Below are 65,814 nucleotides of genomic sequence, written 5' to 3' on the forward strand. Positions count from 1 at the left end.
TCCTGTGTTTACAAACTTAGAAATTAAGGATTTTTAATGATAACCTGGGAGTGACAGGAAAACAATTTCTTTAAATCAGAAAAAAATCGACATTATCTTTACAACTTACACATGAAGATGACAGAAAAATGTAATAAGAGAACTAGACTTTTCATTGTTCTATTGGCAGGAACATGATCATTGATCAGTCATTGTCCTGTTATCAAAATAGCTAATATTTTGGTATCTGATTAGTATCAGTAGCTATATGGTCAGGCAGTGATGTGATCAGTCTTGATAATGACAGTTAGCAAGGTAATAGACAATAAGGTGTGGAGAGCATGATAAATGTCTGAATCTGATGTAACACAGGAAAAAATCTCTGCAAAATGCTGATTGTCTAGCTGATGTACATAACAATCTGTAAACATAAATTTTCTGTAGCTAAATAAGGGTATATGGAAAGTATATGTAAACAGTTTGTAACTGATGTATGGTACAACATAATATCTATTGTCTAAACATGTATATTGTCTGTAAATGATACCCTCTACACAACAATATCTCTAAACATGTATATTGTCTGTAAATGATACCTCCTGTCCAGCAGGTGTAAGTGTTATGTACCTTACTGGGACATCTCCTGTTCAGCAGGTGTAAGTGTTATGTACCTTACTGGGACATCTCCTGTCCAGCAGGTGAAAGTGTTATGTACCTTACTGGGACATCTCCTGTCCAGCAGGTGTAACTGTAATGTACCTTACTGGGACATCTCCTGTCCAGCAGGTGTAACTGTAATGTACCTTACTGAGACATCTCCTGTCCAACAGGTGTAAGTGTTATGTACCTTACTAGGACATCTCCTGTCCAGCAGGTGTAAGTGTTATGTACCTTACTGAGACATCTCCTGTCCAACAGGTGTAAGTGTTATGTACCTTACTAGGACATCTCCTGTCCAGCAGGTGTAAGTGTTATGTACCTTACTGGGACATCTCCTGTCCAGCAGGTATAAGTGGTATGTACCTTACTGGGACATCTCCTGTCCAGCAGGTATAAGTGGTATGTACCTTACTGGGACATCTCCTGTCCAGCAGGTGTAAGTGTTATGTACCTTACTGGGACATCTCCTGTCCAGCAGGTGTAAGTGTTATGTACCTTACTGGGACATTTCCTGTCCAGCAGGTGTAAGTGTTATGTACCTTACTGGGACATCTCCTGTCCAGCAGGTGTAAGTGTTATGTACCTTACTGGGACATTTCCTGTCCAGCAGGTGTAAGTGTTTTGTACCTTACTGGGACATCTCCTGTCCAGCAGGTGTAAGTGTTATGTACCTTACTGGGACATCTCCTATCCAGCAGGTGTTAGTGAAATGTACCTTACTGGGACATCTCCTATCCAGCAGGTGTTAGTGAAATGTACTTAAATGTGACATTTGTCCTACAGGTATAAGTGTTCTTCACTGTTACAGGTATATTGTACAAAGAGTAGACATTTAGAAATGGTGACATTGTGAGATTTTATATGGAACATTCTGTAAAGATTGATGAATGTGAGATTGATAATGCTGTTGATGAATATTGTCATCTGCACAAGGGACACAATCCCTATATATAAATCGCTGGCATCATTACATATCTTGTTGATGTAAATCAATCTGATGTTTATGTGTTAGTATCTTTTGTAGGAGAATGACAAATCATCAATACAGAAACAGTAGATGTAGCTTGAGATATAGCTTTGTGATTTCAATAACAATTTTCTTAATTTGAATTAAATGTGAATGAAAAAAATCCATTGATTTTCCTAGGTAGAAAGTTGGTAAGATAGAAGTAAGATGGATGTATTGATTGAACTGTTTGCCTGCAGGGTACCTGACACTGTGGGGTTTTATAATTATTTTATCCCAGCACAGGGATAAGTTGATACTGACAGATTCCTGCTGATACAATTGATCTACCAAATAATACAATAGGATATATTTGGGCTTACAATTAGTGAATTGATTACGCCATTATATCATACCCAAGAGACAAAAAAAAAGGGACAAACAACAAGACACCTCAACAGTAACATTTAAATTGCATTAAATCCTGGATTTAACTGATTCAGAGTGGTAGGAACTCCATCTATTTTTTCTCCTATGAGATATGTGTCCTTTATTGTTCTTCTATATGTATTGAATAAGCAATATAATGTACCTTTGTTGTATTCTATGTGTTTTAACATGTCTTACTTTGTTCTCTTGTTTTTTCTTGTTCTGTTGACGCCTTTTCTTGTTGTTGTACAATGTCTTGTCTTGTTGTGGGGTGCGGGTGCCTTATAGTAATCAGGTCGTCCGTCCATCCGTCTGTCCGTCTGTCTGTCCATTTTTTTTCTTCTGGCATTTCTCAGAGACAACTGCAGGTATCTTTATGAAACTACAAATACATACATATCTTCACATTACGGAGTGTCACATACTCATTTCGAGTTTCTACAGCGAAAATTTGCAGAGTTATGGCCCTTTGTCACCAAAACTTGTCCGGCCTATAACTTCCATGTTGTTTGAACGACATTCACCAAACTTGCTATATTTATATATCTTAGGAATGCAGAGTGTCAAAAACCAATTTCAAGTTTCAACAACAAATATTTGCAGAGTTATTGCCCTTTGTCACCAAAACTTGTCTCTTTCAAGTTCTGTGCACAACATCACAAGGTTGTCGAGGGTAATGTAAAAATGCTTCCCACTTACTCTGATAGCTTACAAGGATTGTAACACTCAACTGAAGCTGATTATTATATTAGGGTCAAACACATAGCGGGGCCCTTTCTGACTTGTCAGTGTTCTAGTATTGTGTCTGTCTTTGTTGTGTTCTGTTCTATAATGTCTGTCTTGTTGTGTTATGTTGTATTGTATCAGACTTGTTGTGTTCTGTTGTATTGTGTCTGTCTTGTTGTGTTCTGTTGTATTGTGTCTGTCTTGTTGTGTTCTGTTGTATTGTGTCTGTCTTGTTGTATTCTGTTGTATTGTGTCTGTCTTGTTGTGTTCTGTTGTATTGTGTCTGTCTTGTTGTGTTCTGTTGTATTGTGTCTGTCTTGTTGTATTCTGTTGTATTGTGTCTGTCTTGTTGTGTTCTGTTGTATTGTATCTGTCTTGTTGTGTTCACTTGTGTTGTGGTTGTCTTGTTGTGTTCTGTTGTATTGTGTCTGTCTTGTTGTGTTCACTTGTGTTGTGGTTGTCTTGTTGTGTTCTGTTGTATTGTGTCTGTCTTGTTGTATTCTGTTGTATTGTATCTGTCTTGTTGTGTTCACTTGTGTTGTGGTTGTCTTGTTGTGTTCTGTTGTATTGTGTCTGTCTTGTTGTTTTCTGTTGTATTGTATCTGTCTTGTTGTGTTCACTTGTATTGTGTCTGTCTTGTTGTATTCTGTTGTATTGTGTCTGTCTTGTTGTGTTCTGTTGTATTGTGTCTGTCTTGTTGTATTCTGTTGTATTGTGTCTGTCTTGTTGTGTTCTGTTGTATTGTGGTTGTCTTGTTGTTTTCTGTTGTATTGTGTCTGTCTTGTTGTGTTCACTTGTGTTGTGGTTGTCTTGTTGTGTTCTGTTGTATTGTGTCTGTCTTGTTGTATTCTGTTGTATTGTGTCTGTCTTGTTGTGTTCACTTGTGTTGTGGTTGTCTTGTTGTGTTCTGTTGTATTGTGTCTGTCTTGTTGTTTTCTGTTGTATTGTATCTGTCTTGTTGTGTTCACCTGTGTTGTGGTTGTCTTGTTGTTTTCTGTTGTATTGTGTCTGTCTTGTTGTTTTCTGTTGTATTGTGTCTGTCTTGTTGTGTTCTGTTGTATTGTATCTGTCTTATTGTGTTCTGTTATATCATGAATGTCTTGTTGTGTTTTGTGATATGATGTCTGTCTTTGGCTGGTATTAGGTATCCTCCTCCTCAGGATGATAGTTCTAGTTCTGTCTAGTGTCCTGGTATATAATGTCTGACTGTTTCTTGTTATATTTCTGTTTGTCTTTTGTCTGGTATGGTCTGTAAGTATGTTTTATCCTTGTATAATGTCTGTCTTTTGTCTGGTATGTTCTGTAAGTGTGTTTTATCCTTGTATAATGTCTGTCTTTTGTCTGGTATATTCTGTAAGTGTGTTTTTCCTTGTATAATGTCTGTCTATTGTGTGGTATATTCTGTAAGTGTGTTTTATCCTTGTATAATGTCTGTCTTGTTGTGTTTTGTGATATTCTGTCTGTCTTTTGTCTGGTATGTTCTGTAAGTGTGTTTATCCTTGTATAATGTCTGTCTATTGTTCCAGTATATTGTGCCTGACTCTCCTATTTATTATAGAAGAAAATAGAAATTTGAGTTTATGTACATTAATCTCTTTAAACTGAGATCTTCCTCAAATTCCTTGTAGACATGATGTGAAATAGTTTGAAATCTGAATGAATTGAAAAAAGGTTTCATTATCTCTGTTTTAGTGCAGATAAATGTTGTTGGCTTGAAATAAGAAACAGAAAATGTATGATTTGGTAAGACACTATTTAGAGGCAGGCATCACGGTGTAGCTATGATCTTTAAGCTACGGTAATGAAATTAGATTAGAATAATTGGTTGTCAGCTCTAAAAAAGCCAGCAGACATGTACCTTAATAATGAGGAAATGCCATTGTACAGTTAGATATGTATTTTGCAGAATTTTGTAGACAAAAATAAGAGTACTTGTTTAGAAGTCAGTTGTTAAGCTGTACTAAGATTTACTTATACATTGTGTTAACAAGCTATTTTGAATTATCAGAACATTCTAGGGAAGACTGGACATCAGAGTTTGGATTGGTAGAAAAGGGACCCATATACAGAACACTTCTTAATCTGAAAACAGCTCCATTTATAAAACTTCCAATACAAACTTTGTTTGAGATGAGTAGAATGAACCAGTGTAATAATCACCAATACATTCAGATCCCCTTTTGTTGTATACAAAGACCAATGGAAAGGTTCAATGTCTGTCTCAAGAGACGATTCAAGTCCTGTCTACATTTAGTCGGAGAGAACACAAGCCAGACTGATTAGAATGCCTTCATGAATTATATATAAAAATGTAGTACGGATAAAGTAAACTTCATTCCAAGTCTCTATGTCTCATGTGTCAAACTTGGTCTTGTTATTTCAGGTAATAAAACCCTAATGTACTTTATTGTCTTAATATTATATATGTCTCCAGTGTCATATTAGTATATATGTCTCCAGTGTCATATTATTATATATGTCTCCAGTGTCATATTATTATATATGTCTCCAGTGTCATATTATTATGTATGTCTCCAGTGTCATATTATTATGTATGTCTCCAGTGTCATATTAGTATATATGTCTCCAGTGTCATATTATTATATATATCTCCAGTGTCATATTAGTATATATGTCTCCAGTGTCATATTAGTATATATGTCTCCAGTGTCATATTATTATATATGTCTCCAGTGTCATATTATTATATATGTCTCCAGTGTCATATTAGTATATATGTCTCCAGTGTCATATTAGTATATATGTCTCCAGTGTCATATTATTATATATATCTCCAGTGTCATATTAGTATATATGTCTCCAGTGTCATATTAGTATATATGTCTCCAGTGTCATATTATTATATATATCTCCAGTGTCATATTAGTATATATGTCTCCAGTGTCATATTATTATATATATCTCCAGTGTCATATTAGTATATATATCTCCAGTGTCATATTAGTATATATGTCTCCAGTGTCATATTATTATATATATCTCCAGTGTCATATTAGTATATATGTCTCCAGTGTCATATTAGTATATATGTCTCCAGTGTCATATTAGTATATATGTCTCCAGTGTCATATTATTATATATGTCTCCAGTGTCATATTATTATATATGTCTCCAGTGTCATATTAGTATATATGTCTCCAGTGTCATATTATTATATATATCTCCAGTGTCATATTATTATATATGTCTCCAGTGTCATATTATTATATATGTCTAGTGTCAGAGTATAGTAAAAAATAACCTTGATGATATAATTGATTTATGAAGGGAAGTAATTCTGGTTTGAGGATATCAATAAAAACATGTTTATTTTTAATCCCAATTCTCATTTTCGCAGGCTTATATTAAAATATGGATTACAAAATACTGTAACTGAATCATCAAGGTTTGCTCTACAATAATCAACATCACTGGATGTCCTAGCTACAAATAATGTAAACTTTATCAATAATGCCTGTCCCTCCTTCCTGTAGTGACCACTGCACTGTTAGTACTAACTAAACGTTCAAAACTCTATCCCTAATAAACAGTAACAATTAGACCTGATGATAAAATTTGGGTGACAAATGAAATTAGACTAGAAAGAAAACAAAGAAGTCATCAGTATTCTAAGGCAAAACTTAATAACACCCTAACCTCTTGGAACAAATTAAAAACCATTTGAAACCAAGTAATTATCTAAACTATGAGGCAAAAGCAAAATACTTATCTAAATTACAGTTTTCTCCTATTGATAAAACTCTCTCTCCTGGAAAACGGTGGCCAGTTACAGAATTAGTAATGAATCTTCAAAACAAATGTGAAACTGGCTCCTTTGGTAATTAACGGTGATCTAAAAATTCATACCATTGAAAAAGCCATATCTTTCAACTACTTCACATCTATAGACCAATCTCTGTAACTTTACTGTCAAAAAATAGGTAACACTTGTTACAGTTTCCTACTTCTCACCAAAACTACCATCTGCATCATAGAAAACAGCTTCTTAGTAAGATTTCATTTAAAGTAGAAAATATAACCCTTTTCCCTGCTGAAAGTTTTTGGAGTCTGATGACTGTTCAGGCCCATGGGTCTCTTGTTTTCTATTTTAATGTTATGGAGTTAAATGTCAGAATACAGTACTCAAATCACCCCTTATCACATAATAAGCTTTCTTGTACGTATTGATTCATGCAACATTTCTGACAATCATTGATTAGTACAAATGATGTTCAGCAGTAACATACTGCTTCTAAGTTTGTATACTACAGAACTTCTAGCATTATTTATTCTCAAATTACCATTAAGGCTCGTTTCTTTATTTACATAATGAATTTTATACTCGGTTTTTTAAGTTTGTCAAATGAATTGAAAAAAATAAAATATATATGAGGTGAGTGCTGCTGGCCCATTGGGCCTCTTGTTTTATGTTTATAATTTGGTTTATGTAAACAAATGCTATTCATTTAGAACAGGTAGAAGTAATAAACTGTATTCTATAGCGCAAGCCTAATTGTCCTGCATAAATATTGATTTAGTACACAACTTGTGGTTAGTAACCTTCATCTAGAGACTGTTCAACTCAAATGTCCATATATATATGTAAATATAGCAACAGGTATTCAACATCTATCTGCAGATGTTGAGAGGGGTTTACCGGGTAGATATGTAACTTAAGTTGTAAATGTCTGGTATGCATACCTCTATAGAGAAAATGAATTTTGTTTTTGTTTGGCCTTAACAGAGGTATGCAGGATATAATTTTTTTTTGTCAACAATTGTCAGTATCGGTCGTGGAAAGTTTTGTTTGGCCTGATTGATGTTATCTGGTGTTAGTACATAGTTATGTATGCACACATGCTGGTGTTGCTGTGATATTCTATAGATTAACGCCAGATGTTATTATTTCCATCTTAAAAGAGAGCGTTGTCCTATATTTCCATTATTTTATACCTAATAAACATTATATTGAAGGCCTGTTAATCACCATAGTGTGACTTTTCACTCTTTGGAGTATATTTTTCCCAATGTTGAAAGGTTTTATGAATTATCACTCAATAATCTTTACTATGTAAATGCTGTACTAGTGTATTTATGATGATGGTGATTTGTATAATGACTAGTGTATGTAGGAGTCACTAATCCCATGTTTCTGATACGTTATGTTACAGTCCCCGGGGCGGCCATTGCCTTCCTTGGGGCAGTTGGAGCCTTCCTCCTTGTCCTCATCATCTTCTTCATGTATCTCAACAAGCTCCTCTGTTTTTCAAACTGCGGAGGATTTCCATGCATTGATGCTCCACCCAAACGGGAACCAAAGTCTGGCAAGTTAGGTAAGTACAGTTAAATGTAAGGTGCCCTGTCAATTGTTATATCTAGATAAGTCTGTACAGTTAAATGTAAGGTGCCCTGTCAATTGTTATAGCTAGATAAGTCTGTACAGTTATAGCTTGATAGGTTTGTACAGTTATAGCTTGATAGGTTTGTACAGTTATAGCTAGATAAGTCTGTACAGTTATAGCTAGATAAGTCTGTACAGATAATGGTATGGTGCCCTGTCAATTGTTATAGCTAGATAAGTCTGTACAGTTATAGCTAGATAGGTCTGTACAGTTAAAGCTAGATAAGTCTGTACAGTTAAATGTAAGGTGCCCTGTCAATTGTTATAGCTAGATAAGTCTGTACAGTTATAGCTAGATAGGTCTGTACAGTTATAGCTAGATAAGTCTGTACAGTTATAGCTAGATAGGTCTGTACAGTTATAGATAGATAGGACTGTACAGTTATAGATAGATAAGTCTGTACAGTTAATGGTAAGGTGCCCTGTCAATTGTTATAGCTAGATAAGTCTGTACAGTTATAGCTAGATAGGTCTGTACAGTTATAGCTAGATAAGTCTGTACAGTTATAGCTAGATAGGTCTGTACAGTTATAGATAGATAGGACTGTACAGTTATAGATAGATAAGTCTGTACAGTTATAGCTAGATAGGTCTGTACAGTTATAGCTAGATAAGTCTGTATAGTTATAGATAGATAAGTCTGTACAGTTATAGCTAGATAGGTCTGTACAGTTATAGCTAGATAAGTCTGTACAGTTATAGCTAGATAAGTCTGTACAGTTATAGCTAGATAAGTCTGTACAGTTATAGCTTATTAAGTCTGTACAGTTAATGGTAAGGTGCCCTGTCAATTGTTATAGCTAGATAAGTCTGTACAATTATAGCTAGATAGGTCTGTACAGTTAATGGTAAGGTGCCCTGTCAATTGTTATAGCTAGATAAGTCTGTACAATTATAGCTAGATAGGTCTGTACAGTTAATGGTAAGGTGCCCTGTCAATTGTTATAGCTAGATAAGTCTGTACAGTTATAGCTTGATAGGTTTGTACAGTTAATGGTAAGGTGCCCTGTCAATTGTTAAAGCTAGATAAGTCTGTACAGTTTAAGGTAAAGTGTTCTGTCTATTGTGATAGGAAGGCAAGTTTTTTGGGTATTGTTAAAGGTAAGGTGTCCTGCCAATTGTTGTTGCTATTAAATATCTCCTGTCTACTGTTGAAGTGCTGTTGCATTGCTGGTACAGTACCTCCATCTATCCCTACATTTGACCATATTCAGAATATTACTGTTGTACTGACTTTGTTCCTGCAGGCCTTTGGATGTACATATCGGTGAGTGGGCTAAGATCCAGGGCTTGTCTCGCTATTTATTAAAAACTTTATAATCGATACTTCTCTGGTGTCAAAGCTGAAATTTATGTTTGCCAGCATTTTACTTTCAAGTGAAATCACTTTATGGGATGGTACAGTGACACGTTGAGTAGGCCCATATGGAAATGTCAAGGTGATGATGAGAGAATCTTGTACTTAACAACTGCATGGAGACAAAACCGGCTAAATTTGCATTTTAGAAGAAGCTTTGGAGACTGGTAATGTTTATGCGCCTGAGTTTCCCAGAAAACAGACCCTTAAATCATCGGGTTTTGGTGACAATTTAGATCCAGCCAAACTATTAGCTGGGTAGAATATGATATGTCACCAGTTGCCTCTAAATCTGAAACCTTACTAGTGTTTATGTACAGTAATATTTGTTACCAGTTCCTTCAATACATTACCAAGCTTTACACCTGTACCTGTGAAGTATAATATCTGTCTCCAGTTCCCTACAAATTGGAAGCCAAGTTTGTATCTATGGAATAATATCTCTCCAGTTTCTTACAAATCCATAAATTAGCTAGTGCCTGTGTAGAGTAATATTAGTATCCAGTTGCTGTAGATCTAAAGAGAGTTAGTGCTTATGTAAAGTGATATTTTTCTCCAGTTTCTAATGAATCTGTAACAAATATCCTGCCAATCTGTTACAGCGATAACTAGACTGTGACTTATCAGGGTAGCTATTGGGATAAAGTGGTACACTGCATGTTATACAGCAGCTCACTATATATCAGCTACTAGACTGTGACTTATTAGGATAAAGTGGTACACTGCATGTTATACAGCAGCTCACTATATATCAGCTACTAGACTGTGACTTATTAGGATGAAGTGGTACACTGCATGTTATACAGCAGCTCACTATATATCAGCTAAGACTGTGACTAATTCGGGCCCCATAGGAAAAAGTGGGTGCCTTAGGTTGGGATATCCATTCATCAGCACTTTTGTTTCTGCGATAACTTCCCTGGGCCAATCAAGCTCGAACTTCATGCAGTGCTTCCTTATTGAAGATAAACAGAAAATCAGTTACCATGTGAAAACTAGAGTTTGGTTTGGCCAATCTATCCCAAACATGATACAGTACTTCCTTACTGAAAGCATTTGCTATGGATTGCTTTACAGTTTTGAAGGCCACGAGTCTAGGTCACTGTTACTATAAATAGAAAAATCAGTTTCCCTGTGATAACTCAAGTTTTCTGTGGCCAATCAAACTAAAACCTCGTATAATGCTTCCTTTAAAAATGGCTTCTTCAGGTTTTGCTTTTCAGATCCCAGAGTCAATGGCCCAGATTACTGTTACTCTAAGTAGAAAATTGGTTTCCATGACATAACTTGGTTTCCCATGGACCATTCAAATTCAAACTTCAAACTATGCTTTCTTACTGAAAGTGCTTGCTAGGAATTACTTTTCAGACCCAGAAGTCAAAGGTTGAGGTCATTGTCCATTTTGTGGAATAGCTCGAGTTTGCTGTAGCCAATGTAACTCAAACTTAATGCAATATTTCTAAACCAAAAGTTCTTGTCTTGAGAAAGATTGCCATTCAGGTTGAAAGGTCAAGGGTAACTATAAGTTAAAATCAGTTTCTGTGTGATAACTTTTGCTTTACCCAATCTAAATCAGACTTCATACAAGGTTTCCTTACCAAAAGTGCTTGCTTGGGATATTGATTTTTATTTATAAGTTCAAAGGTGAAGGTCACAGTTATAGATAAAAAAAAACCCAGATTTTTTATGTATTTGTTAGTATAGGGATACTGAAGCATCCATCGTCTGATGTCTGTCAACTTTTACTATATATTGCAAATATTCATACATAACTGAGCGGATTTTAATCAAATTTGGTCTGAAGCATCCTTGGGGAAGGAAATCAATTTTTTGGTTAATGGTGGACAGTGACCAATTAGGATTAAGTGGTACACTGCATGGTATACAGCATTCCACTATTGCTCTATTACACCAGTCAATGATACAAATAACATAAATATTATATACCTTTTGTCACTGTTTTACATACATGGATACAGTAGAAAAATCTTTTTATACATTTATTGTTACTATTGTGTCAAAGTCAAACAGCTATGCTATACTATACAATAGGGTTAAACTATACTAATTTGTTAAAAACATTTTGTTCTTTGCCTGTATTACCCACTCTTGTTGGGACATGTGTCCAAAAGGGTTTTACTGGAGCTGGAGTACATTAGGAAAGTCTGAATGGTCACCTTGGTAACCGCTTTTCTGATCAGAAGGGATTGATGAATGCTTTACCACCAGGCCATCCAACATCACTGTATATATTAATTTGAAGTCTTACTTTATTTTGGTGTATATATGGAATCATCTAATTGGTCTGAATCAATGGCTTTAAAACTGAACCTAAACAGCTCAGCAGCCATTGTGATATGATAGGATATTTCTCCCACTGATATAATGTGATACTGTAGAGAGTGTTTATAGTCGATTGAGTCCTGTGCAGGACAGAGACTAATTTGCTGCCTTTATTCATGTTACAGTAGTAAGAGGCTTGGTAATTACATTGTGGAGGTTTGTACAGAGTCAATACAGGAAGTTACATACATACTTCACTACATACTGATCAATACAACTCAACCATGATTGTTCCCCAAAGATGTTCAGACAACCAAACTCATGGTCAGCTGGGTAACAACACCACACAATACAACTCTTGTTCTCCATTGTTCCCCAAAGATGTTCAGACAACCAGACTCATGGTCAGCTGGGTAACAACACCACACAATACAACTCAACCATGATTGTTCCCCAAAGATGTTCAGACAACCAGACTCATGGTCAGCTGGGTAACAACACCACACAATACAACTCTTGTTCTCCATTGTTCCCCAAAGATGTTCAGACAACCAGACTCATGGTCAGCTTGGTAACAACACCACACAATACAACTCTTGTTCTCCATTGTTCCCCAAAGATGTTCAGACAACCAGACTCATGGTCAGCTGGGTAACAACACCACACAATACAACTCTTGTTCTCCATTGTTCCCTAAAGATGTTCAGACAACCAGACTCATGGTCAGCTGGGTAACAACACCACACAATACAACTCTTGTTCTCCACAAAGAACAGACAACCCACAGCTGGGTAACAACACCACACAATACAACTCTTGTTCTCCATTGTTCCCCAAAGATGTTCAGACAACCAGACTATTGGCTTGCAGGGTAACACCACCCAATATCACCTGTATTCAGACTATATTGCATCTCCATGTACACTCTGTCAGCCAGCTGCATGGCAAGCAGGGTAACATCAAACAATATTAACTATTCTTAATAATCACACCGACATCTTCTACTTTTGAACTAAGAATTGTTATTGGGGAAGATCACAATCATACTACAGATATACCATATTTCCAGTATTTTTTGTCCACCATCATCAGATTGTGGGCTATTAAAATCGCTCTGTGTCCGTCCAGTCATTCCTCTGTCCGTCCATAAACAATTTTTTTTCATCGCTATTTTTTGAGAAGCACTGGATGGATCTTTCTCAAATTGCATATGTATTTTCCCTTGGTCCCTTGTTATGCCAATTTGATTTTGGGACTGATAAGAAAAACAAAATAGCTGACAGATGGACATCATAGATTTTGACTTTGGTTTGTTATCACTATTTCTTGAGTACCACAGCATAGATCTTTCTCAGATTTCATGTTTTTTGCCTACTTGTGCTGCTTGATTTTTGTACAGATCAGAAAAAACAAAAAGGCCCACAAGCAGCCATCTTGGATTTTGATGGCGAAAGTTTGTCACTATTTCTTGAAAACTACTTTCTAGATCTTTCTTAAATTTCATGTATAGGTTCCTTTAGGTCCCTACTTATGCCTGTTTGAGTTTGGGACTGATCAGGAAAACAAAATAGCTGACAGGTAGCCATCTTGGATTTTGCCTAAAGATTTTTATTGCTATTTCTTAAAAATAACTGAATGGTTATCTCTCAAATTTCATATGTATGTTCGCTTTGGTCTTTCCTTATGCTTGTTTGATTTCGAGACTGATCAGAAGAAGAAAAAATGGCTTTCAGGCAGCCATTTTGGATTTGGTAGGTAAAGAATATCAAGGCTATTTCTGCAAAGGAATGTTCAAATGTCTTATCATTAAGAGCAAAAACAGGAAGAGAAAAGAAGAGGAAAGATCCAACTTCCAAAGAGCAAATAAGGATCAAACGATGATGGGCTTCAAGATCCCTCTTGAGATTTCTTGTTTGGTCTGACTACCTCAAGAGTCAAAACATGGAAACACAGGGAACTCAAACGTGACTTAAGAAACCAGCAAGCTTATATACACTACTGAGGTTGGTAACAGGGTTAGACCACACCCTGGGTGTCATAGGTTGGAAACAACTGTAATTCCCTCATTCTTAGCATCTTACTGAATGTGTGCTAAAAATTTGAATGTATTTTACTGAAGGATAAATTTCAGAATGAGTTGGTATAAAGGTGTTCTGTATCTTATACTGAATTAATATGTAATGACAACCACCATGTGTAATGTACTCTTGGTTAAATGAGGGCTTATAACACTTGCTTTGCTGCCCTCATAAATTACCAGTACAATAGACACAAACATCTGTGTAAGAGTGTGGAAAAGAGCAACAAAGATAGGGAGAGGTGGGGGTTAATTAGGGATGTAACCAAAGGAACTTAGGTTGACGGATTAACACAAGACAGGAGAAACAAAGAAAGAGGGAAGAAATTAAAGGGTGTAAAGAATGGCATCAACATAAGGGTGAAGGAAAAAAGAGACAGAAGACAGAAGACAGAAGGAAAAACAAAGCTAGAAGAATAAAGTATTAAAAGATGTGAAAAATGGGATTGTGATACTCCTAATGTAGCTGGGACCAGGTAGCTGTGAAATACTGCCTGTTATTACTGTGATACCCCTAATGTAGCTGGGACCAGGTAGCTGTAAAATACTGCCTGTTATTACTGTGATACCCCTAATGTAGCTGGGACCAGGTAGCTGTGAAATACTGCCTGTTATTACTGTGATACCCCTAATGTAGCTGGGACCAGGTAGCTGTGAAATACTGCCTGTTATTACTGTGATACCCCTAATGTAGCTGGGACCAGGTAGCTGTAAAATACTGCCTGTTAGTACTGTGATACCCCTAATGTAGCTGGGACCAGGTAGCTGTAAACTACTGCCTGTTAGTACTGTGATACCTGTAGTTTAGGGACCAGGTAGCTGTAAACTACTGCCTGTTAGTACTGTGATACCTGTAGTTTAGGGACTAGGTAGCTGTAAACTACTGCCTGTTAGTACTGTGATACCTGTAGTTTAGGGACTAGGTAGCTGTAAACTACTGCCTGTTAGTACTGTGATACCTGTAGTTTAGGGACTAGGTAGATGTAAACTACTGCCTGTTAGTACTGTGATACCTGTAGTTTAGGGACTAGGTAGCTGTAAACTACTGCCTGTTAGTACTGTGATACCTGTAGTTTAGGGACTAGGTAGCTGTAAACTACTGCCTGTTAGTACTGTGATACCTGTAGTTTAGGGACTAGGTAGCTGTAAACTACTGCCTGTTAGTACTGTGATACCTGTAGTTTAGGGACTAGGTAGCTGTAAACTACTGCCTGTTAGTACTGTGATACCTGTAGTTTAGGGACTAGGTAGCTGTAAACTACTGCCTGTTAGTACTGTGATACCTGTAGTTTAGGGACTAGGTAGCTGTAAACTACTGCCTGTTAGTACTGTGATACCTGTAGTTTAGGGACTAGGTAGCTGTAAACTACTGCCTGTTAGTACTGTGATACCTGTAGTTTAGGGACTAGGTAGCTGTAAACTACTGCCTGTTAGTACTGTGATACCTGTAGTTTAGGGACTAGGTAGCTGTAAACTACTGCCTGTTAGTACTGTGATACCTGTAGTTTAGGGACTAGGTAGCTGTAAACTCCGTTGGTCAGTTTTGATTGATTATGGCTGGTATAACTTTTCTCCTTGAAAGGTGTCAACTAATTCCTATTGGATACATCACTATGAAAATCATAAATATTTAATCGTTCTAGTGGATGTACACATGTTTATATATTGAATTATTGATCAGTTTAAGTGACTGAACAGATGTACCATGGTATAGGTACTGCATACACCTTGGAAGTCTTGAGGCCTATGTAGGAATGCCTTGTGACCTCTACAGGCACCTTCTAGTAACGATCTTGGCCCCCATTGTCTGAGCATATGACCAAACACAAGGAAGTTGTTCTAAGGGAGATAACTGCTGCAGTCATGGTAGCATTATTGTTCAACCTGTTTGACATTTAAAGTAATGTGTTTTCTGCCAGATACAAGGGGAATTAGTTATGCTTTTGTGAATTACAATTACTGGTGTTATATAATTACGTACTAATGGATTTTCAGGCAATTTTCCTGGTACCAGACAAAGAATCAATATACATTTCTGCCTGGAGGTATCACATTGTACCTTACACACATTACTGTGTTTTTATTGGGGTATATGTCATATATCTCATTACAGTGTAGCTTTAATAACAATAGTAGTTATAAAAATTACAATATGTAATCAAACCTACACATTAGGGAACAGCTTAGATTTGATTCAGCAAATCTTTACAATCTTTGTTTAGGTTTTATGCACAACAGTATTGAAATCACTTCCACAAGTTGATGTCATGATTATGCCCAGATGAAGTGGAGGTTGAATACTTTAAAACTGTTTACAATGTAATACCTGGTCTGAGACTGGACTAAAACTGTTTACAATGTAACACCTGGTCTGAGACTGGACTAAAACTGTTTACAATGTAACACCTGGTCTGAGACTGGACTAAAACTGTTAACAATGTAACACCTGGTCTGAGACTGGACTAAAACTGTTTACAATGTAACACCTGGTCTGAGACTGGACTGTTTACAATGTAAACCTGTCTTACAATGTAACAATGTAACACCTGAGACTGGACTAAAACTGTTTACAATGTAACACCTGGTCTGTGGACTAAAACTGTTTACAATGTAACACCTGGTCTGAGACTGGACTAAAACTGTTAACAATGTAACACCTGGTCTGAGACTGGACTAAAACTGTTTACAATGTAACACCTGGTCTGAGACTGGACTAAAACTGTTTACAATGTAACACCTGGTCTGAGACTGGACTAAAACTGTTTACAATGTAATACCAGGTCTGAGACTGGACTAAAACTGTAAACAATGTAATACCAGGTCTGAGACTGGACTAAAACTGTTTACAATGTAACACCTGGTCTGAGACTGGACTAAAACTGTTTACAATGTAACACCTGGTCTGAGACTGGACTAAAACTGTTTACAATGTAACACCTGGTCTGAGACTGGACTAAAACTGTTTACAATGTAACACCTGGTCTGAGAAAACTGTGGACTAAAAAACAATTTAACTAAAACCAGGTCTGATGACTGGACTGAGAGACTAAAACTGTTTACAATGTAACACCTGGTCTGAGACTGGACTAAAACTGTTAACAATGTAACACCTGGTCTGAGACTGGACTAAAACTGTTTACAATGTAACACCTGGTCTGAGACTGGACTTAAACTGTTAACAATGTAATACCAGGTCTGAGACTGGACTAAAACTGTTTACAATGTAACACCTGGTCTGAGACTGGACTTAAACTGTTTACAATGTAACACCTGGTCTGAGACTGGACTAAAACTGTTTACAATGTAACACCTGGACTGGACTAAAACTGTTTACAATGTAACACCTGGTCTGAGACTGGACTAAAACTGTTTACAATGTAACACCTGGTCTGAGACTGGACTAAAACTGTTTACAATGTAATACCTGGTCTGAGACTGGACTAAATCTGTTTACATTGTTATACCTGGTCTGAGACTGGACTTAAACTGTTTACAATGTTATACCTGGTCTGAGACTGGACTACAGAGACCCTTTATATTACCTATATCACTGTAGTCAGGAACTCTCTAAACTAATTAGGATATTTACGGCCAGGTATGAAGGTGTCCGCAGTATTGTGTGGGTCTATTGTATTTCTGATATAGATTCTTAACATTAGAAAATATACATTGCTGTGTTGAACGCTTTCTATCAAAGTTTCCTATACAACACATCAGGGATCATGTGAATACATCAATAGTACTATACCACACCTCAGTGTCACCAGCTTCAGTGGTGATCTCTTCCACGGTGGTAACAATGTTAATAATTCATACAGATATGTAACAGTCAACAATCAATGGAGCCAGTCATGTGACCTTCCTTAAACATGTGACCTTCCTGAATCATGTGACCTTTTTCAGCGATTCCAGGCTTGCCAGTAATCTACAAGACCTTTGATTTGGTCATGAGTTATTAGGATTGGTTTAGATGAGTGTTATTGATAACAGTTTAGGAACAGGTTTCTTGAGATCAATTTTAACATTTATATTAAAGTCTGTGAAACTGAAGCTACTGCAGTTTCCTGAAGTCAGGTGGGATTGTGATTCTTATATTGCCTGATTAATTGTACCCTGTGAAATGCAAGGGATATTAATTTGGGCTCAGTGTGTGCATGCCTTTGTATGTGTGTGTGTATGTGTGTGAGTGCGTGTGTGCGTGCGTGCGTGCATGCGTCCGTCCGTCCGTCCGTCCAAGGGTTTTCCAGGGTATAAATTCAAAACCGCATTCAAATGAACTTCACAAAACTTGCTGTATATATTAAGTTAGTGCCATAGTTGTGCCTTTTGCAATTGATGACATTTCATTTTATATTACTTTTGTGTTGCCATGGAAATACAGTTAAAAAACACAAAATTAGTGTTAACATTCCTTTCCAGGCTTCAACTTTGAAACCATTCCATTCACCTCCACAAAACTTTCTGACTTCTTGTCTTACTCCAGAGTTTATAGAGTGTGAAATTTGTTCATTGACACTACCAAGCTCTATTTAAATATCTACAGTCAAGCACACAGGATCTACATCAACATAGAAACTATTACAATGAGATTGATATATAAGACATATATATATTTTAAATGTTGAAGTTGAGAAGATGCAAGGAAGTATAATTGATGATTGACAAAAGAAGATGTGACATTTTGTATTGGTGTTTTCATTGTATTAGATCTTCAGGTGATATTAGCGGTACATAATTGAGTAATGTCACAAATTGTTATACTGATATATATATATATATATATATCATATTTTGGTTTAACACCAATAGCTTGATGTAGGAGATAATGCCATGCTTTGCGGCTCCTTGTTTGCCAATACTTAAAGGTAATTCTGACTTGACAGAGTGAGATCTGACACAGACACCTCCTTGTGTGGTAATATTGAGAGGAACTTCTAACTATACAGAGTGAGGTCTGACACAGACACATCCTTTTGTGGTAATGTTGAGAGGAACTTCCAACTATACGGAGTGAGGTCTGACACAGACACATCCTTGTGTGGTAATGTTGAGAGGAACTTCTAACTATACGGAGTGAGATCTGACACAGACACATCCTTGTGTGGTGCTATTGAGAGGAAATTCTTACTAGACAGAATGAGATTTGACACAAAAATGTTTTTTTTTTTTAATATTAAGAGGAAATTCTGACTTGACAAAATAAAATCTCCCACACAACCTTGTGTGGTAATACTGAGAGGAAATTCTGATTTGACAAAATAAAATCTCCCACACAACCTTGTGTGGTAATACTGAGAAATTCTGACTTGACAAAATAAAATCTCCCACACAACCTTGTGTGGTAATACTGAGAAATTCTGACTTGACAGAGTTAGATCTGATACACACACAACTTTGTGTGGTAATGGGGGAGAAGAAATGCTGACTTGACAGAGTCTGTGTGATAGGTGTGATAGTTGACTGTTGTGTGAATGGTCTTGTGTAATACCCTAGGGGATGTATTCTAAACCTTGTAAAATGTCAGGCTCACACAGCAGGCTGTACACTGCCAGAAGTTAGCTCGGTTTTTCCTCTTGTGTCTTTCTCCTCGATGCAATACTATCCTTTGTACAATGTTATTTGATTCACTGCTTTATTTTGTGTAAAAGCCTTTACATGTTATACACAATAACACAGGGTGCATATAATGACAAGACAGGGATATTATTTCAGCATATGATTATAAAAACTTAGACAAATGCATTTATTTCTTTTATGGAAATAGCTTGGTGTCAGAGGGTCAGCGCTATTGAATACTTTTTTTAGAAATGTTAAATTTGTGTAATAATGAATTCTGATGGTGCACAGTAACTTTTGTTTGATATGACAATAGATGATAAAACACAAGCTGTTGAAGAGTTTGTTCAATTAAAAACCTGATTACTATAAGTCATATTCATGAGTACACTTTGTCTATGTTTTCAATAATGACTTTAATGAATTTCATTATGAAATTGTGAAGTTTTCCTGATTACCTAAAACTTTTGTATATAGTTTTGCCCTGCTGACATTGGCATGTATGGTTCTTAAGGGATTGATGAAGGTTCTTCATGGCTGGAATCTGCTTGACTCCTCAGTGTGAACTGATAAGTCTTCTATAAGGATTTTTCCCTTGTTTGATAAATGTTTGATAGAGATTGATAGGGAGAACTGGCGAGCATTTTCAGGTATTTACTTCAAGTTTCCTCAGGGAGAACCAATGTGGATACTTCAGGGATTGACCTTCAGGACTCCAGTCAAGGAGAACCAATGTGGATACTTCAGGGATTGACCTTCAGGATCCCAGTCAAGGAGAACCAATGTGGATACTTCAGGGATTGACCTTCAGGACTCCAGTCAGGGAGAACCAATGAGGCTACTTCAGGGATGGACCTTCAGGACTGCAGTCAGGGAGAACCAATGTGGATACTTCAGGGATTGACCTTCAGGACTCCAGTCAGGGAGAACCAATGAGGCTACTTCAGGGATTGACCTTCAGGACTCCAGTCAGGGAGAACCAATGAGGGTTCTTCAGGGATTGACCTTCAGGACTCCAGTCAGGGAGAACCAATGTGGATACTTCAGGGATTGACCTTCAGGACTCCAGTCAGGGAGAACCAATGAGGGTTCTTTAGGGATTGACCTTCAGGACTCCAGTCAGGGAGAACCAATGTAGATACTTCAGGGATTGACCTTCAGGACTCCAGTCAGGGAGAACCAATGAGGGTTCTTCAGGGATTGACCTTCAGGACTCCAGTCAGGGAGAACCAATGTGGATACTTCAGGGATTGACCTTCAGGATTGCAGTCAGGGAGAACAAATGAAGGTCCTTTAGGGATTGATATTCAGGACTCCAGTCAGGGAGAACCAGTGAGGGTCTATTAGGGATAATCTTTCAGGATCCCAGTCAGGGAGAACCAATGAAGGTCCTTTAGGGATTGATGTTCAGGACTCCAGTCAGGGAGAACCAATGTGGATACTTCAGGGATTGACCTTCAGGACTCCAGTCAGGGAGAACCAATGAGGGTTCTTCAGGGATTGACCTTCAGGACTCCAGTCAGGGAGAACCAATGAGGGTTCTTTAGGGATTGATATTCAGGATCCCAGTCAGGGAGAACCAATGAGGCTACTTCAGGGATTGACCTTCAGGACTCCAGTCAGGGAGAACCAATGAGGGTTCTTCAGGGATTGACCTTCAGGACTCCAGTCAGGGTGAACCAATGAGGGTTCTTCAGGGATTGACCTTCAGGGCTCCAGTCAGGGAGAACCAATGAGGGTACTTCAGGGATTAACCTTCAGGATCCTAGTCAGGGAGAACCAATGAGGGTACTTTAGGGATTAACCTTCAGGATCCCAGTCAAGGAAAACCAATGAGGGTACTTCAGGGATTAACCTTCAGGATCCCAGTCAGGGAGAACCATCCCAGTCAGGGAGAACCACTGAAGGTTCTTTAGGGATTGATATTCAGGACTCCAGTCAGGGAGAATGAATGAGGCTACTTCAGGGATTGACCTTCAGGATCCCAGTCAGGGAGAACCAATGAATGTCCTTTAGGGATTGATGTTCAGGACTCCAGTCAGGGAGAACCAGTGAGGGTCTATTAGGGATAATCCTTCAGGATCCCAGTCAGGGAGAACAAATGAAGGTCCTTTAGGGATTGATATTCAGGACTCCAGTCAGGGAGAACCAGTGAGGGTCTATTAGGGATAATCCTTCAGGATCCCAGTCAGGGAGAACCAATGAAGGTCCTTTAGGGATTGATGTTCAGGACTCCAGTCAGGGAGAACCAGTGAGGGTCTATTAGGGATAATCCTTCAGGATCCCAGTCAGGGAGAACCAATGAAGGTCCTTTAGGGATTGATGTTCAGGACTCCAGTCAGGGAGAACCAGTGAGGGTCTATTAGGGATAATCCTTCAGGATCCCAGTCAGGGAGAACCAATGAAGGTCCTTTAGGGATTGATGTTCAGGACTCCAGTCAGGGAGAACCAGAGAGGGTCTATTAGGGATAATCCTTCAGGATTGCAGTCAGGGAGAACAAATGAAGGTCCTTTAGGGATTGATGTTCAGGACTCCAGTCAGGGAGAACCAGTGAGGGTCTATTAGGGATAATCCTTCAGGATCCCAGTCAGGGAGAACCAATGAAGGTCCTTTAGGGATTGATGTTCAGGACTCCAGTCAGGGAGAACCAGTGAGGGTCTATTAGGGATAATCCTTCAGGATCCCAGTCAGGGAGAACCAATGAAGGTCCTTTAGGGATTGATGTTCAGGACTCCAGTCAGGGAGAACCAGTGAGGGTCTATTAGGGATAATCCTTCAGGATCCCAGTCAGGGATAGCAGATGAACATTCAGTATTCTTCATCAACATTGTTGAAAATGTAGTTTAGTTTTCACTAGGTTTGAATTTTTCATGATCTGTTAGATTTTTGTGACAAACCTTGTGTTTTAGAGTGTGTATGGATTGTTACCTTGATGCCATATTGTTGTGTTTCCTCTGTCTATTGTGACCCAACTGTAATTTAATTGTATCTTGTAATAGTTGTGCATGATTTCATTCTTTTCATTCTTTATATATCTGATAGAGACAGGCTGATAGATAATGGTCAGTTCTGACTCTCTTTACACTACAGTAGCATCATGTCCTGATGGCTGGAAACATAATTAGGTTTAATGGTTCATTCTCATGACTTCTGGCATCTTCAACTTCTCAAGTTATTTTTTCTTAGGTGAGATGTGCATTGTCTTGATTAGTATGGAAATCAATAACGTGTAGGAGGAAGACTTAGTGAGGTTGTGATGTTACCTACATTACAGTATCATACTGTTGTGATGTACGTACAAGTTCTACATTACAGTATCATACTGTTGTGATGTACCTACATTACAGTATCATACTGTTGTGATGTTACCTACATTACAGTATCATACTGTTGTGATGTTACCTACATTACAGTATCATACTGTTGTGATGTTACCTACATTACAGTATCATACTGTTGTGATGTACCTACAAGTTCTACATTACAGTATCATACTGTTGTGATGTTACCTACATTACAGTATCATACTGTTGTGATTTACCTACATTACAGTATCATACTGTTGTGATTTTACCTACATTACAGTATCATACTGTTGTGATGTTACCTACATTACAGTATCATACTGTTGTGATGTTACTTACATTACAGTATCATACTGTTGTGATGTACCTACAAGTTCTACATTACAGTATCATACTGTTGTGATGTTACTTACATTACAGTATCATACTGTTGTGATGTTACCTACATTACAGTATCATACTGTTGTGATGTTACCTACATTACAGTATCATACTGTTGTGATGTACTCTACATTACAGTATCATACTGTTGTGATGTTACCTACATTACAGTATCATACTGTTGTGATGTTACCTACATTACAGTATCATACTGTTGTGATGTTACCTACATTACAGTATCATACTGTTGTGATGTTACCTACATTACACTATCATACTGTTGTGATGTTACCTACATTACAGTATCATACTGTTGTGATGTTACCTACATTACAGTATCATACTGTTGTGATGTTACCTACATTACAGTATCATACTGTTGTGATGTACCTACAAGTTCTACATTACAGTATCATACTGTTGTGATGTACCTACAAGTTCTACATTACAGTATCATACTGTTGTGATGTACCTACAAGTTCTACATTACAGTATCATACTGTTGTGATGTTACCTACATTACAGTATCATACTGTTGTGATGTTACCTACATTACAGTATCATACTGTTGTGATGTACCTACAAGTTCTACATTACAGTATCATACTGTTGTGATGTACCTACAAGTTCTACATTACAGTATCATACTGTTGTGATGTTACCTACATTACAGTATCATACTGTTGTGATGTTACCTACATTACAGTATCATACTGTTGTGATGTTACCTACATTACACTATCATACTGTTGTGATGTTACCTACATTACAGTATCATACTGTTGTGATGTTACCTACATTACAGTATCATACTGTTGTGATTTTACCTACATTACAGTATCATACTGTTGTCATGTTACCTACATTACAGTATCATACTGTTGTGATGTTACTTACATTACAGTATCATACTGTTGTGATGTACCTACAAGTTCTACATTACAGTATCATACTGTTGTGATGTTACTTACATTACAGTATCATACTGTTGTGATGTTACCTACATTACAGTATCATACTGTTGTGATGTTACTTACATTACAGTATCATACTGTTGTGATGTACCTACAAGTTCTACATTACAGTATCATACTGTTGTGATGTTACCTACATTACAGTATCATACTGTTGTGATGTTACCTACATTACAGTATCATACTGTTGTGATGTTACCTACATTACACTATCATACTGTTGTGATGTTACCTACAAGTCCTACATTACAGTATTATATTATGTAAGAATCATTAGCACAGCAGAATTTTATAAGCTTGAATTGTTTTGTATTGGTTCTTGAATTTGTCCTGCATTTTTGTAAGACATGGTCCTAGTCTTTGTCTGACAATTGCTTTTTGCTTTCTGATTTCCTGTTTCCTTGCCTACAGCAGTCTCCAACAGCTTTGAGATAATGGTATCTGTGATAATGAAGTTGTCTGTGTGTTTGTCGGTTTACCCATTCATCCATCGGTCCATCCATGTTTTGTGTGTTTGTCGGTTTACCCATTCATCCATCGGTTTCTCCATGTTTTGTGTGTTTGTCGGTTTACCCATTCATCCATCGGTTTCTCCATGTTTTGTGTGTTTGTCGGTTTACCCATTCATCCATCGGTCCCTCCATGTTTTGTGTGTTTGTCGGTTTACCCATTCATCCATCGGTCCCTCCATGTTTTGTGTGTTTGTCGGTTTACCCATTCATCCATCGGTCCATCCATGTTTTGTGTGTTTGTCGGTTTACCCATTCATCCATCGGTCCATCCATGTTTTGTGTGTTTGTCGGTTTACCCATTCATCCATCGGTCCATCCATGTTTTGTGTGTTTGTCGGTTTACCCATTCATCCATCGGTCCATCCATGTTTTGTGTGTTTGTCGGTTTACCCATTCATCCATCGGTCCATCCATGTTTTGTGTGTTTGTCGGTTTACCCATTCATCCATCGGTCCATCCATGTTTTGTGTGTTTGTCGGTTTACCCATTCATCCATCGGTCCATCCATGTTTTGTGTGTTTGTCGGTTTACCCATTCATCCATCGGTCCATCCATGTTTTGTGTGTTTGTCGGTTTACCCATTCATCCATCAGTCCATCCATGTTTTGTGTGTTTGTCGGTTTACCCATTCATCCATCGGTCCATCCATGTTTTGTGTGTTTGTCGGTTTACCCATTCATCCATCGGTCCATCCATGTTTTGTGTGTTTGTCGGTTTACCCATTCATCCATCAGTCCATCCATGTTTTGTGTGTTTGTCGGTTTACCCATTCATCCATCGGTCCCTCCATGTTTTGTGTGTTTGTCGGTTTACCCATTCATCCATCGGTCCATCCATGTTTTGTGTGTTTGTCGGTTTACCCATTCATCCATCGGTCCATCCATGTTTTGTGTGTTTGTCGGTTTACCCATTCATCCATCGGTCCCTCCATGTTTTGTGTGTTTGTCGGTTTACCCATTCATCCATCGGTCCATCCATGTTTTGCTTTTCACATTTGAATCAAAGTATAAGAATATCTTTGTAAGATTATATAGAAACATTTCAGAAGATCACATGAGCTGTGTTAATTTCAAAACCGATCAGTAAAAATGGCCACAGTCAGACATTTCCTAATTTGGCAACAGATAATATTCTAATGATTTGCCCACGGTATTTTCTGAAGGAACTTTCTGATTTTATGAAGTTGCTCAGTATCCTGTAAATAATTACCCAAGACCTTTTATTAATTACATTGTAATATGTGTGACTAGTTCCAAAGGAAAGTGATGTGTAGTGTAGGAGCACAGAATAGCAGAGGAGTTTGTGTCATGAGTTGTGATGTGCCAGTTAACAGGCTAACACAGATAACTGTGGTACATAGTGTTTATGTATCTGTTACAAACTTACACATGATGATGACAAGGAGATGCTGAATTATTAATCCTTAACTTTCTTAGGATAAGGAAAGTCCTAATATGGAAGAGGAGTTGTCACCCTTGGGACAGTTTTCTTAGATGAAGTGAATGTGACTTGTTGTGATCATTGGAGCGTTGGGTTGTACACAGAGACTTGGATCAGTATTTACCATGGCTGTCTGTACACACGGTCATGTTATGTACGCTTTTCCTTGGTTGATATAAATTGCACTATCACCAATATCATCTTGCTCATAGTGTTCCATGCTGTTGCTTCAGGTCCTTACTGGGTTAGAGAGGCAGTAAGTGGTAATTCCTTAGGGATCAATCTTTGTTGTGTGAGAAGCAGGTTTACTACAGTAGTGTTTGTAACAAAAGGCGCCTATGTGAGACAGTCTGCCTGCCTTTCCAGGGATATACCAGGCTAACAAGGCACTGGTAACAGAGATTAACAATATCTCTGTCTCCGCTGCATTATCCTGTGTTATACAGGAATCTTTGATTACAAAAATGAGGTTCTGAAAAGTTGCTGGATTTACATAGAACCATTTGCTCTGTGTTGGTGCTGTTAGTGTTGGTACTGTATGTGTGTGGACCTAGAGTGTCGCATGTGACCCTCACTATTACAGTTACTGTTAGAGGGAATGTGAGAAGGGTCCCTCGTAACACAGGCCCAATGAATGGTCAGGCATCCTCTCAGCAGTGTCAGATACTTGGGCAATCAAATGGCCTGAGACACCTACCACAGACATGTTCAGTCACAAACTCATGGACTTGGACATCACACGGAAATCTTTGTCCTGCTGCGGATGTTTGCCACGTGATGACAGCTTGGACAGTCCCACCGAGACCACCAAGTGTAATGCTAAGGAGTACAATGGGGTCAAAAAGGGCAAAGATTCAAAGAAGAAAAAGGGAAAATTTGGCTCATGTAGCACAATCTCTGGAAAGATTGAAAGTGAAGGTAAACAAATTGATACAGTGCTTGTTATACGATGGTGAAAGGTAATTATGTGTTCATAATGTTACTGTTTATGTTACCAAACTCCTTAAGACATGATAGTAAGTCCTTGGTGATGTTTGGAAGTCTGACTGTTCATAATGTTACTGTTTATGTTACCAAACTCCTTAAGACATGACAGTAAGTCCTTGGTGATGTTTGGAAGTCTGACTGTTCATATCGTTACTGTTTATGTTACCAAACTCCTGAAGACATAATAGTAAGTCCTTGGTGATGTTTGGAAGTCTGACTGTTCATAATGTTACTGTTTATGTTACCAAACTCCTTAAGACATGACAGTAAGTCCTTGGTGATGTTTGGAAGTCTGACTGTTCATATCGTTACTGTTTATGTTACCAAACTCCTTAAGACATGACAGTAAGTCCTTGGTGATGTTTGGAAGTCTGACTGTTCATAATGTTACTGTTTATGTTACCAAACTCCTTAAGACATGACAGTAAGTCCTTGGTGATGTTTGGAAGTCTGACTGTTCATATCGTTACTGTTTATGTTACCAAACTCCTTAAGACATGATAGTAAGTCCTTGGTGATGTTTGGAAGTCTGACTGTTCATAATGTTACTGTTTATGTTACCAAACTCCTTAAGACATGACAGTAAGTCCTTGGTGATGTTTGGAAGTCTGACTGTTCATAATGTTACTGTTTATGTTACCAAACTCCTTAAGACATGACAGTAAGTCCTTGGTGATGTTTGGAAGTCTGACTGTTCATATCGTTACTGTTTATGTTACCAAACTCCTTAAGACATGACAGTAAGTCCTTGGTGATGTTTGGAAGTCTGACTGTTCATATCGTTACTGTTTATGTTACCAAACTCCTTAAGACATGATAGTAAGTCCTTGGTGATGTTTGGAAGTCTGACTGTTCATATCGTTACTGTTTATGTTACCAAACTCCTTAAGACATGACAGTAAGTCCTTGGTGATGTTTGGAAGTCTGACTGTTCATATCGTTACTGTTTATCTTACCAAACTCCTTAAGACATGACAGTAAGTCCTTGGTGATGTTTGGAAGTCTGACTGTTCATATCGTTACTGTTTATGTTACCAAACTCCTTAAGACATGACAGTAAGTCCTTGGTGATGTTTGGAAGTCTGACTGTTCATATCGTTACTGTTTATGTTACCAAACTCCTTAAGACATGACAGTAAGTCCTTGGTGATGTTTGGAAGTCTGACTGTTCATAATGTTACTGTTTATGTTACCAAACTCCTTAAGACATGACAGTAAGTCCTTGGTGATGTTTGGAAGTCTGACTGTTCATGCTGTCCCTGTTTATGTCATCTAACTTCTAAAACCATGTGAATACACGTATTGAACAGGTAAGTGGTAAGCTTTAAGATAAACACATAATGCCACAGTTGGTCAGTCAAAGGCTATGGCTACTGTCGTGGAGGTCCTTAACTATACCTGGCATCCCATGACTATAGGAATAATGAGGCATGACCTTCTACAAGTCAATTCATGAACAATTCTAATCTCTTCTGGTCCTTCTCTTTAAAAAATAAAAAGTGGTTTTAGATCTGTGAAGGACATTAGCAGGCTGTTAACAAAGGCAAGGACTGCCTTAATGCTCTCTTTTGTATTTGCATGTGAAAAGATATATTGTTAAACTCTTATGTATTGATTTTATTGTGATGAAGGAAATTTGTCTCATGCTTTTGTCATATGAGCTATTAAATAACAGACCTTTTATCATGAAGTGGTATCAATAATTATACAGTAAAACGTATTATTGTGTAGTGATATCAATAATTATACAGTAAAACCTATTATTGTGTAGTGATATCAATAATTATACAGTAAAACGTATTATTGTGTAATGATATCAATAATTATACAGTAAAACCTATTGTGTAGTGATATCAATAATTATACAGTAAAACTTATTGTGTAGTGATATCAATAATTATACAGTAAAACGTATTATTGTGTAGTGATATCAATAATTATACAGTAAAACGTATTATTGTGTAGTGATATCAATAATTATACAGTAAAACTTATTGTGTAGTGATATCAATAATTATACAGTAAAACGTATTGTGTAGTGATATCAATAATTATACAGTAAAACTTATTGTGTAGTGATATCAATAATTATACAGTAAAACTTATTGTGTAGTGATATCAATAATTATACAGTAAAACGTATTATTGTGTAGTGATATCAATAATTATACAGTAAAACGTATTATTGTGTAGTGATATCAATAATTATACAGTAAAACTTATTGTGTAGTGATATCAATAACTATACAGTAAAACGTATTATTGTGTAGTGATATCAATAATTATACAGTAAAACTTATTGTGTAGTGATATCAATAATTATACAGTAAAACTTATTGTGTAGTGATATCAATAATTATACAGTAAAACTTATTGTGTAGTGATATCAATAATTATACAGTAAAACTTATTGTGTAGTGATATCAATAATTATACAGTAAAACTTATTGTGTAGTGATATCAATAATTATACAGTAAAATTTATTATTGTGTAGTGATATCAATAATTATACAGTAAAACGTATTATTGTGTAGTGATATCAATAATTATACAGTAAAACTTATTGTGTAGTGATATCAATAACTATACAGTAAAACGTATTATTGTGTAGTGATATCAATAATTATACAGTAAAACTTATTGTGTAGTGATATCAATAATTATACAGTAAAACTTATTGTGTAGTGATATCAATAATTATACAGTAAAACTTATTGTGTAGTGATATCAATAATTATACAGTAAAACTTATTGTGTAGTGATATCAATAATTATACAGTAAAATGTATTATTGTGTAGTGATATCAATAATTATACAGTAAAACGTATTATTGTGTAGTGATATCAATAATTATACAGTAAAACTTATTGTGTAGTGATATCAATAACTATACAGTAAAACGTATTATTGTGTAGTGATATCAATAATTATACAGTAAAACGTATTATTGTGTAGTGATATCAATAATTATAAAGTAAAACGTATTATTGTGTAGTGATATCAATAATTATACAGTAAAACTTATTGTGTAGTGATATCAATAATTATACAGTAAAACTTATTGTGTAGTGATATCAATAATTATACAGTAAAACTTATTGTGTAGTGATATCAATAACTATACAGTAAAACGTATTATTGTGTAGTGATATCAATAATTATACAGTAAAACGTATTATTGTGTAGTGATATCAATAATTATACAGTAAAACTTATTGTGTAGTGATATCAATAACTATACAGTAAAACCTATTATTGTGTAGTGATGTCAATAATTATACAGTTAAACGTATTATTGTGTAGTGATATCAATAATTATACAGTAAAACGTATTATTGTGTAGTGATATCAATAATTATACAGTAAAACTTATTGTGTAGTGATATCAATAACTATACAGTAAAACGTATTATTGTGTAGTGATGTCAATAATTATACAGTTAAACGTATTATTGTGTAGTGATATCAATTATTATACAGTAAAACGTATTATTGTGTAGTGATATCAATAATTATACAGTAAAACTTATTGTGTAGTGATGTCAATAATTATACAGTAAAACATATTATTGTGTAGTGATATCAATAATTATACAGTAAAACGTATTATTGTGTAGTGATATCAATAATTATACAGTAAAACTTATTGTGTAGTGATATCAATAATTATACAGTAAAACGTATTATTGTGTAGTGATATCAATAATTATACAGTAAAACTTATTGTGTAGTGATATCAATAACTATACAGTAAAACGTATTATTGTGTAGTGATGTCAATAATTATACAGTTAAACGTATTATTGTGTAGTGATATCAATAATTATACAGTAAAACGTATTATTGTGTAGTGATATCAATAATTATACAGTAAAACTTATTGTGTAGTGATATCAATAATTATACAGTAAAACGTATTATTGTGTAGTGATATCAATAATTATACAGTAAAACGTATTATTGTGTAGTGATATCAATAATTATACAGTAAAACCTATTATTGTGTAGTGATGTCAATAATTATACAGTAAAACGTATTATTGTGTAGTGATATCAATAATTATACAGTAAAACGTATTATTGTGTAGTGATATCAATAATTATACAGTAAAACTTATTGTGTAGTGATATCAATAACTATACAGTAAAACGTATTATTGTGTAGTGATATCAATAATTATACAGTAAAACGTATTATTGTGTAGTGATATCAATAATTATACAGTAAAACTTATTGTGTAGTGATATCAATAATTATACAGTAAAACTTATTGTGTAGTGATATCAATAATTATACAGTAAAACTTATTGTGTAGTGATATCAATAATTATACAGTAAAACTTATTGTGTAGTGATGTCAATAATTATACAGTAAAACTTATTGTGTAGTGATATCAATAACTATACAGTAAAACGTATTATTGTGTAGTGATATCAATAATTATACAGTAAAACTTATTGTGTAGTGATATCAATAACTATACAGTAAAACGTATTATTGTGTAGTGATATCAATAATTATACAGTAAAACGTATTATTGTGTAGTGATATCAATAATTATACAGTAAAACTTATTGTGTAGTGATATCAATAATTATACAGTAAAATGTATTATTGTGTAGTGATATCAATAATTATACAGTAAAACGTATTATTGTGTAGTGATATCAATAATTATACAGTAAAACTTATTGTGTAGTGATATCAATAATTATACAGTAAAACTTATTGTGTAGTGATATCAATAATTATACAGTAAAACGTATTATTGTGTAGTGATATCAATAATTATACAGTAAAACGTATTATTGTGTAGTGATATCAATAATTATACAGTAAAACGTATTATTGTGTAGTGATGTCAATAATTGTACAGTAAAACGTATTATTGTGTAGTGATATCAATAATTATACAGTAAAACGTATTATTGTGTAGTGATATCAATAATTATACAGTAAAACTTATTGTGTAGTGATATCAATAACTATACAGTAAAACGTATTATTGTGTAGTGATATCAATAATTATACAGTAAAACGTATTATTGTGTAGTGATATCAATAATTATACAGTAAAACTTATTGTGTAGTGATATCAATAATTATACAGTAAAACTTATTGTGTAGTGATATCAATAATTATACAGTAAAACTTATTGTGTAGTGATATCAATAATTATACAGTAAAACTTATTGTGTAGTGATGTCAATAATTATACAGTAAAACTTATTGTGTAGTGATATCAATAACTATACAGTAAAACGTATTATTGTGTAGTGATATCAATAATTATACAGTAAAACTTATTGTGTAGTGATATCAATAACTATACAGTAAAACGTATTATTGTGTAGTGATATCAATAATTATACAGTAAAACGTATTATTGTGTAGTGATATCAATAATTATACAGTAAAACTTATTGTGTAGTGATATCAATAATTATACAGTAAAACGTATTATTGTGTAGTGATATCAATAATTATACAGTAAAACTTATTGTGTAGTGATATCAATAATTATACAGTAAAACTTATTGTGTAGTGATATCAATAATTATACAGTAAAACGTATTATTGTGTAGTGATATCAATAATTATACAGTAAAACATATTGTGTAGTGATATCAATAATTATACAGTAAAACTTATTGTGTAGTGATATCAATAATTATACAGTAAAACTTATTGTGTAGTGATATCAATAATTATACAGTAAAACTTATTGTGTAGTGATATCAATAATTATACAGTAAAACTTATTGTGTAGTGATATCAATAATTATACAGTAAAACTTATTGTGTAGTGATATCAATAATTATACAGTAAAACTTATTGTGTAGTGATATCAATAACTATACAGTAAAACGTATTATTGTGTAGTGATATCAATAATTATACAGTAAAACTTATTGTGTAGTGATATCAATAATTATACAGTAAAACTTATTGTGTAGTGATATCAATAATTATACAGTAAAACTTATTGTGTAATGATATCAATAATTATACAGTAAAACTTATTGTGTAGTGATATCAATAATTATACAGTAAAACTTATTGTGTAGTGATATCAATAATTATACAGTAAAACTTATAGTGATATCAATAATTATACAGTAAAACGTATTATTGTGTAGTGATATCAATAATTATACAGTAAAACCTATTATTGTGTAGTGATATCAATAATTATACAGTAAAACTTATTGTGTAGTGATATCAATAATTATACAGTAAAACAGGATCACACAGAGTAGCCCTTTTGATCTACAGTAGAAACAGATTTAATTATTTGTTAAAGAAAAATAGTTTCCATTTCAATGCTTTTTTGGATAACTGATGAGAAAATTCCATTTCCAAGAGCTGAGTGATAATATAGCTGTGATTCTGAGCTGTGATTCTGAGTGATAATATAGCTGTGATTCTGATTGATAATATAGCTGTGACTCTGATTGATAATATAGCTGTGACTCTGATTGATAATATAGCTGTGATTCTGATTGATAATATAGCTGTGATTCTGATTGATAATATAGCTGTGACTCTGATTGATAATATAGCTGTGACTCTGATTGATAATATAGCTGTGATTCTGAGTGATAATATAGCTGTGATTCTGAGTGATAATATAGCTGTGATTCTGATTGATAATATAGCTGTGATTCTGAGTGATAATATAGCTGTGACTCTGATTGATAATATAGCTGTGATTCTGAGTGATAATATAGCTGTGATTCTGAGTGATAATATAGCTGTGACTCTGATTGATAATATAGCTGTGATTCTGAGTGATAATATAGCTGTGATTCTGAGTAATAATATAGCTGTGACTCTAATTGATAATATAGCTGTGATTCTGAGTGATGATATAGCTGTGATTCTGAGTGATAATATAGCTGTGATTCTGAGTGATGATATAGCTGTGATTCTGAGTAATAATATAGCTGTGACTCTGATTGATAATATAGCTGTGATTCTGAGTAATAATATAGCTGTGATTCTGAGTGATAATATAGCTGTGATTCTGAGCTGTGATTCTGAGTGATAATATAGCTGTGATTCTGATTGATAATATAGCTGTGATTCTGAGTGATAATATAGCTGTGACTCTGATTGAACATGTAGCTGTGATTCTGAATGATGATGTGTTTGATAAAACCAATTACCACAGAGACAAGGTGTAATTAATATTCCTATCCAAGATAAAATCCATCTTTCTATTGGCCCAATTGGTATCAAGTTATTGTGCAAATCAATGGTGATGGTTCTCATTACCCATCCTGATTTTTTACTTAATCACATTGTTCTTGTAATGAGGAGGAACCAATCAGGGCTGTTACAGTGTTGGTCTCAGGCTTGGTCAGGTGACACTCATCCAGTCTGCAATAGATGGAATGGTGTCAGTAACCCAAGCCTTGGTCGATCACCAAATCACCAATAATGTCTGATTCCCTTTGTTTGGTACTTGTGAATATCAAGATATTTGATTATTGTTTATTGATGTAGATCTTCGTTATCAGTCTTGTTGTCTAGTATAAATGATGAACACATCATTCGTATGGACAGCCATCTTCAGAAAAAGTACTATATTTTTTCTGGGTTATAAACTACACCTGCATATAAGCTGCAGAGCCGATTTTCACTGATTTTTTCCATTTGATTCACATATAAGGCTCACAGGAAAATAAGCTGCACCATTTCTTACAATATGGTGACCACTACTGTTGATATTCCGGTAACAGATAGCAGAAAGCAGTTCTTACAAAGTGGTAACTGTTCCGTTGACCAACATTCATTGATATAACAGGCAATGAAAGGCAATTTATCAAGATCATCAGTGAAACATTTAATTAAGTATGTGAATGAATTGTACACAGATAATCCTTTATTGATGTAGATAAAAAATCATAGAATTGCAAATATTGAACTCACTTGGCTTAGATGCCTTCACAGATTGTCTACACACAGAAATAGGTCCTGATGTTACGTACGGTTTACAAAACAATGTCTCCATCATTGCCTGTATGGTTAAATGTTAATGAAGGCCCTAGCATGCTGACCAAATTCCCAGGGTGCAAAAGGCTATTGTAAACTTCTGCTACGGCTTTGAAGTAATGACAAAAGTTCAGAAGATATTATAGTGATTCATATTAAAAGGTACGATTAATTAAATCCACAAGAATGTTATTTTCATTTCAATCTTCAAATCAATATATGGTATACAATTGCAAATGAAGGTTCTAGATGATCTCTTTCAGTCACAAACACGTGACAGGCAGGTACTCGTAAAAAAACTCAATACCGTCTCTACTACAAGAAAGTTAGATGTTTTACATAGCGAGAAACTTATGACAGGTGCCGTGTATTTGCAGTCAGGACAATAATGACAGATAATAAAATGACTTACCAGCTGCCTCTTATTTTATAGAAGTATACAATACGGTGTACTGGTATACTCTTTTTTTTTTTTCATCCAGTCAATTTTTTTTTCATCCACATGTAAGTCACACCAATATATAAGCTGCATACCCAACTAACAAGGGAAAACAATACAGCTTATAATTCTGGTAATATGGTACAATAAGATTCCATAGATAAATATGTATATAGATAAACCTTTAGATAAAGATTTCCCTTTAACTTGTATATAGATAAACCTTTATATAAAGGATTGCTTTAACTTGTATATAGATAAACCTTTATATAAAGGATTGCTTTAACTTTTATATAGATAAACCTTTATATAAAGGATTGCTTTAACTTGTATATAGATAAACCTTTATATAAAGGATTGCTTTAACTTGTATATAGATAAACCTTTATATAAAGGATTGCTTTAACTTTTATATAGATAAACCTTTATATAAAGGATTGCTTTAACTTGTATATAGATAAACCTTTAGATAAAGGATTGCTTTAACTTGTATATAGATAAACCTTTATATAAGGGATTGCTTTAACTTTTATATAGATAAACCTTTATATAAAGGATTGCTTTAACTTGTATATAGATAAACCTTTAGATAAAGATTGCCTTTAACTTGTATATAGATAAACCTTTATATAAAGGATTGTTTTAACTTGTATATAGATAAACCTTTATATAAGGGATTGCTTTAACTTTTATATAGATAAACCTTTATATAAAGGATTGCTTTAACTTGTATATAGATAAACCTTTAGATAAAGGATTGCTTTAACTTGTATATAGATAAACCTTTATATAAGGGATTGCTTTAACTTTTATATAGATAAACCTTTAGATAAAGGATTGCTTTAACTTGTATATAGATAAACCTTTATATAAGGGATTGCTTTAACTTTTATATAGATAAACCTTTATATAAAGGATTGCTTTAACTTGTATATAGATAAACCTTTAGATAAAGGATTGCTTTAACTTGTATATAGATAAACCTTTATATAAAGGATTGCTTTAACTTGTATATAGATAAACCTTATATTGCTTTAACTTTTATATAGGATAAAGGATTGCTTTAACTTTTATATAGATAAACCTTTGTATAAAGGATTGCTTTAACTTGTATATAGATAAACCTTTATATAAAGGATTGCTTTAACTTGTATATAGATAAACCTTTAGATAAAGGATTCCTTTAACATTTATATAGCTAAACCTTTATATAAAGGATTGCTTTAACTTGTATATAGATAAACCTTTATATAAGGGATTGCTTTAACTTTTATATAGATAAACCTTTATATAAAGGATTGCTTTAACTTGTATATAGATAAACCTTTAGATAAAGGATTGCTTTAACTTGTATATAGATAAACCTTTATATAAAGGATTGCTTTAACTTGTATATAGATAAACCTTTATATAAAGGATTGCTTTAACTTGTATATAGATAAACCTTTATATAAAGGATTGCTTTAACTTGTATATAGATAAACCTTTAGATAAAGGATTGCTTTAACTTGTATATAGATAAACCTTTATATAAAGGATTGCTTTAACTTTTATATAGATAAACCTTTAGATAAAGGATTGCTTTAACTTTTATATAGATAAACCTTTATATAAGGGATTGCTTTAACTTGTATATAGATAAACCTTTATATAAGGGATTGCTTTAACTTGTATATAGATAAACCTTTATATAAAGGATTGCTTTAACTTGTATATAGATAAACCTTTATATAAGGGATTGCTTTAACTTTTATATAGATAAACCTTTAGATAAAGGATTGCTTTAACTTTTATATAGATAAACCTTTATATAAGGATTGCCTTTAATTTGTATATAGATAAACCTTTATATAAGGGATTGCTTTAACTTGTATATAGATAAACCTTTATATAAGGAATTGCCTTTAATTTGTTTATAGATAAACCTTTATATAAAGGATTGCTTTAACTTTTATATAGATAAACCTTTATATAAGGAATTGCCTTTAATTTGTATATAGATAAACCTTTAGATAAAGGATTGCTTTAACTTTTATATAGATAAACCTTTATATAAGGGATTGCTTTAACTTTTATATAGATAAACCTTTATATAAAGGGTTGCGTTCAGCTTATGTTGTGTTTTATTCCTGTTATAACCTCATTGATTTGGAATTTGATGAAACATTCTGTTGACTTGTCAGATTGTTCTTGCTGTTCTTTTAACAACAGTTTCTGCATCATTGCAGACCAGAATTGTAACTAGTTTCTTTTGCCGCGTAGAAGTAGGGGTAAATCGGAAGTTCACAAATTATGCATGCACAGTTGAATAATTGTCCTGACATTTTACTGGGGAATGTCTAGATCAAATGTGAACAGAGCAGTGGTGCAAGCAGGGTTTGATAAACCTGTTATTAGAACTACAAAGCCCAGAAGTTCTGATTTAGGTGGTTTATGTAGCATTGATGTGAGTACCATGGAAACTGTTTGGAGAAATCAGATCACCTTGGATTCCATCTGTAGTGATGTTACTTGTAAACAGTGATGTTTTCAGTTATAGTTTTCCACCATTTTTTCAATATGTTTAAAGATACAGAAATAATTTGCTAATAATGAGATAAGTTAGGCATAGTAGTAAAACTGAAACAACTCTGCAGTAAAGCAGTGTAAATACAGACTGTAAGTGAGTGGCAAAGTGTTGGAGTATTCAGTATTAATTAAGACTTTCCGATTTCCTTGTATTCTTTGAAAGCATGTTTTAAATTTATTTTTTATTTTTCTTATTAGCTCTATAGCCCACTATTGATGGTGCTGACTGGTTCTAAATCTAGCCCTCTACTTATGGTGCTGGCTGGTTCTGAATCTAGCCTTCTACTTATGGTACTGGCTGGTTCTGAATCTAGCCCTCTACTTATGGTACTGGCTGGTTCTGAATCTGGCCTTCTACTTATGGTACTGACTGGTTCTAAATCTAGCCCTCTACTGATGGTGCTGGCTGGTTCTAAATCTAGCCCTCTACTGATGGTGCTGGCTGGTTCTAAATCTAGCCCTCTACTGATGGTGCTGGCTGGTTCTAAATCTAGCCCTCTACTGATGGTGCTGGCTGGTTCTAAATCTAGCCCTCTACTTATGGTACTGGCTGGTTCTGAATCTAGCCCTCTACTTATGGTGCTGGCTGGTTCTGAATCTATACCTCTACTGATGGTGCTGGCTGGTTCTGAATCTATACCTCTACTGATGGTGCTGGCTGGTTCTGAATCAATACCTCTACTGATGGTACTGGCTGGTTCTAAATCTAGCCCTCTACTGATGGTGCTGGCTGGTTCTGAATCTAGCCCTCTACTTATGGTACTGGCTGGTTCTAAATCTAGCCCACTACTGATGGTGCTGGCTGGTTCTAAATCTAGCCCTCTACTGATGGTGCTGGCTGGTTCTAAATATAGCCCTTTACTGATGATACTGGCTGGTTTGTCCTGTATTGATGGTGCTGGCTGGTCCTAATTTCTGTCCTCTACTGATAAAGATGGCTGGTGCTAACTTAAGTCCTGTACTGATAATGCTGGCAGATTGTAACCCAAGCCATATATATACCAATGATGTAAACAGTCACTGTTCTGATGCCAGGGCAGCTAAAGCCTCCCTGTGGGGTTGTAATAGCTCTGATATCAACCTTCCCCAGTATTGATTTGCTGGGATATAGAGAAGGGCCAGAGATGATTATCAACTTCTTCCGGAAATAACATGGTAATTGTGAATCCTTTGGTGACATTACCATGGTGATCTACCTGCATGCCTGTATCAGTAGGTCTGATTTTACGCTGTCAATGAAATTGCTATTATTGTACTAAAGCAAATTGTAATAATTAATAAAAGCAATTCTTTTGTTTGTCTGACCTTAAAAGCAACTCGGTTTACTTTGAGGTTTCTATAATGATAAGGATTCAAATCTGCAAAGAGTAATGGAGCTTGGTTCTTTTTGTCCCATAAAGAGCAAAAAAAAGGGAAATAAATTCAGATAACATTTGTACTATATTAGGTAAGCAGACCTTGGGCTTTTCATGATTTCCTAAGTTGGGGATTACAATAAATTGGGACATTAGGGCATGCTTATATTGATCTCTGAGGTGTGGATTACAATGAGCTGGGACAATAGGGCCAGCTTATATTGATCTCTGAGGTTGATCTCTGAGGTGTGGGTTACAATGAGCTGGGACATTAGGCCTAGCTTATGTTGATCTCTGATGTGTGGATTACAATGAGCTTGGACATTAGGCCTAGCTTATGTTGATCTCTGATGTGTGGATTACAATGAGCTGGGACAATAGGGCCAGCTTATATTGATCTCTGAGGTGTGGGTTACAATGAGCTGGGACATTAGGCCTAGCTTATATTGATCTCTGAGGTGTGGATTACAATGAGCTGGGACATTAGGCCTAGCTTATGTTGATCTCTGATGTGTGGATTACAATGAGCTTGGACATTAGGCCTAGCTTATGTTGACCTCTGATGTGTTGATTACAATGAGCTGGGACAATAGGGCCAGCTTATATTGATCTCTGAGGTGTGGATTACAATGAGCTGGGACAATAGGGCCAGCTTATATTGATCTCTGAGGTGTGGGTTACAATGAGCTGGGACATTAGGCCTAGCTTATATTGATCTCTGAGGTGTGGATTACAATGAGCTTGGACATTAGGCCTAGCTTATATTGATCTCTGATGTGAATTACATTGAGCTGGGACATTAGGGCCAGCTTATATTGATCTCTGATGTGGGGATTACAGTGAGCTGGGACATTAGGCCTAGCTTATATTGATCTCTGATGTGAATTACATTGAGCTGGGACATTAGGGCCAGCTTATATTAAACTCTGATGTGGGGATTACAGTGAGCTGGGACTTTGCGATAGCTTATTATAATTCCTAGTGATTACAGTGAGCTGTGACCATGGACTAGATTTTATTGATTCCTGGGAAGGGGATAACAGTTGACATTACTTGCCCTTTGATCAGGTTAAATGTAATATGGCTATATCATACAGTTGATCTACTTATTGTAACTGTTCCACACATGATTGTTGATGCAAGAGTTGTTTGGTGCGATGTTTGAAAGACCAATCCCTGTCTGAAAGTCTCATTTAGGTAAGAGCCTTTCAAAGACTTCAACAAGCCTTGATTTGAGAGACTGATGCTGATGTATCTGCCAATGTTGTGTCAGATATCCCTTATGACTACACTGGCTGACTCCAGTGGTGCATTGTGATGATGTCACAGTGGAGTGTTTTAATCAGGCTTCCATTGGCTTGACAGCAATAGGAAAATCACTGATTAATTCTGCTTATGATATATCCTCTCTCTATCCAGTGCTGACCGACAAAATTGGACATTGAATTGTGTCATTGTTTTGGATTGTCATCCAAAGTTCCTGTATACTTGTGTATATATGGAGACAACATTTAAGGCTGACAGTTTGTAGAAGGCTTGTAACAGGTTTGGTTAACACTTTAACTCCATTCTTTATACAATGATGGGTAGAGTGAGGTATTAACAGAGGTAAGGACATTTCCGACTGATTAAAATGATCTTTTCAAGTGATTTTGGGTATAAAAATCAGAATGGATGAAAACATACATCTTTATGATGTGGCAACTGATCATGAGTGACAAATGCATGAAGTCAGTGATAGTTTGCTGGCTCCAAAGCTGTGGATAGAGTTATGTGCTTACAAGCTGAGTATTATATATGAGAGCACATGTAGTTAGTGTTACTGCTGTTTTGAAGGGTTAGTTTGAAAGCATATGTGGCACTTGTCTTGATGGTACATCAATATCATCATCATTAACTGCTTAGCTTAGTGATTGGAAGGGAAACATTGCTTAAGGCAGGAAACTGGTTTTGTAACTGTAGCCAACAGGCTGCTTTGCTTGATAAGCTGTATGTGGTAGGCATTGTGAAGTCCTGGTTGTGTAGGAGACAGCTATTGACAGCCAATGTTACAGTCAGATTTGTTTGTGGCAGTAGTCTGTGAATATCTATGGGGAGCTGTAACCTGGCAGCACTGTTACGGTGTGTGGCAATTTGTGAGGGATTTGTTAACAGCTTGTAGTTATTGGTATTAAAACTGTCATAAGAATGTAATGAGCAAGGCAGAAATTCCAACTGTTGTGTTCATATTTCTCTCTCAGATTAACGCCGCACATTAGCAATAAAAGCTCCACTTCTTTCAGGAAATAGTGATGTGGAAAACAAAATGCCATCTCTTTCCTTGATATTGCTGGTGTGACATAGCCACAATGTATCCCAAGAACCTGTCATTAGGGTATCACCACATCCAGAGTGGTCGCTTGGTCAATGTGTGTCTGTCGTACAAAACACAATCATGTCTGCTTCATTACTTTGTTGCCATTTATAGCAGAGTGAGAGAACTTTGTATGCTTGTCAGTCCTTATTAGATAATGTCATATGTTAAATTCTTGTTCTCCAAAGGTCAAGTTCTCAGACCTAGGGCTTTTCATAGGACCCCTATTTTTATCAGTAAATACATCTGTTGGAAATACATTCATGTCTACTTCATAGCTATGTAACCAGACTTTTTAGAGTCATGAAGCTTTGTAAGCTTGTTACCCACTAGTAGAAATTTGTCACATACCAAATTCTTGTTTGTTTTCCAAATTGGTTAAGCTTTCAAACTTTAGGTTTTTCAAGGAACCCCAAAATTGAACTAAAGAATATTGTGTCTGCTTCATTACTTTGTAACTGACAGCACTTTGCAAGGTTGTTTACATATATGAGAAGGTGAGCTGCTTTAGATTTTTGTACTTCAAAGGTCAAGGTCAACATAGGGATTCTCAATGTGCCTTATATGATGAACTACAGAAAGTTGTGACCCCTCCATAATTTTAATTAGCAAAGTCTTGCCATAACAGAAGAGCCTTTAAAGGTGGTTTCCGTTTCAGTATCATCTAGTTGTTTTCATGTTATGTTGATGAACTTATTTCGCCAATGTTGATAGTACTCACCAGTTTGGAAACACTTTTTGTGACTTGAATGGACTTTTCAGAGTAATATTCCCGAAAAATGTCACCGGTGTACAACATACCATGTCGTATATACAGGAAAGATGATATCAGTTTTAGAGAAAATATCAAAGATAAATTTGAAGTCTGATCATGTTTTCAAATGTTTGAAAATTAATTTTGAACTATTTAATATTTATACATGGCAACTTATGTAGAAAATATTTCATTACACATGTTTACTAATAGTGCTGTGTGTCATCTAGAAATCTTGACTTTTATATGTCACTGGGCATAAAAAACCTTGACCTTTTTGTGTTACCTAGAAACCTTGACCTTTTTGTGTTACCTAGAAACCTTGACCTTTTTGTGTTACCTAGAAACCTTGAATGTTTTGCATAACCTTGAAATCTTAAATTTTTTGTATCATCTAGAAACCTTAACCTTTTGTGTTACAGGCAGTGCATATGCCTATCAAGATGATGAGACATCCAGTGATAGTGATGATGAGGTACTTAAACGGTATCAGAGCACCCTCGCCACAACACACAGTATACGGCGCACAGATACGTCACAGAGTGTACGCAGCTGTAAGAGTGTAAAAAGTTCTAAAAGTAGGAAAAGTATAACAGGTAAGTACTATTCACTTCAGATTTTAGCTCACCATCATCAGATGGTTTGTTACTCAAAACGCCCTATGTCCATGGACTGTGGTTCATCAGTTGGTAAACAATTATTGTTCTCGTTATTTACTGAGAATGTTAAAAAAATAGTAACATGTATAGAGAAATGTTAATATACAGCAACATGTATAGAGAAATGTTAATATATAGCAACATGTATAGAGAAATGTTTATAGCTACATGTATAGAGAAATGTTTATAGCTACATGTATAGAGAAATGTTTATAGCTACATGTATAGAGAAATGTTAATTTATACATTAAACTGTTCTGTTGACATTGATGATAATCACAGAAAATCCTACAGTACTGTATTAACACTAGCACTGCAGTATTGTATTTTCCTGTCAAGCATTTGTCACATAGATTGACTATAAATGCCATATCATGACAATTCTGTGCTGAAATGTTTTATTAGTAATGCCTGATTTATTGGTTGGCAGTGTTGGGTCTGGAGTATTACACAGACTCCTGGATTATTATAGCTATTCCTTTATATATCTCCTATGTAAAATGAAAATTAACGGCAGTTACACAACATTGAACTGCAGCTTGTCACCAACAAGATTTTAAAAATTAATGTTAAAGATCTATCAAACCGTGTATCTCATTTTAGAAAATCAATTGAATCAATTTCAGGAGCATAAATCCAGTGAGAAATGAAAGGACATGCCATATACTGTACCAGTTTATGTTCTGTTGTCCTTTCTGTTTAAACATGTACCTTAACATGTGTTCAAATCACTTTTATTTCTCTATGAATAGAATAGTTGCATCATATTGTTTTATCAAATTAACATTTTTTAAAATTCTGAAGATATTTCACTGTAGAGAAACTAAAATTGATGATAGTTGGAATTTACATAACAACAAATATAAATGTCCATCAAAACTAGTTGTCCAGTGAAAATTATTATGTTTAAGACAAAATTAATAAAAAAATTAAACAGTACAGAATACTGTTACTTTCAGAGAAAAGCTACCTCTCTCCAAAAGACAAAGTATCACTGGTGCATGAGGGGGAGACAGGGTCGTCAATGGAGGAAGTACCACAGACCCCACGGGACTCAAGTGATGAGGAGAGTGTCCCTCAAACCCCCAAGGGCAGCAGTGAGGGAGGGAAGAGGAGCAGTCGTGCCGGAAGTGGAGCAGTTTCCCCAGAACCTTCTACAGCCTCACTCTCACCAAAGGGCTCACAGACGCAACTAACATTTGACAATCAGGCCTACCAGGGAGAGATCATTTCACCTTCTGCTTCAGGCAGTGAGCAAATATCTCTTGTTGGAGGAATGTCTGCAGACGTAAGTATCTCTGGGATGTCCTGGTTTAAAATCAAAACAGTTAAGGAAATTTTAAAATTCAACAAATTTTGAGAAAACAAGATAGTAATTCTTCCTTTCCTGTGACCTTCATCTTAACATTCAATATGATGTTTATACCACTATCCTTTATCAAATAACAGTAGACTTACTCCCCATAACTGTACCGTGTCTCTGTGTAATAACAGTAGACTTACTCCCCATAACTGTTCCTTGTCTCTGTGTAATACTTAATACTGCCTGATCAGCCCTATTGGTTAGTTGCAGTGTTAAGCTCCCTGAAATATTGATTTTGTAATATTTGATCCCACAAGGGAATTTGGCAATCTTCTTTAAATGGATTGCTGTGTCATAATTCCTGACGATTATGGATGGGGTTGTGTGTGGAATAATGCAGCCATCATATTTGTAATTATAATCCATGTGATACTGCAATTTTGTCCTGTAGTGATATTGTGTTGTGATTGTTGGGATTGGGTTATGATGTTGTCCAAAGTCATCTTAAATATTGATGTGGAGTGAGATTTATTCCATCATAATTAATTAATACTCTATAAAAATACATTTATTAGCTCACCTTGTCAGAAGACCAAAACCCATTTGTAATGGCATCCTTATTTCCGTGTATTTACTTTTTTAGGTTAAATCACCTGAATTGTCAGGATGACCTATAGCCATCATGTTCTTGTCTGTCGTTTTATGCTGTGCATTGTGCACTCATCCACCCTGCGTACACTTGCCATTCAACTGACATCTTATCAATAACCAGAAGGCTCAGGGTACTGATATTGGGCCTGCGGTATAATGGGATAATGGGCTACCAAGTTTGTTAATATGAATGACCTTAACTTGCTTTCAAGGTCACAGAGGTCATATATGTTCAAATATTAAAACAACTTCTTCTAAATAACCAAAGGCCCAGGGTGTTGATATTGGGCCTGTAGCATGCTGGGATGATGGGCTACCAAGTTTGTTCACCTTTGACCTACTGTCAAGGTCACAGGTGTTGGAAATATTTTGAAATATTTAAGCAACTTCTTCTCAATAACCGAAAGGCCAAGGCTCTTGATATTGGGCCTGTAGAATACTTTTTCAACAAGCAAAATGTTCGGAGTAATGGCATTTGTGTAGTGCATATATGAAGAATATGATTTAGAATTTGCAGAAAATGTCTTGATGAACCATCAATGCCTTCTATGTAAACTGTAGTGTAGTTGAACAATTTATTTTAGGCCTGTTTGGCCTCTTTCATATATAGGTCTTTATAGTTAGATGACCCTTAAAGACTGTGGGCCTCTTTTTCTTCAAAATATGATCAGTCTAAAATATTTTTGTGAGATATGGGCCGAATTTCAAAACTTTTTTAGGTCATTTACTCAAAGGGTCAAGATGTTTCTATTGCTAAAGTGCAACAACATGGTCCATAAACTGTTCCTTTATATCACTACTCCTGTTTAGCCCCTTGGTGGAATTCAATCAAATTTTCTCTGAAACATTTGGGATGGGGGATCATTTCTTAAATTCAGAAATTTGATTTGACTCTAGAGACCAGGAGATTGGGCTCCAAATGGGTAGTTAGACAATACTTCGCTTCAAAATGCTACTTTTCCTTAATGCTTAAATGGATTTCATTCAAGTTTTGTCTGTAACATCAGTAGGGGTTGGCAAATAATTCTTAAATTCAAAATTTGATTCAACCCTTAGGGACATGGGAGAAATTAGACAAGTTTGCTTCAAAACACTACTCCTTGTTAATGTCTTGGTAGATTTCAACCAAATTTGGCCTGAAACATTATCATGGAGTGGCAATGATATCAAACATGAATGAAGTGATCTTGGTATTGCCCTAACCAAATCGTATTGTTACACTTTGGTCCCAAAGCCAACATAGAATAAATAGTCTGAACTTCTTCTCATGTTTCAGTCACATTAATGAAAAAAATATTTGGAATTTGAATTTGAAAAAGAAAAAAAAAAGAGACAATATGTTGTTACGTTGCAGTTTGATCAAAACTTCAACATGGTAACCACAGTAGTTATTTTGTAACATGATGGTGCAGCTGTTTATCATGCACAAAACTACCATTTATGAGTTTCTGATACTTTCTAGGAACGTTCAAAATTTGAATTCATCAGATTTGTCAGACCAACATCAGCTGACTTTGTGGTTTGTCCATCCACTCGTCAATTGTCAGGGCCATGACCCTCTTGTTTTGGAGGGAAATATAATTGTATAAGAGAAAGTTGTGGCCCTTCAGGGTGGGAAGAAATTCGAGGTGTGTGTAAAGTGTATGGCCCACAAAAGGGATATATAATGTTAAATGTATCTATCAATCATAAATATTTAATCAATCCTTTTTGTTAGTGAGAGGTAAACCACAAGAAATAGTTGTAGTATTAATGTATTAATGGCTCTGATTCCTAAACAACCAGGTAATTGATACATGAAAGAAAAAGGTTTTACAAATGGACAAGTAACTATATTACATCTTCATAGTGTTGTTTGTATTGCTTTAATCACTGATAAATAGGATACACGTTATGATGATCTTCACTGTAAAATTGTTAATATTTTATAGTAATAATATATGGAAATAAAACATAGAGTTAAACTTGGGAACATTATTTTGTTAACAGGAACACTTGTTCAGTGGGTAAAAATAAACTTGTGAACTTTATTTTGTGAACCAGAACACTTGTTCAGTAGGTAAAAGTAAACTTGGGAACATTATTTTGTGAACAGGAACACTTGTTCAGTAGGTAAAAATAAACTTGTGAACATTATTTTGTGAACAGGAACACTTGTTCAGTGGATAAAAATAAACTTGTGAACATTATTTTGTTAACAGGAACACTTGTTCAGTGGATAAAAATAAACTTGTGAACATTATTTTGTTAACAGGAACACTTGTTCAGTGGATAAAAATAAACTTGTGAACTTTATTTTGTGAACAGGAACACTTGTTCAGTGGGTAAAAATAAACTTGTGAACATTATTTTGTTAACAGGAACACTTGTTCAGTGGATAAAAATAAACTTGTGAACATTATTTTGTGAACAGGAACACTTGTTCAGTGAATAAAGATAAACTTGTGAACTTTATTTTGTGAACAGGAACACTTGTTCAGTGGGTAAAAATAAACTAGTGAACTTTATTTTGTTAACAGGAACACTTGTTCAGTGGGTAAAAATAAACTTGTGAACTTTATTTTGTGAACAGGAACACTTGTTCAGTGGGTAAAAATAAACTTGTGAACTTTATTTTGTGAACAGGAACACTTGTTCAGTGGGTAAAACTAAACTTGTGAACTTTATTTTGTGAACAGGAACACTTGTTCAGTGGGTAAAAATAAACTTGTGAACATTATTTTGTTAACAGGAACACTTGTTCAGTGGATAAAAGTAAACCTGTGAACTTTATTTTGTTAACAGGAACACTTGTTCAGTGGGTAAAAATAAACTTGTGAACATTATTTTGTTTACAGGAACACTTGTTTGATGTCAGTGATCTACAAAAGGAACCTCCATTAATCTCTAAGTGTGGCAGTTTAGAAATGACATTTTCATATGACCCTAAACGAGGGCGTATGGCGGTAACAATACACCAGGCACAGGAGATTCCCAGTAAGGAAAGAGGCGGAGCAAGTAATACACAGGTCCGCCTCCTACTCCTCCCCTCAAAGAAACACCGTTTTAAAACCAAGGCAAAGCCAGGCGAAAACCCTATGTTCCAGGAGACATTCTTATTCACCAAAATTCCACAAGGTATGATGTTTATGTGATGGTTTATATAATAGATAAGAGATATAAAGTTATGTATATAATAAAAGATATGATAATTACAGTAAGTATGTAATAGATAAATTGTAATGCTAGATTATTATAGGTAGGGAATATATACATTATTATACAATATTATTATAGATAGATATCATAGATATATGATAGATACATTGTAATACTATATTATCATAGGTATGTAATAAACATTGTAAGATGATATTATCACATGTATGTAATAGATACATTGTAATACTTTATTATCATAGGTATGTAATAAACATTGTAAGATGATATCATCACATGTATGTAATAGATACATTGTAATACTATATTATCATAGGTATGTAATAAACATGGTAAGATGATAATATCACATGTATGTAATAGATACATTGTAATACTTTATTATCATAGGTATGTAATAAACATTGTAATACTGGGTTATTATATGTACCGTATTTCACCGCAAATAAGCCCCTCCCGCTAATAGGCCCCCCCACCAATTTTTCCAATTTGCCAGTAATAGGGGGGTATTCGCAATTAAGCCCCCCCCCCCCCATTTTTTTTTAAAAAAAAACATAAAATAGTCATCTTGTGTCTGTACACAGAAGAAGTACATGGGTATGGAATCCGGATACGACTGTATGGTTTGGAGCGGATGAGAAGGGAGAGGATGATTGGAGAGAGCATCATTGGCTTTGCTTCTCTGAACCTGGAGATGGCATGTACCCATTGGGTGATTCTGGAGCCCCGCAGTAATCTCAGTGTAAGTTGAAACTACACTAGCACACCTAACTCTAAATCTCCCGAGGGGGTCAGGACATCCCCAGGGAAGCTGTTATATACCTACCTAACTCTAAATCTCCCGAGGTGGTCAGGACATCCCCAGGTAAGCTGTTACATACATACCTACCTAACTCTAAATCTCCCGAGGGGGTCAGGACATCCCCGGGGAAGCTGTTACATACCTACCTAACTCTGAATCACCCTCAGGACATCCCCGGGGAAGCTGTTACATACCTACCTAACTCTAAATCTCCCTCAGGACATCCCCAGGGAAGCTGTTACATACCTACCTAACTCTGAATCTCCCTCAGGACATCCCCAGGGAAGCTGTTACATACCTACCTAACTCTAAATCTCCTGAGGGGGTCAGGACATCCCCAGGGAAGCTGTTACATACCTACCTAACTCTGAATCTCCCTCAGGACATCCCCGGGGAAGCTGTTACATACCTACCTAACTCTAAATCTCCCTCAGGACATCCCCAGGGAAGCTGTTACATACCTACCTAACTCTAAATCTCCCTCAGGACATCCCCAGGGAAGCTGTTACATACCTACCTAACTCTGAATCTCCTGAGGGGGTCAGGACATCCCCGGGGAAGCTGTTACATACCTACCTAACTCTAAATCTCCCTCAGGACATCCCCGGGGAAGCTGTTACATACCTACCTAACTCTGAATCTCCGTCAGGACATCCCCAGGGAAGCTGTTACATACCTACCTAACTCTAAATCTCCCTCAGGACATCCCCAGGGAAGCTGTTACATACCTACCTAACTCTAAATCTCCCTCAGGACATCCCCAGGGAAGCTGTTACATACCTACCTAACTCTGAATCTCCCTCAGGACATCCCCAGGGAAGCTGTTACATACCTACCTAACTCTAAATCTCCCTCAGGACATCCCCAGGGAAGCTGTTACATACCTACCTAACTCTGAATCTCCCTCAGGACATCCCCAGGGAAGCTGTTACATACCTACCTAACTCTAAATCTCCCTCAGGACATCCCCGGGGAAGCTGTTACATACCTACCTAACTCTGAATCTCCCTCAGGACATCCCCAGGGAAGGGAAGCTGTTACATACCTACCTAACTCTGAATCTCCCTCAGGACATCCCCAGGGAAGCTGTTACATACCTACCTAACTCTGAATCACCCTCAGGACATCCCCTGGGAAGCTGTTACATACCTACCTAACTCTGAATCACCCTCAGGACATCCCCAGGGAAGCTGTTACATACCTACCTAACTCTGAATCTCCCTCAGGACATCCCCGGGGAAGCTGTTACATACCTACCTAACTCTAAATCTCCCGAGGGGGTCAGGACATCCCCAGGGAAGCTGTTACATACCTACCTAACTCTAAATCTCCCTCAGGACATCCCCAGGGAAGCTGTTACATACCTACCTAACTCTGAATCTCCCTCAGGACATCCCCAGGGAAGCTGTTACATACCTACCTAACTCTAAATCTCCCTCAGGACATCCCCAGGGAAGCTGTTACATACCTACCTAACTCTGAATCTCCCTCAGGACATCCCCAGGGAAGCTGTTACATACCTACCTAACTCTGAATCTCCCTCAGGACATCCCCAGGGAAGCTGTTACATACCTACCTAACTCTGAATCACCCTCAGGACATCCCCAGGGAAGCTGTTACATACCTACCTAACTCTGAATCTCCGTCAGGACATCCCCAGGGAAGCTGTTACATACCTACCTAACTCTTAATCTCCCGAGGGGGTCAGGACATCCCCAGGGAAGCTGTTACATACCTACCTAACTCTGAATCTCCCTCAGGACATCCCCAGGGAAGCTGTTACATACCTACCTAACTCTAAATCTCCCTCAGGACATCCCCAGGGAAGCTGTTACATACCTACCTAACTCTTAATTTCCAGAGGGGGTCAGAACATCCCAAGGGAAGCTCTTACACACCTTCCTTATTCTGAATCTCATGAGGGGTCAAGAGATCTCCAGGTAAACTCTTACATACCAGCCTAATTGTTAATCTCCTGAGGGGTCAAAACAACCTCAGGGTAAACTCTTACGTATCTACCTAATTCTGAATGTTCTGAGGGGGTCACACCATCCTAGGTAGGGTTTCATACCAGCCTAGGGTTGTTAATCTCCTGAGGGTTGTCAAGAACTCTAGTAAGGGTGATGTTCTTACAGGGTTGTGATGTTCTCTAGTAGGGATTCTGAATGTTCTCTAGTTGGGGTCAAGGTCTCTGGTAGGGTGGTGAATTCTACATTAGGGTTTTCAAACTAGTAAGGTTGTGGTGATGTTCTCTAGTAGGGTTGTAGGTGATGTTCATCTAGTAGGAAATTTTGATTGGGTTCAATCCACCATGGTTCCTAGTAGGGTTTTCAAGGTCTCTAGTAGGGTTGTGATGTTCTCTAGTAGGGTTGTGATGTTCTCTAGTAGGGTTGTCAAGGTCTCTAGTAGGGTTGTGATGTTCTCTAGTAGGGTTTTCAAGGTCTCTAGTAGGGTTGTGATGTTCTCTAGTAGGGTTGTGATGTTCTTAAGTAGGGTGGTGATGTTCTCTAGTAGGGTTGTCAAGGTCTCTAGTAGGGTTGTGATGTTCTCTAGTAGGGTTGTGATGTTCTCTAGTAGGGTTTTCAAGGTCTCTAGTAGGGTTGTGATGTTCTCTAGTAGGGTTTTCAAGGTCTCTAGTAGGGTGGTGATGTTCTCTAGTAGGGTTGTCAAGGTCTCTAGTAGGGTTGTGATGTTCTCTAGTAGGGTTGTCAAGGTCTCTAGTAGGGTTGTGATGTTCTCTAGTAGGGTTGTGATGTTCTCTAGTAGGGAGGTGATGTTCTCTAGTTGGGTTTTCAAGGTCTCTGGTAGGGTGGTGATGTTCTCTGGTAGGGTTTTCAAGGTCTCTAGTAAGGTTGTGATGTTCTCTAGTAGGGTTGTGATGTTCTCTAGTAGGGTTGTGATGTTCTCTAGTAGGGAGGTGATGTTCTCTAGTTGGGTTTTCAAGGTCTCTGTTAGGGTGGTGATGTTCTCTAGTAGGGTTTTCAAGGTCTCTAGTAGGGTTGTGATGTTCTCTAGTAGGGTTGTGATGTTCTCTAGTAGGGTTGTCAAGGTCTCTAGTAGGGTTGTGATGTTCTCTAGTAGGGTTGTGATGTTCTCTAGTAGGGTTGTGATGTTCTCTAGTAGGGTTGTCAAGGTCCCTAGTAGGGTTGTGATGTTCTCTAGTAGGGTTTTCAAGGTCTCTAGTAGGGTTGTGATGTTCTCTAGTAGGGTTGTGATGTTCTCTAGTAGGGTGGTGATGTTCTCTAGTAGGGTTGTCAAGGTCTCTGTTAGGGTGGTGATGTTCTCTAGTAGGGTTGTGATGTTCTCTAGTAGGGTTGTGATGTTCTCTAGTAGGGTGGTGATGTTCTCTAGTTGGGTTTTCAAGGTCTCTGTTAGGGTGGTGATGTTCTCTAGTAGGGTTTTCAAGGTCTCTAGTAGGGTTGTGATGTTCTCTAGTAGGGTTGTGATGTTCTCTAGTAGGGTTGTCAAGGTCTCTAGTAGGGTTGTGATGTTCTCTAGTAGGGTTGTCAAAGTCTATAGTAGGGTTGTGATGTTCTCAAGTAGGGTTATGATGTTCTCTAGTAGGGTTGTCAAGGTCTCTAGTAGGGTGGTGATGTTCTCTAGTAGGGTTGTCAAGGTCTCTAGTAGGGTGGTGATGTTCTCTAGTAGGGTTGTGATGTTCTCTAGTAGGGTGGTGATGTTCTCTAGTAGGGTTGTCAAGGTCTCTAGTAGGGTGGTGATGTTCTCTAGTAGGGTTGTCAAGGTCTCTGGTAGGGTGGTGATGTTCTCTAGTTGGGTTGTCAAGGTCTCTAGTAGGGTGGTGATGTTCTCTAGTAGGGTTGTCAAGGTCTCTAGTAGGGTTGTGATGTTCTCTAGTAGGGTTGTGATGTTCTCTAGTAGGGTTGTGATGTTCTTAATTAGGATGGTGAGGTTTTATAGGTGGTTTATCAAGGTCTATGGTAGTGTGGTGATGTTCTCTAGTAGGTTTGTCAAGGTCTCTAGTAGGTTTGTTATGTTCTCTAGTAGGGTTGTGATGTTCTCTAGTAGTAGGGTGGTGATGTTCTCAGTAGGGTCAAGGTCTCTAAGGGTTGTCTAGTAGGGTTGGTAGTAGGGTGGTGATGTTCTCTAGTAGGGTTGTCAAAGTAGGGGTGATGTTGGTTAGTTGGGTTTTAGGTTGTGATGTTCTCTAGGTCTCTAGTAGGGTTGATGTTCTCTAGTAGGGGTGATGTTCTCTAGTAGGGTTGTGATGTTCTCTAGTAGGGTTGTGATGTTCTCTAGTAGGGTTGTGATGTAGGGTTGTCTCTCTAGTAGGGTTGTGATGTTCTCTAGTAGGGTTTCAAGGTCTCTAGTAGGGTGGTGATGTTCTCTAGTAGGGTGATGTGATGTTGTTCTAGTAGGGTTGTTCTTAAAGGTCTCTAGTAGGGTGTGTGATGTTCTCAGTAGTATGTTCTCTAGTAGGGTTGTGGGTGGTGATATAGTCTCTGGTGTGTTCTCTCTAGTAGGGTTGATGATCAAGGTTCTGTAGGGTGGTGATGTTCTCTAGTAGGAAAGATGTAGGGTTGTGATGTTCTCTAGTAGGGTTGTCATCAGGTGATGTTCTCAGTAGGGTTGTCAAGGTCCCTGTAGGGTTGTGAGGGTTGCCATAGTAGGGTGGTGATGTTCTCTAGTAGTCTCTAGTAGGGTGGTGATGTTCTCTAGTAGGGTTGTCAAGGTCTCTAGTAGGGTTGTGATGTTCTCTAGTAGGGTTGTGATGTTCTTAAGTAGGATGGTGATGTTTTCTAGTTGGGTTTTCAAGGTCTCTGGTAGGGTGGTGATGTTCTCTAGTAGGGTTTTCAAGGTCTCTAGTAGGGTTGTGATGTTCTCTAGTAGGGTTGTGATGTTCTCTAGTAGGGTTGTGATGTTCTCTAGTAGGGTGGTGATGTTCTCTAGTAGGGTTGTTAAGGTCTCTAGTAGGGTTGTGATTTATCCAGTAGGGTGATGATATTTTCTATAAGCAAGATCGTGATTTTCTATATATAGATTCTTGAGCAGTGTTCTTCACTTAGCCTGGTGTCTCGTTTCTTTTAATTCAACCATCATTAAAGCAAACATGTTTTATTGTGCATGGTTTTATTGTAGACTGTAGTTATGTGGTAGGGTATTAAGATTTCAAACTTAACTAGAAGTATTAATCATTTTTAAATAGCTGGAACCATGGTTACTCTAAGTTGTGATGAACGCTGTAGTGTGTTGATTGACAGCCACGTCTGTTATAGAAGACACCAGTATAATTACATCGCTAGTTTCTCCTGTTGACTAGCACCAAAGTATCCCCAGTTGTAGCCTCTAATCATGTTATTGAAATGCAAAATTTTAATTGGATTTTAGTTTCAATATGTGTCTGTACCTCTGGAGGACTGAATCAATAAAGAATAGAAAGATGTATGGGTTATATTATCAAGTCATCAGGTTCACTGTTGTGTGCCATATCTACGTGTGTTTCTATGCTTGTTTGATATTTACATTTTTCTGGGCACTTATCATGCACTGTTTCCCGTTTGAAAAATGTGGGAACATTGGAAAAAGTTGGAATATACCGTAATATAGGATATAATAGGTGACATAGTGTTGAGCTGTACAATATCATGGTATCATCGTTTGTCAGAAAACATTGAGAAAAGTTGGAATATGATATAGGATATAATAGGTGACATAGTGTTGAGCTGTACAATATCATTTTCTCATTGTTTGTCATTAAACATTGGGAAAAGCTTGAATATAAAGGAATGTTAAAGACGAGATATGGATTATAGTGTTGAACGGTACAATATCATGGTCTCATCGTCTGTTGGAAAACACAGGGAAATGTTGGAATATAAGGATAGAGAACATATAACTTGGAATGCTTATTGCTAGGACACACACAGTGTAATATACAAACCCTGCTCATGTCACTATGCCTTAATTTAATCACTCACCTATAGCTATTCATTGTAACGTCAATAAATCATAACCTTCATATTTTATTGATGACAATGTGGGTACTTAATTTTAGATTACCAGACATCCTAAAGACACGCTCAAGATATGTGTTTCATTAGGTCCCATCATCACACACTGTGCATATCACTTACATTTGATTTCAGGTGTTCGTCAGACAGTCATATTGCTGTTTCTCAGAAAGTACTGAGGGGATACTGTAGAGACTTTGTGAGTCTGTTGTAATGAAATATGTAAATCATTGTGTATTTGCTGTGATAAATTACTTGTAATGTACACTTATTTCCCTGAATTTGTCGTACCATACATATTGGTGTTATTTCTACCATCTAATGACTTGTTGTTACATTTCTCTAGGAGTTTTGAAACAATAGAGAATTTCACTTTGGTTTGGACATGTGAATAATGTTTACATGTTGGGGATATAGAAATGTTCCTGTATGTAACATACATATGTTTGTACATAACATCAAACTTGTCAGCACTCTAGCAGCTTTATCCCTTGATAGAGCAAATTCTTCAAAATTCTTTTTCTTCTGTTGGAATGTGTGGACGTTATCCCAATATAGTTTTCAGCATCCTTGGGTGAGGGGAAATCAATTTTGTATCATTGTTAGGTCTCGGCACCCTGGGGCAGGAGGATCGAGGCCAAATATGAGAATGAAAGTAAATTCTTTAAAATCCTTACTCTATTGGAATGACCCAATTTTGTCCAAATTTGATCTGAAGCATTCTTGGGTGAAGAAAACTAGTTTTGTTAAAATTGGGCAGGGCTTATAGGGAATACAGATACAAGTGTATTAAATACTTTTCTAATTTCGGCAAACTAAACTAGGTGAGCAATACAGGCCCTCTTGTTAGAAAAGCACTCATCACTGTTGTGGCTTCATTCCTAGAGGGATTTCAATCAAGTTTTGCATTCATATGAAATCATATATATTCATATACCATTTTTTCACAGATGAATTGAACTTTCAGAGTTATAAGGTCAAGGTCATTGTTATCCCTAGATACTAATAGAAAATTCTTGTTAGCAGTGCAGTAACTTCATTTCTTGTAGGATTTTAATCAAACTTCACACACTTGACCATCTTCTGGTCAAATAGAGGGTAGCATTGCTTCAAGTTTAGCAATTTTATCGAAATATCAATTTTTTTGCCATGATCTAGAAACAAACAGAAGATTTATTTTCTGAACCTAAAAAGTCCAGAAAAGAGATGTACAGAACAAAACTTCTCATATTTCAAATCTCTGGCATGTGGTGATGATCTAAATGATTTGAAAAAATTTTTAAAGAAAAACATTCTACAATATATCATTTATAGAACTCAATTTTTGCTGTAATAGTTACATTATAACGAAAAGGGTAAATAAAAACACAATAATCTGTTAAATATAGATTATTTGTAATTTTTTGATATAGCTGCATTGAAATTCATTTTATATTGAATTATGTCCTAGTTTCGGTCAAACATGCGGTTCATACATTGTTAAGTCAAGTTGAACTGCATAAGGACATGTATTATTGTGATTCATTTTCATTGTTTCCTTATTTGTAATTCTTAGGGTGGTGACTCCAGGTTTGATGTCTCAAGTTTATCACGCAGTGACAGTGCTTCATCTACACAGTCCATGCAGCATGGAGGCATGCCTGAACTGTTACTAGGTCTTGCTTACAACGGCACCACAGGTCGCCTGTCTGTTGAGGTCATCAAGGGCAGTAACTTCAGGAATATGGCCATGAACAGGGCCCCAGGTATGTATACTAAGCCTATCACACAGACATTGCCCTCCATATGTATGTGGATCCAAAGGCATGAACAGGGCCTTGAGTTTACACTTAAAGCCTAAATCATGTGACCAGGGCCCTAAGTATACATATCCTAAATCATGTGACCAGGGACCTGAGTATATATATTATAAATCATGTGACCATGGCTCTGAGAATACATATCCCAACTCATGTGACCATGGTCCTGAGTATATATATTCTAAATCATGTGACCAGGGCCCTGAGTATATATATCCTAAATCATGTGACCAGGGCCCTGAGTATATATATCCTAAATCATGTGACCAGGGCTCTGAGTATATATATATATATCCTAAATCATGTGATCAGGGCTCTGAGTATATATATCCTAAATCATGTGACCAGGGCTCTGAGTATATATATATATATCCTAAATCATGTGATCAGGGCTCTGAGTGTATATATATATATCCTAAATCATGTGATCAGGGCCCTGAGTATATATATCCTAAATCATGTGATCAGGGCCCTGAGTATGTATATATCATAAATCATGTGACCAGGGCCCTGAATATATAAATCCTAAATCATGTGACCAGGGCTCTGAGTATATATATCCTAAATCATGTGACCAGGGCTCTGAGTATATATATATATCCTAAATCATGTGATCAGGGCCCTGAGTATATATATCTTAAATCATGTGACCATGGCCCTGAGAATACATATCCTAAATCATGTGACCAGGGCCCTGAGTATATATATCCTAAATCATGTGACCAGGGCTCTGAGTATATATATATATCCTAAATAATGTGATCAGGGCCCTGAGTATATATATCCTAAATCATGTGATCAGGGCTCTGAGTATATCTATATATCCTAAATCATGTGACCAGGGCCCTGACTATATATATCCTAAATCATGTGACCAGGGCTCTGAGTATATATATCCTAAATCATGTGACCAGGGCTCTGAGTATATATATATATCCTAAATCATGTGACCAGGGCCCTGAGTATATATATATATCCTAAATCATGTGATCAGGGTCCTGAAAGCTGGGCTTTAGGTATGGACTTACCCATTTGTATCTAAACAGCCCTACATATATACTGAGGGACTATCATGAGAATCATGAGACTGTATTAGGAGTAGGGTCTTAGATATGTATTCTACTCACATTTTGCTAATGATAATTTTATTTCTGGGAATATCTGAACATAAATATTTTTGGTCCACCATCATCAATTAGGGGGCTTTTCAAGTTGCTCTTTGTATGTTGTCCTTCTGTGTTTTTGTCCAATCCATCCATATTTAAACAATCCTTGTTGTCACTATTTAAAAAAAAAACATCTTTTGAACAAAACTGATCTTGGATGATCTGATATAGATCAGTGAGTAGTATCATCAGTCCATTTGTTGAATAGTATCTATATACTGCTCAGTCACTCATGCTTCACTTCATCTAGTATTATTATCAGTTATGATGACATCAACCCACAGCTCCAGTATGGGGTCTAATATAGGTATCAAGGATTTCATTGCAGTCAATCGAACCTATAAGTGTATTTTTAGAGACATGAAGGTCTAGAATTTCCCAATTAAGGCTAATGCCTCCCCACACAGTCACTTACTCACTATCATAAATGTTCCATACAATGTTACCTATCTGGAACCTCTCACTAGGTTGTCTCCATACTCTCACGTGGTGGTCAGTGAAGTCAAGATGGAATCTAGACTCATCAGTAAAAAGAACCAGTTCCTACCCCTAAAGAGTCAAAGTGCTTTGAGTTTAGGTCAAATCTTACTGGTCTCTATCATGGTTGGCATTTAAGGGGATTCATATTGAAGCTACCACCATGAATACTGTGCCTAACTGTCTGAGTGGGTACCTGGTTAACAGAGGCATTTAGGAGATCATTTTGTAAATCTTCGGCTGTCAGGAACCTGTAACGCAATGTCTGTATGAGCAAAAATCACAGTTGTTGCTGCATCGTTGCACTGAAATGACCTCCAATAAGATGTCTGAAAGGGACTCTGTTAGTTTGGAAATGATGCCACATTTTTGATACCCTAAGGTCTGATTCATCTTTGTGCTATAAAGGGAAAACACAAAGAACAGGCATGAAATGGATTACTTTACAATTAGAATAACTCCTTACTTTGAGTAGCTTAGCTTCAGAAAGAGGGGTTCCTACTATTCTTATCAACATTTGAACTTTTTTTTCAAAATAAAAGCAATTTTTAGCAAAATGTGAGTAGTATATGTAAACGCTACATTATAAAAGATCATCTTCGAGTTTGTTTTAACACTGTTTTACAAAAACTAGACCCAAGTTACACACCTGTATGAGCCCTATCAGTATTAATAATAGAATTGAACACAACCGGAAAAAAAATCTCTCCAAGTTTTTATGATATTTTGATCTTCTTAGATACAGAAACTTGTAATCAATTATTTTTTATCAAATAATATGTCTTGTTTGTATCAGAAGAAGTAAATACAGACTTGCTTGTGACATGTGGCTCTTTTGTTTTTCCAGACACATATGTTAAGTTGACATTGATGTCACCTACTGGACAGGAGGTAGCACGCAGTAAGACATCCATCAGGCGTGGCCAACCTAACCCACTGTTTAAAGAAACATTCATGTTTCAAGTGGCACTATTCCAGTTGGCTGAGGTCACCCTTATGGTGTCTGTCTATAATAAGCGTAGTATGAAGAAGAAGGATATGATTGGATGGTTTTCTAGTGGTAAATATTTATCCTTGAAATGTTTTTTACAGTCTATACTCAAATTTTCATAAGCAATAAAAAAAGGAATGACAAAATTAACTAACATACTAGTGAAATAATTTCTATTATCTGACATCATCAATCTTTGTGCTTTTTGTGTGCCACCATATTATTATGACATCATCAATCTTTGTTCTCTTCTGTGTGCCTACATATTATTATGACATCATCAGTCTTTGTTCTCTTCTGTGTGCCTACATATTAGTCTGACATCATCAGTCTTTGTTCTCTTCTGTGTGCCTACATATTAGTCTGACATCATCAATCTTTGTTCTCTTCTGTGTGCCAACGTATTAGTCTGACATCATCAATCTTTGTTCTCTTCTGTTAATACATATTTGTGTAACATCATCAATGTATGCTTTGTGTGCAGGTCTGAACAGCAGTGGAGATGAGGAGCTTTCTCATTGGACAGATATGAGAGAAAGTAAAGGAGATCAAGTTTGTCGATGGCATGTCCTCTTAGAATCGTGATTCATCCTCTTGTCCCCAGTCAGCATTTATTGGCACCATCTGGACCACAGAGCCACTGCCTCACATTATTTACCTTTACATTACTACCATGCATTATTGACATTAATTCTACATGGGTTGGTCTTGGTTATGTTGATGTGAAGGATGCTGATACTGTATCCATGACAACGGTGACCTTGTCACCACAAAATCTTGTGGTCCAGAGTACAGATTTGGTATATCTCTCATTATGGACTGTAATATATATTTGGGGTTTTTGAAGATTTTCACATGTATATGAATAAAAGTGATTACAGAGTGACTTTCAACCCAGATATCAGCAGACAAGACCAGTCACTATGACATCTCTATACAGTCATTATAGATGTTTTAGTAAATAAGAGCTAGCCTCTTGTCAAAAGTGATTTTGTGAATTGTCTATGCCCAAGCTGTGAATGGTATGAGAGGCCTCTGTAAAAGGGGAACACTTCTAAAACGAATTTAGACAGTTGTAATGGAGCCCAAATAGAACAAATCTAGATAGGTATAGAGAAGGCCTTAAAACAAATCTAGATACGGTAGTTACAGTAGATGCATTCTCATACAAATCTAGATAGTTACAGAGGATCCTTCTAAAACAAATCTAGATAGTGACAGAGGATCCTTCTAAAACAAATCTAGATAGTTACAGAGGATCCTTCTAAAACAAATCTAGATAGTTACAGAGGATCCTTCTAAAACAAATCTAGATAGTTACAGAGGATCCTTCTAAAACAAATCTAGATAGTTACAGAGGATCCTTCTAAAACAAATCTAGATAGTTACAGAGGATCCTTCTAAAACAAATCTAGATAGTTACAGAGGATCCTTCTAAAACAAATCTAGATAGTTACAGAGGATCCTTAAAACAAATCTAGAAAACAAATCTAGACAAGTTACAGAGGATCCTTCTAAAACAAATCTAGATAGTTACAGAGGATCCTTCTAAAACAAATCTAGATAGTTACAGAGCATCCAACTAAAACAAATCTAGATAGTTACAGAGGATCCTTCTAAAACAAATCTAGATAGTTACAGAGGATCCTTTAAAACAAATCTAGATAGTTACAGAGGAAAACAAATCTAGATAGTTACAGAGGATCCTTCTAAAACAAATCTAGATAGTTACAGAGGATCCTTCTAAAACAAATCTAGATAGTTACAGAGGATCCTTCTAAAACAAATCTAGATAGTTACAGAGGATCCTTCTAAAACAAATCTAGATAGTTACAGAGGATCCTTCTAAAACAAATCTAGATAGTTACAGAGGATCCTTCTAAAACAAATCTAGATAGTTACAGGGGATCCTTCTAAAACAAATCTAGATAGTTACAGGGGATCCTTCTAAAACAAATCTAGATAGTTACAGGGGATCCTTCTAAAACAAATCTAGATAGTTACAGAGGATCCTTCTAAAACAAATCTAGATAGTTACAGAGGATCCTTCTAAAACAAATCTAGATAGTTACAGAGGATCCTTCTAAAACAAATCTAGATAGTTACAGAGGATCCTTCTAAAACAAATCTAGATAGTGACAGAGAAGCCCCTCTATAACAATTCTATACAGTTTAAGGAGAGCCCATTTGTAACAAATTTAAATTGATATACAGGTGAGCTCTTTTGTAACAAATTTATACAGCCACATTGGAGTTGTTTACGATAGATATTGGAAATTGTTTGAGATAAACTTTTCTATGTAAGATTGAGGTTTTTATCCATATTTTAAAAAAAACTTCATTTTCCTAGTAAAACTCCTATGTACTCTGTACATGCTCTTAGACCTAATAATTTCAGTCTGTTCTGAAATAGTGTAATATTAAAATATTAAAACTTACGGACCACAAAGTTTGTGGGAAAGCCATTTTTAAATTTACGTTGTATTAAAAAGTCATGTTTAGCTTCTCTTGTTGTAATAAAGAATGAAACAATACCAAAAAAATATGTAGTCGGTCTTCAGGTTGAAATAATACCAAAATACTCTGTTTTTCACCTGTGTTAAATCTTTAATTTATCTAGAAATAACCTTCCATTTTGTTTAGAGAGTGTTTCACCCAAACAATAGCTCTTATGTTGTGAAGCTGACGTACCATGTGATTGATTCTGATTTAAATCTTAGTGTTGATGGATAAGCTCTCTGGTTCATTAGTGCGTAAATGATATATGTGTTCTTTGTGACAAGGGAGGCAATTCTCCTTGTCATAATTTGTAAAACACAGGGTGAATAAACCGATACAGATAACATTCTCTCTAGATTTGTTGGTTTTTTTATAACAATCAAATCAATTAATTGAAATGTTGATTGTCATTTTGATTCTTCAGACCAATTTGATAGTTGCATTTTTCTGTGATCTGTTTATTTTTCATAAAAATCTGCTCGGTTGTATTTAAACTTAGCTATCAATCCAGTTGTTGCAATCAACAAATGAATGTAATTTTTTGTTGAACTATTTCCTCAGGTTTAATACAAAAAGCACTTTCTTCCGAGATAAGAAATAAGATGTTTTTGTTGTTAATGATTCTTGTGTAATTCTTACTGTTCACTGTTACACTCATCAATCTCTCGTTAAATGATTCCAGCTTTTTGTTGTTGCTATGTAATCAGGATACAAACACCATTCCTTCAAGTATTATTGTTCATTCAAATGTTCTTGAATTCAAAATTTACTTTACACTTTTTATTGTCAAGAGGTGATCTTTTTAACATATTCAGTACATGTATCATCCATTTCCCTGAAGGTTCATATGTATCTATAATCACACTTGAGGGTTCTTATGAACTGGTGTCTACATATGAGGGTTCTTATGAACCGGTGTTTACATGTGAGGGTTCTTATGAACCGGTGTTTACATGTGAGGGTTCTTATGAACCGGTGTTTACATGTGAGGGTTCTTATGAACCAGTGTTTATATGTGAGGGTTCTTGTATGCCTGTGTTCACACTTGAAGGTTCATATTAACCTGGGTTCAAACTTGAAGGTTTGTATGTACCTCTGTTCTCTCTCGGAGGTTCGTGTGTTTACACATTAAAGTTAGTAAGAATCTGTGATCACCATTGAAGGTTCTTAATGTAGCTGTGTTCACACTAATATTTGTATGTTCCTGTGTTCACACTTAAAGGCTCGTATGTACCTGTGTTCACACTTAAAGGCTCGTATGTACCTGTGTTCACACTTAAAGGCTCGTATGTACCTGTGTTCACACTTAAAGGTTCGTATGTACCTGTATTTACATGTTAAGGTTCTGATGTACCTGTATTTACACGTTAAGGTTATGATGTACCTGTATTTACATGTGAAAGTATGTAAGAATCTGTGTTCACATATGAAGATTCTTATGTATCTGTTTTCATTTGAAAGTTCATATGAACATGTGTTCACTTGAGAGTATAAGGCATTCCATGATTGTTATCTACTGTAATGAGTATTAAACTTACATAGCTATGGCAATAGTGTTTGATGCATTGTGTTTGAATTATACTGTACCAGATATATCTAGTTTGCATAAAGATGAGAGGAGTTATCTTGTTACACCATTTTTGTTATTAAGGGAGATTCCTTCTTATACCTTCTCTGTTATCTGTTATATAGAGAGTCTCACTCTTATATCTCCTCTGTTATGTAGGGAGACTCACTCTAATATCTTGTCTGTTATGTAGGGAGACTCACTCTAATATCTTCTCTGTTATGTAGGGAGACTCACTCTAATATCTTCTCTGTTATGTAGGAAGACTCACTCTAATATCTTGTCTGTTATGTAGGGAGACTCACTCTAATATCTTGTCTGTTATGTAGGGAGACTCACTCTAATATCTTCTCTGTTATGTAGGGAGACTCACTCTAATATCTAGTCTGTTATGTAGGGAGACTCACTCTAATATCTTGTAATATCTTCTCTGTTATGTAGGGAGACTCACTCTAATATCTCGTCTGTTATGTAGGGAGACTCACTCTAATATCTCATCTGTTATGTAGGGAGACTCACTCTAACATCTAGTCTGTTATGTAGGGAGACTCACTGTAATATCTTCTCTGTTATGTAGGGAGACTCACTCTAATATCTCCTCTGTTATGTAGGGAGACTCACTGTAATATCTTCTCTGTTATGTAGGGAGACTCACTCTAATATCTCCTCTGTTATGTAGGGAGTCTAACTGTAATATCTTGTCTGTTATGTAGGGAGACTCACTCTAATATCTCGTCTGATATGTAGGGAGACTCACTCTAACATCACCTCTGTTATGTAGGGAGTCTAACTGTAATATCTTGTCTGTTATGTAGGGAGACTCACTCTAATATCTCGTCTGTTATGTAGGGAGACTCACTCTAATATCTTCTCTGTTATGTAGGGAGACTCACTCTAATATCTCGTCTGTTATGTAGGGAGACTCACTCTAATATCTCCTCTGTTATGGAGGGAGACTCACTCTCATATCTCCTGTGTTGTGTAGGGAGACTCAATCTATTTTCTCCTTCCTCTGTTACGCAGGAAGACTCACTTAAATTTCTCTTCTGTTATGTAAGGAGACTCGCTCTCATGCCTCCCCTGTTATGGAGGGAGACTTAATCTCATGCCTCCTTTATTATGGAGAGAGACTTAATCTCATGTCTCCTCTGTTATATAGGGAGACTCGCTCTCTCCTGTTTCTGTGTTTGTTGGGAAACGAGCACTCTTATGTTCTTGAATTTCTCAACTGATTCTACTAGTTGTTTTTTCAGACTATGCAGAATGAGGTTGTACTGTTATGGCTGGTTTGTGTCTGGAATATGTTATTCTTCATACCCTTTTGGTATCTACAAACACATACATTTGTATTAGGAACCAAATTCATATTGAAAGCTTCTATCTACTTAAATATATCAATACTTTTTGATTTTGTATCGTGGAAATCCTCAATATTTGTTTTGAATGATTTCTTTTTTAACTTTATTATTTTTTTTTATCAATTTACAACTTTATATCCTTTTATGTACGTTTCATGATTTGTTTATATAGTTTTATTTACACAAGTTTGTTATGTTATAGTGTCTTATGATTGAGTTATGTAGTATTATAGAAATATAACTGAGAATGTGCAAATGCCACCAAGATTTTACCTGTATATGTATTAACTTTGGCCTTTAACTTTGACAGAAGGGAGACAACTCTGTATTACTAGCTGTTTTACTAGGTCTCCGCGATCTATCTTCAGCTTGTGAACCTTGTCAGTGGAGCAACCAATCTGTTTTACTGGGTCTCTCTGATCCGACCCCTGCTAGTTTATGTACACTACCAGTTACAAAACATTTTTGTTGTTGAATTTCCAAAACTAATTGTAGACATGGAAGTATTGGAGACATTCTGTCCTCCCTGAAGTTGATTGTGAATGTTTTGACCTGGATATAAGTTGTAGTGTTGTACCCAAAACATTAGGTTTAAGAGCTTTCTATGTAATGATGAAACAATCTAGGATGAAGTTGTGAATGAGACAGTATACATTGTTATACAGGTCTTGTATAAGGTAATAGTCTATATGCTCTGTGTATACTACCCATAATAGTCTGTTGTATCTGTGTATACATTGTTATACAGACCCCAGTATCTACCCAGGTAATAGTCTGTTGTATCTGTGTATACATTGTTATACAGACTTGTATACCAGTATCTACCCAGGTAATAGTCTGTTGTATCTGTGTATACATTGTTATACCCAGGTAATAGTCTGTTGTATCTGTGTATACATTGTTATACAGACCCCAGTATCTACCCAG

At 36.1% G+C, this 65,814-nt stretch overlaps 1 protein-coding gene across 1 annotated transcript; it reads left to right on the plus strand.

Annotated features, from left to right (window-relative positions):
- The first annotated feature begins 26,731 nt into the window (after positions 1–26,731).
- Positions 26,732–60,113, plus strand: LOC132559739 (synaptotagmin-16-like). Its single transcript, XM_060224365.1, has 8 exons — positions 26,732–26,945; positions 42,910–43,083; positions 44,106–44,434; positions 47,938–48,217; positions 48,844–49,001; positions 56,586–56,775; positions 59,320–59,532; positions 59,948–60,113. Exons 1-8 carry the CDS (start codon positions 26,732–26,734, stop codon positions 60,046–60,048), a joined length of 1,659 nt encoding a protein of 552 aa, XP_060080348.1. The 3' UTR covers positions 60,049–60,113.
- The last annotated feature ends 5,701 nt before the right edge of the window (positions 60,114–65,814 follow it).

Source organism: Ylistrum balloti, unplaced genomic scaffold, assembly GCF_031769215.1.
Source record: "Ylistrum balloti isolate Yb309-2 unplaced genomic scaffold, AGI_CSIRO_Ybal_v1 Utg370962, whole genome shotgun sequence".
NCBI lineage: Eukaryota > Metazoa > Mollusca > Bivalvia > Pectinida > Pectinidae > Ylistrum > Ylistrum balloti.

What these genes read in the sequence shown, in the direction of transcription:
- LOC132559739 (XM_060224365.1), top strand. Translation starts at nt 26,732, where the DNA reads ATGTTCAGTCACAAACTCATGGACTTGGACATCACACGGAAATCTTTG. An exon ending in TTGGAGGAATGTCTGCAGAC is followed by an intron (nt 44,435 to 47,937) that starts GTAAGTATCTCT and finishes TTTTGTTTACAG; the next exon opens with GAACACTTGTTTGATGTCAG. An exon ending in ATTCACCAAAATTCCACAAG is followed by an intron (nt 48,218 to 48,843) that starts GTATGATGTTTA and finishes GTCTGTACACAG; the next exon opens with AAGAAGTACATGGGTATGGA.